Here is a 71,344-nt window from a genome sequence, read left to right on the forward strand (position 1 = left end):
TCCTGTCACAGTAACCATGGTGATAAGCTGTGCAGGAATTAACAGAATAATTTGAAATATATTGAATAGATAATGTCACCCCATGTCCATTGTAACGTGTGACATCCTTCAGATATTAACTCAGAACACTGTTATTGTTGAGGTCCAGAGGACTTCCATAAATACTATTAAAGGAATTGATCCAGCTCCCAGCTTTAGCAGGAGGCATCTGCTACCACTTAAAGTGCAGTCTTTCACTTTTCTGGCCCAGCTCCAAAGTTCAGCATCACATATGGGCAAGTCCCAGAGTTTTCTATTTATTTATTTAAGAGGAGAATTAAAGCCCAGAACTAGAGCATTATCCACGGTTATTAGCAATGCACTTGTGCTGAAAAGGTTTTAAGGATTTATTCAGCAGTATCAGGAGCAGTTCTATAGGCTGCTTCTCCATTTTATGTTCTTTGCATTACTGTGCAGTGTGGGTTTTCTATAATACTATTGTGCTATTTGCATTCACTCAAGTAGGTGACTGTGGTGAATTTTAAAGATAAAATGCTTCAAGGAACGTACATATGCCGCACTATATTTGGAATGAAAAATGAGGAAAAGAGTTTGCAAACAAGAATATAAGTAAGCTGGATATATCATAAACAGAATACAGGAAAAATCATTCTTTAATCACAGGCAGCAAGACATCATTATCTTGGAGTTAAGGTTGCTAAGCAACTTAGCTGGTACAAAACCTACAGCACAGAAACCTTACTGTTAATGAACTCTTGAGTGTGGTAAATGTCCAAAGTAACAGGGATTAAACTGATAACATTATATTTCATATACTCTCTTATCTGTACAAGCCAGGCAAGTCATAGTCTCATTCCCATTTTTCATTCTGGTAATTTTTCATTTTATTGAGCCCTTTATGACTGTGCAATAATATGGTATAGAAAATGTAGTCTAAAGGACAATGTGCACAATGGACAGTAGAATAAATACCAAAGGATGGCAGAATTTTCAAGATATATTTTCCATTAAAACACAGACTATGGAAAGTGTCTTACCTGAAGACATCTTGTGTGCTGCTCCTTACTTCATTCATAAAAATCCTGTAGACCTTGAGGACCTTTCAGGAATTTTGGTCTTTAGGTCTAAATGCTACTTGTCAGTCCGGGTCCACCAGTTAATTTGTCTTTAAGACAAAACTTCTGGAAACTATTAGCAGAAAGATAAAACAAGTAGGTAATAGTAAATCCCCTTTCAAACACTCTGTGGACACACTGAATGTGTCAGAGTAATTACAAATGGCCCTCCTGGTATTTACTAAATAAGCCTTTGATGTGAAAAAGATGTTGAACACGCCAAAATTATGGCTAGAGTTCATCATGTGGCTCTTATTTATAAGAAAATAAGTCAGGATATGTGAAGCACAGAACAGGAGTAGGGGACAGAGGAGACCACACTAAAATTTTTATTTTTCCCAGAAGAGGCAAAAGTTGAAATCCTCCTCACTCCCATCAAAACAAAATCCTACAATTTCAGGAACTACCTCCCTGGCTTCTTTCAGCATTGCCCACATCCCTGTGCACTGAGTTTGTCTGGAGCTGACAGTGGTGTCACCAGAGCTTGAATGTGACCCCTCAGTCATTATGGGGCAGAGCTCCTCTCTGTAACCAAGCTGCTAAAACAACCCTAAAACCACCATCCCTTGTCCTGGAGCGGGGCTGGGTGGGCTGCGGGTGGACGCAGCCTTTCTTTGTACAACGTGCTCCTCCTGCTTCTGTTCCTTACCTGTATTCCAGATTATTATTATTATTATTATAAGTCTTTGTGGGGCAAAAAAGGCAAATTCAAGACAGTGTTATCTAATGAAGGCTATGTCTCAAGCAAAGAATTCTGAAAATTCAAACAATGGCACTGTCAACTTCAAAATTCAATTGCTTTACCTGATGAAATAAGATTTATTGGGTCAGTGCTCAGCTTCTTAGGCACTCTATTCCGTAGTTCAGACTATGGGGATAAGTGTAATAAAAGTTAGAATAAATTCATCTAAAGGTGATTTAGAACTTGAGTTAAACAACCTTATTTCCCATATGCCTTTGAACCATCAAAGCTGCAACAGCCCTTACACTAACACTGCCTCTTAACTGTAGGGCTGCAATTACTTATAAAATATGAACTGTGTAACCCTTCAGATTATTTTTTCTGGATCCTTGTTGCCTCAATACTCATCCCAAGGGCTTTTAATCTCAAGCATTTTTCCTCAGCTGCTCCACTGACCATAAAGCATCACAGCCAGACAGGGAGGGGAAGACATTAAACACCCAGTGAAAGATTTCTGCTGACTTCAGTAAACATTAGATCAAGCAAATAACCATGCATCAAACTCTGCCTCGATTAATGGGCTTCAGAGAAACATATTTCATAAGCAAAGCTCACACAAAGAAAACATTCATCCTTGTTCCTCTGAACTTTTTGTGGATGGAGCATGGAGTTCGAGCACCGTGGCAGTGATCTTTTCTGTTGGTTATCAGCACGTGACCACGAGCAGGAGAATTATTACACCAATTTCTCATATAGGAACCACAGAAGAAGTTGGATAACCAGCTGTCCAGGGAGTATGGGCTGTCTTTATAAAACCTGGAAGAGAATACAAATCTCCTGCATCCCAACTGAATGTCTAAGCCAACAGATCAGTTTTACCAACACTGGGACAACTCTGCCTCGTATCTGGTATCAGCTGCCTGGCCTCTATCACCTATGCTCTTTAACCAGCTTTGAATAACTTGTTCTGACTGTCCTGCCAGGCTCTGCCTCGGGCAGTTTGAACTTCCAGATTTCTGGCATGAGTCTACCTTTCACTGGATGACACTCACTTGAAGTTCATTTTTCTTCTTTTACTCCTGTGCTCGAAAGGGAAGGTTGTCAATCTCTTGTGACATTACTCACTCAAGTGGAGGAAGTTTGGTTCATCGGGACTAAGAACTCTGCAAACCCATGAGTGGGAATAATTTGTGTAATAATAGCTGTAGATTGTTTTCCGTGGATTTTTTTCTTCTTCAGAACCGTTTATAAACACTACTTATAACCAAGCTCATGGTTCCACCTTATTTAAGAGCTGTTTAATATAATGGCTTTCCTGTTTTGCTCTCTCTGTGCTCAGGAAGGGGAAGGAAAACCGAGAAGGAGAAAAGAGAGCCATCATTCTGATAGCTCTGCAGTAATGAATGGCTATTGCTACTTCCAGACTCCTTAGGTAAATGACCCATCTAGTGATTACCACATCCCTGGAGTGACTGAACTTGTGATCCCTGTGTGGTCTCCCCTCAAGGGCACCTGTTTAACTTCCAGGCAGCAGCAGCAATCTCCCTCTGATCAGACCCTGTTCCTTCTCATCCTCAGCAGGGTATTGACCTGAAGCCTCCTTGTAAATCCTGGCGATCGCTCTCCGCTGTTCCGAGTGCAATCCAGCAGCTGCAGAACACTCCCCTCAGAGGGGAACAGAAAAGCAGCTGATAATGCCTCACTTTGCAGTGAAAATAAGAAGTTTTAAGGACAAAAGCACTAGGGAAAAAGCAGATAAGTGACTATAAATTACTCGTATAAATGATAATCAGAGACTCCCATCAACTTTACCCACTCCTAGACTGAGCAAGGATTTCTTTTCCAAAGGGTGTGGGGTAGGGCTCTCTCCACTCATTTTCCCTTTTTTTCCCTTCTTTCTTAAGAGGGAAGAAATAAGTATTTGAGGCTGAAATGAATCCACCCGAGTACTCTGGCAGGCTCTGTTCTCTTCTCCACGAAGTTTGCACTTCAAAGGAGTGAGATGCCACACCTGGCACAGTTTGGTACCTACCTCGTGACTGCATCCCACTGCAGAGGAGTGGATGCAAACTGCCTTGGGCGGCACCAAGCGCAGAGAAGGAACGCGCTGGCCCAGCACCATTCGCCTCCCTCCCCTTGGCCCTACAGACCATATCTGCTCATTCCACTTTTTGCGTGACAGGTTTTTTGCCAGTAAAACTATTTCACTCACCTCTGTTTTGTTTGATGCGCCCCACAGACGGACCCCTGGGGTTCATCCTCCCAGAGCTCTGACACTGGACACCTTTTCCCACTTGGCTGTGACTCTCTGTCACAAGTATTAGGGATTCGTGTCAGCTCGTGATTTCGCTTGCTACAAGCACCCTGTCTTGTTCCAGCAGGAACTAGAAGGCTTATATAACAATAATTCCCTGTTCCTCAGCTGCTCCACGCTCCCATAGCATCTCACATGGCAAGACTCCTTTTGAAACTTCTCCCTGGCAGCCTGCTCTGGTCTCCCGCAGAGAACCTGAAAAATAACATTTCTTTCCCCGTAATGTTCCTTTGCAACACTTCCTGTAGTTTTACAGCAGACAAGATTTAAAAGAAACAAAACTCCATGACCAGCGGGGAGTTCTGCACTGGGTGACAATTTGAGGTGCAATTGTGCAATAAGGGATTGTTAGGGTGGCAGTTTGTTACAGCTTTGCAAGGAACAGTGTGTGTCAATGCAGTTATATTTAGAGACTGTCACTCAACTGTGAAACCTCCACTGCCTTGGTCAGAAGTTTCCCCAGTGCTTCAGTATGTTTTTCCTTTATGCTTAACTCACATTTCAGAGTCAAACTGTGCAAGAGAAGTTCTATTTCTTCCTTATTTAACACCCCAGCAATTTCTTTTAAACTGTACAGGGGTTTGGTTTTGGTTTTCTGCTCTGAACTTTCCCTCTTGTGCAGGATGGTGGCCTGCAAATGCTACATGAATTAGAGACTTATCTTTCCCCTTTATCCATTTTAAAAGCTCTGAAGGACTGTATATTCCTGACAAAAAAATACATTAATATACAAAATGAACATCAATTCAATCAAAACTATTAAAAAAAATTAACTCTGAGATAATTATTATCCCTAGAATTATCTCTAGGAATAATTATCTCTATTTTAAATATGGTGAAGTATTATTTCCTTGGGTACACGAAGAAGCTTTGCTATAATATCTGCAGGAGCTGCTGTAGATTTTTATCCTTCTAATCTCATAATCATCATTAATGTTTTTAATTCCAGATTGTAGCTACCAAAAAGCTTGGGATACACAGCAAAAATTACATACCCCAGATTGTGCATCAGTTTCCATTGGCTTGATTTGTGGGTTCCCAGCCCTTGTGATGATGTGCATTTCTGAGCCATTGCCACCAGTTCACTGGACCATGTTCAGTTCTCAGTAGCCTACACTGGAAATACCAAAGATATTGAGATCAAAAACATTTTTATTCTAAACTCCATACAAAACTTAAGGTTTTGAGGTGTTTTTTTGGTTTTGCTGTTTTGTTTTTTTTTTTTAATGAAAAATATGACTTAAACAGAGGGGGAGCTTGGATTTCACAACCAGCCGATTAACTCTTTTCATGAGAATTTCCAAAGTGTGCCTATGAAATCTTTACTAAATCAAACAGGTATACCTATTCCTGAAAAACATTTCTGGTTTCAGTAGCTGAGACATATTTTAAGAAAAAAAAAAACACTTGCAGAGCTTCCACCAGATATAGCTTGATGCATTTTGTGCCCCTGTAGACTCGCATCTCAAATTCCAACTGTGTGCTAGTGCTTCGAGCCAAGAAATGAACCCGACTGCACAGCTTTGCAGCTGTAATGGCTTCATATTTGATGATATTTACAACCTATTTAGTCTTTCAAAGCACAAGAGGACTATGTTTAGGATTTCTTAGAAACCAAGCTGAGCCAGCAGAGCTGTGGCTCACAAGACCTGTGCTGCTTCCCTGATGTTACAAGCAAAACCTTGTTCAGCCCTTGGAGTTACGAGTTCCCCAAATACTTTATCCTTTACAAATGGTTGTACCCTACATTAACTGCAAGAGTAGGTGTTAAGTTTTATCATACAATTTGAAACCATACTACTGCAATTTATTTAACTGAGCTGACTAAGCTTCCTGTGGGAACTGGTGCCAAGCTTTGTGCTGCAGGTGGGTAGGACAGGAGCAGCGCTGACCCCAATACTGCAGCATTAACTAAAAGTTTCCCTAATTCACAGGATTATGCTATAGCCATGTTGTACTTTAAGTCATAAATTGTTACTTTTAACTCTGTTTCTGAAGAATAGTGAGCTTCATAAGAAATTCTGTTTGTAATGGCTGAAACCATATTTTGCCATTTGAAGTTAATATAATCAATTCAAGTTTTCTTATAGTATTCTGGTTTTGCAAAACAAGATTTTATCCTTAATGCATCATCAGTAGAACAGTCAGTTTACAGGAGCCATGGTAAAATTAAATTACATTATTTTGCAAGCCAGTAGTCTTGAAATATATCGGTGTAGCAACAGCAAACACAGAGCTCACACATTTTGGTAAATATGATCATTATTTCTCACTTCTTGTTGCCCTTGTACCTGCAGCCACATGAAGGGTGAACTGTTGATTATTTCCACTCTAAGTCCTGGCACTGACTTTTTCCAGCTACTGTTATTTTTTTACTGAACCATCCAATAATTACTAAGAGGAGAGATGAAGAGCAATATTTTCTTGTGCATGTTTATTCCAACATGTTTATGCAGTTTCATTAAGTTTAGCAGAAGCTGGCTGGTTTAATATCTCTGCTTTACTATATAGTGTTCTTTCATCTTTAGGTCTTACAGTTTATTAACAACTGGTGTTAGGTTAAAAAGATGGAAGGTACACAAAAGTGGAGCCTTTCACAACTAAGTTATGTGTTTGGTAACAGAGGGTTTGAGGGGCACTCTCAAATATTTTGTTAAAATTGTTTGGGGGTCTGGGGCAAAAAGGGAGCAGCACAAAAGGGAACAGTAGTTTGGGAGTTTATGGGGATGTGTTTCAGCCCCCTGCTCTAATGGTGTTTCCTGATTTTTGCTCAAGGTAGGCAGTGTCATACATGGAGAACCTGTGTTATTTTCTAAGTCATTAGGGCCTGTGTTTTGGGCACAGAAAATCAAAGAAACCAAGCATTACTGGAAGAGATTAAACCACTGGTTTCAACTGGATCCATTCAGATACATGGTGTGAACTAACTAGACTAGTTTAAGGTGAAACTAAACTGCAAGTGCACTTCAACCATTTACGGGCATTTAGTTCACAGAATGAGATCTTAACTAGGCTGATGTAAACCCACCCCTCACCCTTTTTAAAACCCATACAGTACCTTCAGCCTGTTTGTTTCTCAGATCCACATCCACTGCTCCACACCAGACACAGCCCACAGAACCGAAAAGCTCAGGAAAGAGCAGACTAGATTTTAAGACTTCTCAGGGTGCAAGCTGGTTCTTGTACTCGTTTTCACTGTGCCCAGAAAAATAAGTCTCCAATCTAGATCCTAAGACCTAATATTGCAATAGTTATCAAACCTAGAAATATGTCAAAAAGATAATAGGCTGCAAATCTGGAATTGAAGCAGGTTCTAGGCCTCAAAAAAGGGGCACTGAGGCTGCCAGACAGAATGAAACCAAGAGAAAGTTCCTTCCTGCTTCAGAGCTGTAGGAAAAGCAATTCAATCAGAAGGTGTCTCTTCTCTTCCTGCCCCCACTGTGAAAAGGAACAATTCTGACTTACTAGGTCAGCATAGTCTGCAAGGCTTTGCAAAATAACAAAGATGCAAGTACTTTCCTGTGCCTAAGGCTTGCCCTCTCAAAAAAACATAAATACAAATCATACACACATAAATATATATATTCATTAATTTTATACTTTACTGAGCACTTTCAGAGATACTATAACAGCTGGGCAGAGCAGGGAACGTATTTTCAGCAATATTTTTTTGTAATACTTTTGAACACTGTTTCATGTTTCCACAAAAAGTAATGCATCTCTCATGTATACCAATGCACTGCAACAAATATTTCTGATGGTTGGTTTGTCTGGTTTGAGCAGAGTTAACCTGACCTTGTTCTTTGGAGAGAATTCTTTTCAGCTGAGATATCTAACTCTTCTCATACGACCTCAAATGCAGCCACTTTCTACCTCCCACACTAAACTGTGGCTCTTTTGTCATCACAAATCTGTTGAGTGGAACTGCACGTGCAATAATGACTTTTTGCAAGAAATCAGATTAAGAAGCTAATCAGGGAAAGCCATTTTTGTGTGTTTTAATACTTTTGAAACAAAGTGAAAATTGAGAATATATCAAGCTCATTTCAGCTTAAGGGGGTGAGTGTAAAACTGTCTTTACAGAAAGCTTTCTACTCTTTCAGAAAGACAGTCAAAATAGGGCACGCTAATAATATGGCATTTGGGAAAAGGTATGTATTATTTTAAGGCTAATTTGATAAATTGCCATCATTAAGGCCTTGATAATGGCTAGGTCTAATGCAGCTGCTTAGGTATATAATAATAGTATGATGCCTGCTCTTTGGGGTTTTTTTTTCAAGAAAATGCTGTAGTTTGACTCAAGCACTGGTGACAGAATGGGCTGGTTGTCACCACATCTCAACCTGGGGGACAGAATTCAGCTCTTAGAAATCATGTAATTGGTGACTTGGTTTGAAACCTGAGCAATTAGAATTAGTATTACCCAAAGAAATCTCTCTAGGATAGAGATTGAGATAATTAATAACACACATTTACTTTATACTTAAATCATACCTGCACCAAACTCAGAGCAAAGCAGGAGGCAAACACAGAGCTCAATTCCAGAGACACGGGACCAAGTTCCACTGAGCATTTTGATTCCACTGGGCTCAGTGGGGACCACTGAGTTTATATTCCCCCAAATTTAGGCATTTGTGGGACACTTGGATCAGGAGTGTGGCTGCCTTGCCCTACCTTATGGGCAATAAAGGCAGAGAGTTGCTTTCAGAGATGATGCAAGTCTTAGGTGGGGATCAAAACCCTGTAAGAACTAATCCCTCCCTTATTTCTAGAGTCTTAACTGAGGTTAAATGGGTTCAATTTAGGACTCTGCAAGTTCATATAAAGAAAAGTTTGGATCCATAATGCTTCTCTTGATCAAATTTTAAAACATGCAAGAGAATTTTTACAAGTAATTTTCATAGATGGATTTGACCTCAAGTAGCCACTGGAAATAGAAATGCTGTTTTATTATCAGACAAAGTAAATACTTACCAAATTAATACATAAGCCCCTAGCAGATTTACATTTTTTCTCTTTTCCCTAAGCTCTATTAATATTTAAGTTTGCTGGTGTCCAAATGACCCAACAGAAATTTTTGAGGGAAGTCATTATTATCCAGAGCACAAAAGGATAAAATAGACCAAAAATTAGCCTGCTTTGAATGGAATTTAAGTGAGAAAGAACAGAGCACATTTCATCTTGATATTTCTGATTCTACAACCACATCAATAAGAAGATATATTTATTATACTGACCAACATTTCGGGGGGGGGGGAAATCAGCATCAGAATAGCTCTTTTGTCATTAAAGATTTCATGATGGCAGTTGAAAAGGTGTCATTTGTTTTTAATATAATATTTAATCCACACTTAATTATGAAAGGAAACTGTGTAATCCACTAAATGAGATGGAGTTAAAAATAGCAAAAAGAGGTACTAAAATACATAATGAATTTTGGCAGCTGCTTATATTTAGGGAAATAATAAATTCTATCCAAGAAACGAAGAATTGAAAGGGGAAGGAAATTCTCATTGTGTGCCTGAAGTCTGAAGGGCTGTTCACCAGGGCACCAACAATCTTCAGAGCCAATAGCTCAAGATCTCATTAAACCATACAATACTTTATGCATATTAAAACACTAAGGTCTGGCTCCTTGCTTAGATGTGCTGCAAAAGCGTAAAATCTCACTTAGTTCTACTGCTACTTTCCAGCTTTACCAAAGTGCTTTTGAACTGGAAAGCTGCTCTGAGAACTTCTGTACTGCCTATTTTCCTTCTCAGATTGGGGAAATCAATCCACATTTGGTTTGGTCCCCAAAATTGTAATTATTCTGTCATCAGAGGATTCTATAATCAGTTCACAAAATAACATGTGCTATAAAGCCTTAAGCATGTTAAAAATGATGGGCAGACAGCAGTTTTCACATCCTCAGGTTGCACAATACTTCTCATCATATGTGAATATTCTTTGCATCAAAAATTATCTACTGTGTACAGTCTGTATATCTACAGTCAGTAAAAGTGTAAAAAATAAAGTTGTCTTTATCTAAAGGAGTCTCTTCTAGAAAAAAAAATGTCATCTTCTTCCCTCAAAAAAATTGAAAGAAATGAAGAAATAAAAATTGAGGGAAACAGGTAAAAAGGTGTTCAATATGCAGTACTTAGTTCAATTAAATGCTATTTAAAGAATAAGCAGTTCTAAAGACATTTACTTGATTCTTCATCCAAATGCGTTAAAACGTAATTTGATCATTATCCACCCTTGGGTATGTGTTGACCCTGAAGGGCTGCAATCCATAACCAATTCAACAGCTGGAAGCTCCAGATTTAAGGCTGGAAGTAAAGTTCACCTTTTTAAAAAGTGGAAATAATTAACCACTGCAAATAAAGCCTGTGGTAGCTTCTCTGGCATTTGAGCTCTCAAATCAAGATTAAATGTCTTTTGGTCCTTTACTGAAGCCAACACGGCTTCTCCTGTATTCCGAAAGATGTCCCCAAGAGGTGACACCCCAAAGACAGATAATGAGCCCCTAAAGGAGTCAAGACCAAGCCCAGGCATGAAAAGCTTTACCAATCAACATGAAAAAACCAAGATACTCTCAAGCCAACAGGACTGGAGCCTTCAAAAATTAATGGACTGTGTCATATGAAGCTGCCAACACGAAGCAAACAGAGATCCTTAAGTACGTCCTCTCCTGTATCCATAAATCAATCTGTAATAACAACTCCTACTGCTGCACTGAACTTTTCCTTCCAGATACTTACTTGGAAAACAGAAACATGCCTCCTCATGTGCCCATTAAAAGCAATCAGTGCTGTTGATGCCTTCTCAGGTGATTTAATCCCTGTGTGTGTTCTTACCTTTCTTTAACAATTTGTATGACGCCTTCCCTCATTTTTATTCACTTATTAGCACAGCAAGCAATTACTTGGGGAAGAGGAAGAAAAGAAAAATAACCTCAGACCGATGGGATGGAAAAAGCTTAAAAAAAGAAGGCAAGAAGAGGCAGACTTTCTTGGTCTCAGAGCAGTTGCCATGGCACTGCATCTGACTTGTCTACAGATTCACTCTCTGGCAGGTAGCAGCAGGCACAGGAGTCAGTTTTCATCCTCTCTAGGAGAGGAAATTTATTTTCCCCTCACCTCTTGGGCACTAAAACTCAACCTTGTTCACAGTGCCAAGAAATACTGAGCTGACCCTGAATTCCACACGCAATAGTTCAGCCTACACCACTCCCCACACTGACTCCCCTCATTTTCAGCCTCTCACCTTCACCACTAAACCTGCCCCAGTGAATCTCTCTCCAAAACTTTTGCAGTGTTTTGCATAGCAAAATAATTCCTGTTGCTCCACTAGTTTTAATCTTTTCAAATCTACAACATACCTCTTCCTTTCTTCAGTGAAATTTGACTTATCCAAGTGACCAGGAAGACACTGAAAAAGTTCAAATATTATCTTCAGAATAATTTTTAAAATATTTTCAGTGATTGCACCTGTCAAACTATATAATGTCAAAGAAGTCCTCCTTCTACAACTTGACCTCATTGAATAAGCTGATAAAAGGACAGATTTCCTGCAGCCTCAAGGGAAGCTCTTTGGGTGCACTTTGTCTCTTTCACCTAAATGACGTCACCTATTCTCAGTATTTCCAACAGTCATTTCTGCCTTTGAGTGATTTAAATCTCTGCTGGCTGTACTCCCAGCTCCCATTTTTAGCACCAGAATCAAAGGTATGCCTTGTCACCTCCTAACAAAAAAAATAAAGTTTCAAGTTTGTCAGATCTTTCCCCTCTGTCAAACTTGTTCTTCTCTTCCATCATTAGAACACTCAAACCTATTTCTCCTTTAGCTAAGCTAAATCCTCTCTGCTTTCCTTTCTCGTTATTCTATAAACCTGTTTTCCTCTCTCTCTGATCCCCAAACCATAGTAGATAGTTTTGACATTACCCCTTTTCCTGCTTGTCGCCCCGAGTTCTTTGGTTTATTGGGAATACAGCTGCCAACTACTCCACCCTCAGCACCTGCTTTTGCCATTCCTTTATCTGTGACATCACATTTAGGCTTTTCGTTTTCAGCTTCAGAAGTCTCCAGCTCTTACCTGAACTGGTATCTCGGGCTTTAGCTTGGCCTGTGGTGCCCTCTGAGCTCTCCACTCTGAATATCCTGTGTTTTCAGAGTGTTTTCTGTCAATACTCTGGGCAATCACATGGAAGCAATACAGCCTCCCTGCCACAGCTGCAAACATCATCAGCTCAACAATACTTTATATTTCTGGTAACAAGGAGATGAAGCAAAACTGCTGTCTTGAATCAGGTGCCAAAACAAGGGCTTTGCCCTCAGAAGTCCCTCTACTTTCCAACTGGACACAGAACTATAACAAATGTGCTGCTCTGAACTGCTTTCATTCCATTTGAGAAAATAAAAATCTCAGAAACTTTCAAGACACTTTGCAACCTTGGCACTTCAGGGCCTGAGGAACAAGGGGCAAACAGAAACTATGATAAAGATTTGTTCTTTAATTCTTTGTGCCTCCTGACTTTCCTTTGCAGAGGCTGCCTCATCAGGAGCCCGCTGCCTCAAACTGGAACTTGCAGCCCTATAACTACCTCAGACTGTTTAGAACAATGACATTATTTATATACTGGATGGTTTGCAGTACACCTTTCATTCCCTTTCAGAGCAGCATATGATTATAATACCAATAACAAATACAGCACAGGAAAACACTGATTGCAGTAACTTGGCAATCCAGAGGTCAGAGTTCCAGACCTGTTCCAGCCAGGCTGTGTGACCCACTGTCAGATTCCACATGCAACTAATTCCTGCATAAGCAATAAAAATACCTGAGCTCAAACCAGCTACAAGGCTTATCTCTATGCCTGACCACACTCCAGTTCTGCAGCCTCACATCTTCACTTTATACCTTTCTCCTTCTTACATTTTTCAGTGAATTTGCTTTAGTCAGACCGGGGCACTTCTCGCATTTACTTTCCATGTGTACTCAAACAATTGAGTTCTCCTGACATAAATGCCTGTGGAGAAGGAATGAATGTCAAGGTCTTAAGCCAAAGCATTTGTGTCAACCTAACATATGATTCAATGCAGAGATGATGTGCATGCTGTCACTCAGTAAATGGAAAGAAACACACCATTGTGATTTATGATTGAGCACCTCTGAGCAACACAGCTTGGAAATGAAAAACTAGCAGAGAGTTCTCTGCAGGGTAAAAAGGGGAAGGCAGGGCATGAAAAGGGGAAATGGAAAAATACATATGGAATCTAAATTATTAAATAAGGTTAACGAAAAATATGATACTGTTCTTGTAAAAATCTTGAGCTGGTAATACCTTTTGGTCTCTCATTAGTTTTGAGCGTGAATGTCAATGTACAAGTTGTGAGCCATCCTTCTTTCCTGAGTTTCTTTCCATTGTCTTCGCTATTCCAGTTCCTGGTGAAAGAAGCAGGTCTGCACAGTTATCACTCATGTTGCTCTACTACAGTTGTACCTTTCCAAATTACCTTTCCATTCCATCACAAACCTCATTCTCCTCCTGTCAATTTATACTGCATTGTTGAGTAAACTTTACCAGAATAGGGATTTTCATACCTTGTTTTATAAATATTTACGCCTTTGGAGAAAACAGTTAAATATAGACAGTGACATACAGTTAATTCTATTTCCAGAGCTGGACAAGCTGCAAAAGGCTTAATGCAAGTGACAATAACTGCAAATATAGACAAAAACAGAGTAACCACATCAGTATTTATGCAAAATATATTATAAAAAATGAAATGTGCATATTTTACTAAAATGCAAACTATATATGGCCCATAAAATGCTGATTTTAATGTCCTCATTACTGTTAAATGATTTGCTTCTCGTGCACCATTTAGTAAAAACAGTCAGCTAATGGCGCTATATTGGAGTTTAAATTATGATTTTTTTTTAAATTAAGTATGCTCAGAAAGTCTGTTCTGTAAGAGCACTGCCAAAAACATGATTACTAGAAAAACACTAGGATGAGAAGTGCCTTTCCCTAGCAGTATCTCTGTAATATTGCATTCCCATTCTCACTTGAAAGTGAAACCTGTGTACAGGATTTAGTAATTTTTCTCTATTTTAGTTTCAGTTTCTCTGTTATGCAAGAGAAGGCAAGAAGAAGACAACACTGACAGGTATTCCAACAGTTATTTTTCATTGCAGAAGTGCTCTGCTACCAATAGATGGTGAAAACCTGTGCTGGGGGAAAAAAAAAAAATCACAGAAGAGAAAAATCAAGCACTGGACTGCAATGCAAATATTCTTACAAACAATGATGTTTTTTCACTTACCCAGCCTTGCAGCCAACTGCTAAACTTGCCCAGATGTCCATTTTTCACATCTAAAAATTCTTGGGAAACAGGGCTTTGCTTTGCACTTACATTTAGCCCTATTTTGTCAATCCCAAAGCATTTTATAGAGAAATACATGTTATAATTTCCACTTTAATAAGATCATAGAATCACAGAATAGTTTGGGTTGACAGGGTGCTTTAAAGGCCATCCAGCCCAACCTCCCTGCAGTAAGCAGGGACAACTTCACCTGGATCAGGCTGTCAGAGTCCCATCCGACCTGACTGAACATTTTCAGGGATGGGAATTTTGTCATTATTTTATTTTATTTTGCCTGCAGAGGTGAGGGCAGCCCTGAAGTGCTGCTGGGGCTGGGGGGCAGCAGAGTCACAAAAACCGGACCTCTCCTGCACTGCCTGGGAATAACTTTATTCCTATAATTAGGATTAAGTGAGGCTGCTCTCACATTCTGAGTCAAGCACAAATTCCCGCACAGATCAACAGAACATTTTACTTCTTACCAGTTCTACTGCCAAAATATCCTAATCATAGAATCAGATCTTTACTCTTCAGCTACTGGTGAAGAGAGATGCACTGATTTACTGGGTAAGATATGAATATACTCCCTCAAGAGATTTATTTAAAACTTTGACCTACCTTTTCTGTGGCTCTCTCTGAACAAGAGACCTGAGAACACATCTCCTGCATAAGAACTTCTATTTTAGCAAAGTACAGCTCAGTTTGAGGGAGCCCAGCAATGGACTTTTCTTTTCTCCCCTCATTGTGGGGTTCACAAGTTCAGGAACTTGAAAAAATAATCAAAAACATTTTTAATACCTACTATTAAATACTATTTCTTGAATAAACTAAAGTTAGAAATCCCACAGAATTAACATTCTTTGGGTCTAACCTGGAACACAATTGTTATTCCAAGATCAGTATGAAGATCCAACATTATGTACTCCAAAAAGTCAAAGATATTTCTATAGTGTAGGCAAATGATATATTTTAATAAAATAATTTACATTGCCCTGAGTTAAAGCCTAGAAATGTAAAGATACATCTTTTCATGGCCTTACAAACAAGTAAATTGAACACACTGCCTGTTTTTTTTTGGCACAGAGTACACACAGTGGCCCATCAGCCCCCCCGAGCAGCCCAGGACCAGCCAGGATATTCCATTTGCTCAGTTATATGGCAAAAGAGGAAGGTAGGCAAGTGTGCTGCACAAAATTATCAGACAGGGAAAAGTGTGGTAGGGCATAAATCCCTAGGGAAATCTGTGTTCTAATGCACAAGAAATAACTTGTTACTTTCACAGCCACAGTTATTATTTTATTCACTGTACTTATTAGAATGATGGAATAAAAGTACCTTCAAAATGGATGCACTCCTGAAGTAATTAAAGCATTTTCATGATCCATAGGTTTGTTACAGAGAAAAGTCTTTTACATTTATCTCTTTCCAGTAATGCCAGCTTGCATCGAGAGGTGAAATCAAAAATCCATGGTGAAAACATACTTTGAAGAACTTGGTTCTAATCTTCCAGCCTCAGGGTTTGTTTTTTCTGTTTGTTTATTCACTCTCTAGGGAACAGGCAAAGTAGAAGAAACTTCACATTTTACTGTGTTTTCATGGCCTTAATTTTCACCACTTCAGCCCCAGCAGGTCACTGCAGCTTCACTATGAATTTCTCAGTTTTCTGTACTGCATGAAAATATGGTCACAGAGAGGACTTCCCGTCACAAACAAATCAGCTGTACAAGGGAGGGAGAATTGTCCTTTGGATTCCATCAGCTAGAACTTCTGAAGTGCAACCAACCAACCAACTGCACAACTGCTGGCCCCTCTGTGCCAGGTTGGACAGTCTCTCTATCAGCTGTGGGACTCCAGCACTCCTTCCTCTCTCAATACAATGTTAAATCACATTTTATTATCTTTAGCATGTGTGTGTATATTCTACACTTAGAAGAACTGATCCAGCTATTCTTATGAGGTTGTACACACAGAGGTGGCCACATCCTCACATATTAAAAGTCTAAATTTATAGTCATAACAAAAAGTAAAAAACCTTACTGCTACCTCAGATGAAAAAATTTCTCTTATTGAAGGAACTTTCAACCCTACTGGCATACCTGTTTGAGCCAATACTTTAAAAACTCCTTGTACTGAACAGATTAGATTGATATTTTACAGTAATGCCTTCTGTCAGGGAAGCAACCAATGGGAGCCAGCTACTATATGGATTCTAACACGGCTTGCCAAATTTTACTAGTGTTTTCAATGTCCACACAAGAAATTGCCCATTAAATTTATAGACCAATTTTATGCTAACTGTACTCATTATAGTCTGTGAGGAAACTAGGTAATTGGGTTGTTGTACTTCTATCTTTAGAAATAAATTAGAATTCCTGCTTAGTTAGAATAATTTAAAATGTCTGACTGTGCCTGTTCAAAGCATCCATTAACAAATGCTGGCTTCTCCTCGACTTCCCACTGCATTAAACAGGCCATTTCTGTACACAAGACAAAGCAGCTAATCAACTGGAAGTTGAAAATAAATATGCAGGGAGCAGGCACACAAACCACAGTGTTAAAATACATTTGCCTTATGCCAAGATTCATTTGTAAATTCATCAAGTGTTACACTTACTAAGTCATGTTGATATGTTTTCAAGATGGTTAACTGCTCGAAAACAAATAATATTTACAGTGCAGTTAAATGGACTTATTCAGCAATACTCAAAGGCACAAACTGAACCAGTGGGTGTACAGAAGCTTTTGTGTTGCTGCAGCACTCAGGGCTGTGCTCTGGTGAAAGGTGGCCCTGCCTGTGGCAGGGGGGTTGGAACCACATGAACTTTAAGGTCCCCTCCACCCCAAACAATTTCATGACTCTGTGATCTGACCCTCAGATCCTTTTACAGCAAAAGGGCTCTGATTTCAATTCTCAAGATTTCTAAGATTATGCACAGTCTCTATGTGACTGCTGTAGTACAACAAAGCCAAGCTGAACAGCAGAAAATGCCAGAAAGGAGTGAAGAGACTGAGTAATTTTTCATTTGTGAAGATATACTAACCCTCTGCAGGGAATCACTTCCCTGCACTTAGGAAGCCTTTGGGTTCATAAACCTGAATCCTTTCCCAAAGAGGAACAATTAAGTCCACTCCAAACATATCTCAGAGGCTAATAAATAATCATACTACTACTTTCTAATTTCATATCTTTGGGATAGCTAACCACAAAGTTATAAATTAAATTCTGTCTTCTAAGGAATAATAAACTTTTAGCTATCAGAGAGTACCAGCCAAAGTTACCATGCAAAATGTAAAAAATTATCACATAAAATGCAAAAGTTACCATGCTGTAAAATGCCCTGAATAGGGATGCAATCATCCAATCCTTCGGTGTTCAAAGTTTCACTTTCCACACAATAAAGATTCAGTGAGTGACGACGAAAAAAAACCCAACTAAAAAACCCAAACCAAAACTGTGAGCTCCTACTTGGAAAGCTCACAAATATAAACAAAAGAACAGATGTTTTAGTTTGTTTTGTGAAAGGTGGTAATGGAAGATCAGTCATCCATGCATCAAACAAGTGCTCTACTGACTCAACAGCACTGTGACAGCAGCACAGCTCCTCCTGAGAATGCCTCCAAAGTCGAATCCTGGGGGCAAAATCATCTGAGGAATGCTTTGTTTAAGATGTGATTAACAAAAACTCCTGGCAGTAGCTTTGCTATCTTTTGGAATTCCAGAAGTAATTGTAGGTAAAAGAAATTCCCAGACAAAAAAAAATCAAGCATGGACAGAATCCAATGCAAAGTGTTAAGTGGACACTGAGTTATGACTTTGGCTTCTATTTTGAACTTGGCTACCTATGAAGTTCAGCATTCATTTACCAACTAAATCTTGCTACAGCTGCTGCCCCAGAACAGCAATATTACTCTAACATTGGGCATTCTGCTGTTGAGTCAGAAAAGATACTGCCTGGGAATATAATCATCAAATTTAAAGTGCTACTTGATGGGAATTACATTTTTAGTTTAAAAAGTGAAAGCGACTCCGATATTAGGAAATAACAGCCAGAGTTCTGTGACAAGATACAAGTTCTGCATCAAATTAAAGCAGTCAGTAGTTCTAGAACTGGAATAAAGTAATAGTTCTTCACAAAAATAAAAGTAGAATACATAGTAGAAAAGAAGTGGGAGACTTCAAAACATCCCTTAAGCAGTTTTTGAAAAGAAATGATGCTCCTGGCATCTGGATGCTACAGCAGGACATAATTTGTAGAGATGAGATGATGGAGGAGCTAAAAAACGGGTGTTACATACAACCATCAGTGGCTCAGTTCAGGGAGAAAAAACAGCAATTCCATTATAAACAAAAACTTCAAGTTACTAGTTATTAGACCTGTTACCCAGCAGATTCCCTCAGTAAATTGTTCATTCTGTACAGTATTTCCATGGAATCTGTAATATTTTAATATTAGCGTGCTTTACCTTAGAAGTAAACAATTTAAGCTTAAAGATTCAAACCATTTCAATTAATGCATGGACTAAATAAAGAGTCAGTTTTTTAGGTTGTTGGTTCGGCTAAAAAGGTGGTATTTTATATATAGGATCATAAAATGGTTTGGGTTGAGAGGGATGTTAAAGCTTATCTTGTTCCAACCCACTGCCACAAGCAGGGACACCTCCCACTAGATCAGGTTGCTCAGAGCCCCATCCAACCTGGCCTTGAACACTTGCAGGGATGGGGTATCCACAGCTTCTCTGGGCAACCTGTGCCAGGGCTTCATCACCTTTACAGGGAAGAATTTCTTCCTATCTAACCTAAACTTGCCGTCTGGCAGTTTAAAGCCATCATCCCTTGTCCTGTCACTCCACGCTCTTGTAAAAAGTCCCTCGCCAGGTCTCTTGTAGCCCCTTTAGGTAGTGGAAGGCTGCCAAAATATCCAGCTGAAATGTATCCAATTCCAGCCTATCACAAACACTTTGAGGCCAAATAAAATTCCCCAGTATTCATAATTCACTGCTTCAAAATAAGGTTCCAAACAGGAACAATTTTTCCGAGAAGAATTTTTCCGTCTCTTCCTTTATCAGTGTACCTTGTACCCCAAGGAACAGCTCCAGATCATGGGGGAATTCCATATGGACTACACCTTGGTAAAAAATCCCAGACATCAGCTGCCACGATAGAAACAAAGAGTGAAATGCAGGTGAACAGAATACCCCAAACCAAGAGGTTGTTTGCTCAAAATCTGGTAAGATTGTCTGAAAATGAAGACATGAAACAGTAACCAGGCAGTTACCAAGAGACCTCAGGTGGGAAAGAAGAATCAGCTTAAAAATCAAATGTAAAAAGCACTAACGTTTCTAACAGTGAGATGAGAGCAGTGAAAACCTGGTCTGACATCAGGAAGGTGCTCCCTGGCACCTCAAGCTCTGCTGAGGCCTGAGGGAGAATCCTCCCCTGCGTGCCTGGCATGGGCTGGGAGCACAGGGAGCAACAGGGACAGGCTGCTCCTGGGGTGTCACCTCCTGTTAGAGGGACAGAGGGGAGCACGGACCTGCAAACTCAGGGTGGGGAGCTGCTGTGGGAGGGTGTTCAGGTATCTGAAGGTTTTGTAAGGGTCTAGCAGTCATTAATCTGGGATATTGCTGCTATTAATCCTGCATGGATAGTTCATGGACTAAGAGTTAATTACAAGCCATCAATAAATCACCCACAACTTCAATTCTAACTTGATTTAAGCCACGAGTTGTTTACCCCTACAAGCAGCACACGCACTCCCTTCAGCATCTTCTTCACACTGATATGTGGCCTTCAGGTAAACTTAACTGTCTCAGATTTTTATTTTTCTTTTTTTTATTCTCTTTTTCCTTCACCTGAGGGCCCCCAAGGTATTCAGGAAATCAACCCACTAGGTATACAGGTCACATTTGCTTCAGCTCTCAGACTGATTCCAATCAAAGTACTGCAAAAATTGCACTCCCCCAAAGTAATGGTTCCAAAACCTGGGCCAAAAATAGTTCATGTCTTTGAAAAGTAGATATTAAATTCTTGGTTAGACAAATGAAAATTTAAGAAGTTTAACATATATGCTAGCTTTCTTAAACAAGATGCTCTAATGAATTTATTCCACTAGACCAGGTTTTTGCTCCAGGAAATTCCAATTAAACACCATATGAAAGATTGGTGTGTTTCTCTCCCTCCAACTGACAGAGTTCAGTGTTAGCTTTTGGTTTTTCTAGAAAACATTAAAAGAGTGTCATTCATATTTCTTTTTTAAGCAGAGTAAAAAAAATACAGTTAAATTTAATTCTGTATGCTTCACTTCTGTACTTCTGCTGATGACACTTTTATAAATCAGAGGTAATGAAGGATCATTTCCCATGCTTTAACTTCACAAATTCTCAGAGTCTTTTGAAAGCATAGAACATAGGGATGAGATTCTAAACAGACTTGCATAAAACTACAAGATCTGTCAATGTATAATCAAAAACACAGCCCAAGCAGACTCACTGATCTGTGACTCAGACACTGAAATAAAATACTAATATTCATTAAGTGTACACATGCTTCTTCTAAACTTATTTTTCTTTATGGGTTCCTAACTTTTGATTAGTCAAAATAATTATTTTTTCATTATTCTGTCATCAGGAGGAAAACATTCAGTATTGTGTATAAAGATTTTTCAAATTAACTAAGCTTACAAGAGACGTTATGTCACCTTAGCAACTACTTTTTACAAGTTACTTACTCTGCAAAAGCTGACTCTGAACGTGCACTTAGAGTTTAAAATAATTTCTAGGCTAGCAACTGGCAACCACATTCTTCTTCATTACAATTTTAGAAAGCCATAAAAACTTAAATCTGAAAAAGAGAATTAAAAGGAAACAGAGCCTTATGTGACAAAAACGGCTTTTCATAGTAAAATAAGTGTTTTCAAAGTATTTCATTCAAGTGACTAATGGAAACCAGAGTAACCTAGAATTTCAAGAACAAATACTACAGAAAAAAACATATTTGCAGTTAAAAATTCACATAAAAGGCAGTTATTGAAATGCAGTTAGCCAGGGAAATAACACCTTACCTGCCAGTTACACATCCCCCAATTCCAGCCAACACCATATTTATTACTCCTCACTTCTGCTACTCCCCAGCCTTTTTCCAAATTAATGGAATATCTAAATTTTTCTTCCCCAAGTGTTAGGAGGCAAATCACTCATCTATTTCTGTTCAGAAGGTACACTTCCCTATTACTTTGCTGTTTACATATTCCATCCCTAAAATATGGGATCAAAGAACTGGAAATCCTTCCTTTTCTCCTTAACTCAACTGAGCACAGTAGGAGCCCTTCTCCAATTAACATTTACCCAGCACATTCCACCTCCTCATTCCCTCAACACATCTGAGTCACAACCAGCTCCTCAAGTGACTGGAAATTAACCTACTAAAGCAAAAAAAAAGTCTAGAGTTATATTAATTTGGCACAGAACTTCACAGAAACCTTCATCTGGGAAACTGGAGAGAATCCCCCAGAAATAAGGGAATTTTATTTAAGCCAGGGAAGATCTGTAGAGAGATGCAGTATCTGGTATTGAATCCACTGATATATTAAAAAAAAAAAAAAAGACGCTTTCACAGAAATAAGTTCTTGTTTTAGATTTATTCTTTAGAGGGCCATAAAGGTTATCAGACCATTTACAGCCTCTCCCCCTTTTTCCAGGAGGGTTGTTCTTCTTTTATAAGGAAAACTAAAGATGAACTCATTCCCCTTGAATAATTATGGATTAGGCTTGTAAGCAAAAGCAGGACAAAATATTCCTGCCCTCCTTATCATGATGTTTTGTACCTTTGTTTCTTATTCAGAGACAAAGTCTGGTAGACAAAATAACCCCCCAAATTAGGACCTTACGGACAGGAAGGTTTCTGCCTCCCTGGTCTGTTGGGTTTGTGCCACACACAAGTCCTGTCAAACTCCACCTGCTGGATAACCTTTAAAAAAGACTAGGAACAAAAGCTTTAAAAAGGCTTAAAAAAACCTTTTGTTCCCACCAGTATTGATACATCACCCAGATACTATGATAAAACTGATTGAACTGTATATTTGATTATATATTCTTCATCCTTTTCTACCAATCTCTATCTGTGCTAAAGTCACATGGAATCTCTGGGCAGATATTTTTTCTAAACTCCTCATGTTAACGAGCCATATTTTTAACTACTATCAATTTTTCATAATGTGTTTATAGACAGGAAAAGTTATAGCTCCATGTCACAGCTAAGGAGAAAATTATACTCCTTGTTTTCAGCCTCTAACACAGAAAAGCAGAAAGTAATGTGTAAATGTAATTTAAAACTAATATCTAGATATAAAGTATCACTTTTAATTATTCAAATCTCAAACACTTCAGACAGTAACTTTTTACCCATAATTTCCAACCAACAAAAGCCACAATCATTTAGGTATTTTTATTTGCTGATATTTTATCTTATGGATGTCTTATAAATACACCTGTCATGATTCTCTACTTTTACAATATACCATTCTTTATTATGATCTATCATCCTTGAGGAAGAATTAAAAAATAAGGGAGGCTGAGATTCACCCAAAACTTGCAAATCATACCTGGAGTAGTCTGTGATACAGAAATGCTGGAAGAGATGTTATTTTTGAAAATAGTAATTTAATCACAAGTTGAGAGAGCATGTATTCATTTAGAAAACTGCTCAAATATTTCCCCAGAAACAAAAAATAAACACCATGATGATGCTGTGGCAGAGGCAGTACAAAGCCATAACACCCTGCTGTGTGTACATTATTATCATTTCAGAATGTCATCACTAAATAAGTACAAGTGAAAACCATCTGCAATGAGAAGTTTTATAGAAGCTTCCAGACAATCATTATTTCTGGTGAACAACTATTTTTTTCCTCTTGAAATAAGTCCTTCTATTTTTGCCAGATCTCCAAATGAAACTGTTGCAGAACCTCTCTGGGCTGGTTTTGCCTAAGGGGAGAAAAAAAAAAGGAAGTAAAAAATAAATATATATAGGGCTAATTTCAAGTTAACATGTTTTCTAGAAAGCTTTTAAAGCATCAGTTATTTAAAAAGCCAAACAGAAAAGAGTTCAGTGTCAAACTACCTGTGATTCATGGTATTTCCAGCCAATCATGTAGTAGATCTGAAAGGTGGCAGGTACTGAACCATCACTATTTCCATACATTTCTGTTGGGGAAGGAAAGGAGAGAGGAAAGGTACCCAGAACATCAGGTTTAGGAAACACTTAGTTCTCAGAACATCAGAACTAAGTGTGACATATTCATCATAATGACTCCTGGTGAAAGATTTGGGACAATAAAAATATCTCACACCGGTGCATCAACACAGTTCAAATCCTGTCATTATAATTAAGGTTAAAAATAGCTTATGATAATGGTATTTTGTTCTATTCCAAAGTGTTTGGGGTTTTGGGGTTTTTTTGTGGGATCTTTTTTTAAACAAAGCTCAGAGAAAAAGACATAGAAAAGAAGTTCCTAAAGTCATTTCAGGTGAAGTCATTACCTCTCAAACACTGACCTCGGTATATTGCAGCAGCTGCCAACATTGTCTCCCTGTGCAGCAGAGGTTTTCTATTCCAAGAGCAATTACTCTCCCCCATACCTAAAAATATGTTTTAGCTTTAAGAAAAAGAAGATATAGCACATGCCATGAGTTAAGTGTCATGCACTAAGGACAGACTTTTACTAAACCACAATAAGTACAGAATCCTCTGCATTTCGCTGGAAGAGAGCAAATATCTTCAATAATTAGGTGAGATTCTTACCTGTAAGAATCCAGAACTTTTAATTCTCATGCTTTGCAATTTACAGTTTGCACTGCTAGGAACGATTTCAAATTATACTTCTTCAGCCTGAGTCTTGAAACATTTAGGCTTTCTAGTATAACTTATTTTAAGAATGAGTACAAAATTCAGGCACATCACCATATTTACACATACATCTTAGGATCCTAGGAGATTTTAATAAGAAATAAGCCAACAATTCTAATCTCCTTAATCACTTGCAGCATCTGAATGTTCCTGATGAGGATAAGTTTCATTTTCATTAAGGAATTACTCCAAACAGCAGCTGATCCAGATAAGAAATGCCCTGCTTTGCTCTGTAACAATTGACTGTATACGAGCGACTGCTTTACAATCCATGACAAGTGCAATCAGAATATTAACAAAATTGTTACTCAATTATTTGCTAAATACCCTGATAATCAGGCTTACAGGAAGAGTTAATGTGGGATACAGGCTTCTGTCTCCCTTTCAGGGATTTCTCCACCTTCCCCTGAACAGGCTCATTCCAAACGGGAATTCAAGCGAAGCAGAAAATTTGTAGCAGGCCATAAAGTAGCAAACCTTTGACTTCTGCTTCCCAACACAAATCTGCTGAGAGGCACAATCTCCTGACTCACTGGAGAGCAGGAAAAAAGTAATGTTTCCACTGTTATGGTAATTTATTATTTATTTATATTGCTGTAAGAAAGCATTTTTTTTTATGATGAGGGTGTTAAGGGACTGGCACAGGTTTCACAGAGAAGTAGGAATGCCCCATATCTGAAAATATTCAGGGCCAGGTTGGACAAGGCTCTGAGCAACCTGATCTAGTTCAAGACGCCCCTGCTCACTGCAAGGGGCTTGCACTAGATGGCCTTTAAAGATCCAGCCCAAATGATCTGGAATTAAGAAACACACAGTGAAACTCTTCTGTGCCTGCACCACTGATACAGAAAACATTTATGTTTCCACAAAGAATATACTTGCCTTGTAAGTCTTCCATGACCTCAAACAATCCTGGGTAGTTGACCTGGATTTCATCAGTATCCTGCAAGAATTGAGAAGCTCAGTTTTAGAGCACATCAAGCTAAACCAGCAGCATTATGCCAACCTTCAGAGCTGTTAATGGACTATTCCCTGCCCATGGCAGAGGGGTTGGAGCTGATCATCTTTAAAGGTCCCTTCCAACCCAAACCATTCTATGATTCTATTCATCTGCCTCTTCTGCTCAAACAAGGTATTTCTCAGAACATACTGTCTTAACATTTCTAAAAGGTTTTGCTTAGTAGCCCAAATACAACCAAATTTTAATCGAAATGCCATTATTTTCTTCTTGCTTTCACAAGAAACAGCAAGTGTCTAAAGGCTTTTCAAGCAGATCTAACATTCTCTGACATTTCTCCAAGAAGACCATCCAAATTCTACCGGGCCACAAGCCAAAGACACACTTCAGTTGGTCCCATTAATCAACACAAAGCCAAGAACAGCAACAGCCCAAGCTACTTCAGAAGCTTATTCAGCAAAGGTGCACGACACACAGAAGGAAGCAGCACATTACTAACACATTAGTAAACAGTGATTTTTATATCCCAGCAGCTCTGGATTGTTCAGTGTGGTTGTTCTGCTGTTTGTAATTACCACAGTCAGGGTGTTGAAGCCAGCTCTGGACAGCAGATGTCCCAAGTCAGCGACAGCAGTGAAGGGCGACACGTGAGGGGAAAAGCCGCCTTCCCTCTCCAGCTCTGCCAGCTGCAAAGAGCAGCGCAGCTCGTACAGGGTGTCCCCCCCAAACATTGCCCCAATGAACACCCCATCGGGCTTGAGAACGTGGTGGATCTGCAACACAGAAATAAAAATGGGGTTTGACATTATGTAATTAAGAAGTTCTTAGGAGTTTGTTTTTTCATGAACTCCAAAGCAGTCATCTTAATAGTTGTTTTAACAAATCTTTAACACTGAGTGCATTCTGCCACAGCTTCTGGTAACAATGCAAACAAATAATCGGTCTGAAAAAGGACTATTTTTTCTTAAGAAATAGTAAATCTCACTGTAGAAATTACACTGAGAGTCAGGAAGCCTAGAAGGAACTGTGGAAATTGAGGGTAAAACTATTTTCAGCTGGATATTCCTAAAACAATATCCTCAATTAATTTACTTCTGAAAATAGGGTAGATTAAGACAGATTCTGCTGGCTTTTACTTTGTCAGATGACAGCAGCAAAAGCACTTTTTAATGCCTTTATTTAAGGAGGCCTTAATTTCCAGTAGTGATCTTTCCACTTCTGAGAGACAATACAGTATTATGCCTACCCCTACTTATTTTTAACTGGTCAGAACAGCAACATCACAACTCAAACATCAAACTTCTTTCTTGTCTCCTAAGTTTTAGTGAGAAAGCCAATAAATTCATGCCTCTTTTCCTAAGAATTGGCAGTGATCCCTGGTTTAGATATCCAGAAGAGCATTATTAGATAATCAGGCTAACAAGAGTTTCTTCTAAAACTTCCAGCAGTTTAAAAGAAAAATATTCTCAATTATTTTTTATTTAAGTATTAATCAAGTTACCTTTCCTGTGCTAGCAAAAAAGCCTTTAATTGACAGGTAAGAATATCAAGCAGTTAAAGGCAGTTTCCATTAGTTAAAGCCAGTGGTACCAGCACAGGAAATGAGCATCCATGATGAAAGTTGGCCAAGAAACTCAGTTCCCTCCCCTGTGTGGGACATTATATTGTCTTTACTGTGGGAGTAAAAATGTTTGACACTCTCTAGAACACTTACATTCCTGTGAAAATTATATATTTCTTTCCAAGTATTTTTCTTTTAAGTACTGAAGGCGTTCCAATTTATTATTTCCATAACAATAGGGTATTCCTATTCCTGCCAAGAAAGACTGGACGTGGCACTTCGCCTTCCAGGTGAAGGAATAGCACTGGAATGACTGACTAATTTGAAACAAATGAAAAAAACCCCAACAAACTGGTTAAAATACTTCTCGCTCCAAGGTTTTGATTTGACTGAAGTTTACACCTGCAGTAAAGAGATGAACTAATCCAAAATAAGATTTTTTTTTTCAGAAACAGTTTTGGTTTTCTGTCCTCAACAAATATTTGCTTGACTTCAAAATGAAAAAGCCTTTTTCTGTATTGCCTCAGGTGACACTAGTTACCATGATCACAGCTGTTGAGAATTCAAAATATTATATAAACATGTTGTTTCAGTTATTTATTCCAAATTGATTTGAGGCAGTAAATTAGTAGCAATATCAAGTGATGCTCCTCAAGCTGCCAAGAATATTGCAAAAAATACTTGTGTGCAACGTGAGCTATTTCTGTGCCTCTTATTTAAAGAAGATCTGGAAATATAGAGTGCTCTCAATGCAAGTGATGGCTTTTAGTATTAAAAAACAGTTTCTTACCTCTTTAAAAGCTTTAGGAAGGTCATTCACCCAATGCAAACTGAAATAACAGAAGCATACATTTTCTAATCATATATTTAATAAGATTCAGGGAATGCACCTAACTGTTTAATTAACTAAGTAAGTTTCAGGAGCCAAAGCCACAAATTAGTTTCTCAAGCTGCAACTGTTCTGAAACACCTGCCTAAAAGTGGTACTAAACAAAACCAAAAGTTGGTAAAAATAGATTTTTTTTTTCCTTTTAGGTTTTTTTGTTAAATTGAGAAGACTCCAGTCTGGGAGACTAGTTTGTCAAAATACAGGGAAGAGAGAAACTACAAGTGTTTTGAAGGAAAACAAATCAACTAGGAAGAAGCACCAGGACAGAAGTTTTTTCCAATGTAGGCTCATATTAACTACTCAAGTGCATTCCTTACTGCTCTTTAATGGACTATTAATCTATTTCGGTTTTATTTTCTTTAAGCTACTCTGAAAAGAATGTTACTTAACATTTTTAACAAAGCAAAAATAAATAAATAAATAAATGATTAATGCATACCTTAAGCTGCTAACAACAAGGTCAAATGTGTTTTCTTTGAAAGGAAGGAATTCCTCATCAGCTACAACCTTGACCGTGGGGATTTCAGTTTCTACAGCATTTTTCTAATGTTGGGTTAGAAGAAAAACAACACCAGAAACTCACTTCTTCTGCTTTCCTGCATTACAGAATTGAAGCACATTAATGGCCTTCAAAAAGCTGCTTACCAAAGCATTCTCTGCCACATCAACTTGAATAAGTTTTTCAACTGTTTCCTGAAAAAAATTTTAAAAGTCTATTAAGTATTTAAATTGTTTCCTAAGTGGACATAAGCCATTCTTTTGGAACGTTTACAGCAATTTATTGTAACTTAGAAAGAGTCCTTTCATCTCTTGATAAAAGCTTTATATAAAGCAGAAAACATTTTTCCCTGCCCAACATGGCACTTATTCCCAGGGAGAGCAGGTGAGGCAGAAGGGGTAACAGAAAATACATTCTGGATTTTTAGGCCTAAGTTTAGCTAAATATAAACCATATATATATAAATATAAATAGCCTAGGAAGCACCTTTAGTTACAGCATGGTTCATGAAAGGGAAACTGTGCATGGCTTAAAAGTTTTCATAATTATGCTTCTCTTTAACAACTGTGTCAAACAGATTGATCAAAAAACATGTATATTCCTCCTCAAAACTAAAAGTCGTATAATGGAGAGCTTCCCTTGCACTGTCATTTCTCAAGTTTTCACTGGCAATAAATCAGGAATGGCCCACAAAACACACAGCTTTGGACTATAACTACAGGTGTGAAGGGGAGAAGGGAGGAAGATTTACCTCATCAAGACCCAGAAGATTAAGTTATAACCGAGCCCTATTTGAAAACTCACTTTAAACACTTTTAAGAATGAAGAGCCAGTACCTTGGTTAAATGCTGCGCTATATAACCTCGTCCAGAGCCAACGTCCAAAGCCAGAGGAAACGTTCTGAAGGACAAGATTAGCAAAATAAAACACAATCGGGACTTAAGAACATTTTATGTTTTACACTAAGTTAAGTTTCACCTGTTAATTCCTAAAGGCCTCACGAAACTCAACCCATGGAGCGTCCTCTTGTGGGACCAGCGGTTCTCACCTGGTGATGTCAAACACCCTGTCCGCGATCCTGCCGCCGACCTGGGGGGAGAGCCCGCGGTCAATTAGGATCAATTAGACTGGAAAAGATCTCTGAGACCATCGAGTCCAACCTGTGACCCAATACCATCTTGTCAACCAGACCCTGGAACTGAGTGCCACGTCCAGTCTTTCCTTAAAAACCTCCAGGGACGGGGACTCCATCACCTCCCTGGGCAGCCCCTTCCAATGTCTAATCACCCCTTCCGTGGAGAAATTCTTCCCGATGTCCAACCTTAACCTCCTCTGGCACAGCTTGAGACTGTGCCCTCTCATCTTGTCACCAGTTCCCTGGGAGCAGAGCTCAGCTTCCCCCCGGCTACACTCTCCTGTCAGGGAATTGCAGAGAGCGAGAAGGTCACCCCGAGCCTCCTTTTCTCCAGGGTGAACACCCCCAGCTCCCTCAGCCGCTCCTCATCAAACTTGTGCTCCACACCCACCACCAGCCCCTCACTGTCGCCCCCGCACCGAGCGTCCCAGCACCGGGCACAGCCCCAGAGCTGCCCCGCTCGCCCCGCACCTCCTCCCGCAGGTAATCGCACTTGGCGGGCTCGGCCTGCAGCGCCGCCCAGTTCTTCTGCTTCCGCTTCAGCCGCCGGTCGAAGGGGTTCAGCGCACCCGAGGTCGCAGCGGGAGGAGAAGGCGGAGAAGCGGCCAGAGCCCTTCGCGGCGGGGCCCAAAGCCGCCCGCACCATCCCGCCCTCAGCGCCGGGCGGGACAGGCCCCTCATGGCCCGGCTTCGCACCGCCCCCCGCGCATGCGCCCCGGCTGGGCGCCGTGTCCCGCCGCGGCTGCCGTAGCGCCGCCGGAAGTGGAGGTGAAGTAGCGGCAGCGGCGTGGTGGGAACGGGGAGCGGCGGGACCGGACTAGGCCGGGCAAGGTGGGTGCGAGTGGGGCCGCTCTGGGGCTCCTGCGGGGGCTGTGTTTGCTGCTGGGGTCGGGGAAGGAACGGCAGGGGGAGTGGGGGTTGCCGCAGCTGTGGGGGGCACCGGGCAGAGCTCGCCCGAGGTCTGTTCGTGGGTCTGATGGGGAGTCACCAAGGACTGTGTGTGCAGCCAGCGCGGTGTATTTGTTGTATTCCCTCATCGCAGAATCACAGAATGGTTTGAGTTAGGAGAGATCTTAAAGATCATCCAGTGCCAATCTCCTGCCGTGGGCAGAGTCACCTTCCCCTAGACCAGGTAGCTCAGAGCCCCATCCAGCCTGGCCTTGGACACTTCCAGGGACGGGACATCCACAGCTTCTCTGGGCAACCTGTGCCAGGGCCTCACCACCCTCACAGTAAAGAACTTCCTCCTAATCTCTAATCTAAACCTATGTTCTGTCAGTGCGAAGCCATTCCTCCCTGTCTTGTCACTCCACGCTCTCATAAATAGTCCCTCTCCATCTTTGTTGTCGGCTCCCTTCAGGTACTGGAAGGCCACAATTAGGTCACTCCTAAGCCTTCTCTTTTCCAGGCTCAACGTTCCCAATTCTCTCAGCCTTTCCCCATAGCAGAGGTGCTCCATCTCTCTGATCACCCGGCCTCCTCTGGACTTGCTCCAACAGCTCCATGTTCTTCCTGTGCTGGAGACCCCAGAGCTGGAGGCAGCACTGCAGGTGGGGTCTCACCTGAGCAGAGCAGAGGGGTAGAGTCCCCCTGCCAAGGAAGAAAAAAAGATAGTAGTTACAGGTGTGACTCATTTAAATCTGCTGCTGCAGCAAAGCCCTGAGGGTGCTGGGTTCCATCCACAAGGGCATCACCAGCAGAAATAACAAACCATCGCCTCACTCGGTGCTTGTCAGGCCACACCTGGAATTCTGAGTTCAGTTTTGATCCCTGCTATACCAAAATGATACGGACAGGCTGCAGATGGTCCAGAGAAAGGCCACAAGGATGACCAAAGGACTGGGAAGGTGCCATGTGAGGAAAGGCTGAGAGAGGTGGGTTTGTTCAATCTTGAGAAAAAAGGCTCAGAGGACACCTTATGCCTGTGTTCCAGTATTTAAAGGATGGCTGCAGAGAAGGTGGAGACTCCCTTTTTACAAGGAGTCACATGCAAAAGACAAGGGGTAATGGATACAAGTTACTCCTGGGGAGATTCCATTTAGATACCACAGGAAAATTTTCCTCAGTGACAACAGTGAGCCCTTGCAATAATCTCCCCAGGGGAGTGCTGGATTCCCCAACAATGGACACCTGTAAGATTTGGCTGGACAGGGTGCTGGGACATCTTTTCTAGACTGAGCCTTTCCAAGAAAGGTTGGACCAGATGATCCTTGAGGTGCCTTCCAACCTGGTGGTCTGTGATGCCGTGAAATTGCCATATGTGCCTTTGGAAAGAACTTTTTAGGTATAGGTTAGAAATCCAACTTTGCTTAATCCCTTAATTTTTTTTTTCATATCTGAATCTTTGTTAATTGGGGTTTTTTTAAATCATAAATGTTTGGTTTGTTTCCATATTGTAGATGTCCAAGTCAAAAATGTCATCCCAAGAGGAAATCCTGAGCGATGGGCGGTTCAGCTGCGTTGCAAGGGATCCCAGGTTTTGGGAGATGCCTGAAAAAGAGCGGAAAGTCAAGATTGACAAACGATTCCGAGCCATGTTTCATGACAAGAAGTTTAAGATGAGATACACAGTGGATAAAAGAGGTCGCCCTGTTAACTTTTCCTCCACAGAGAACCTCAGGAAGTTTTATGCCTTGTCGGAATCTGACTCTGATGTTTCAGAGAGTGAAGAGCACACTGAAAAGCAAAAAAAGCCAAAAAAGAAAAAAAAAGCTAAAGGTAAAGGAGAAACAGATTCTGCGAAGCCACCTGCTGGTGGTCTTCCAAAGGACAACAAAATAAACAAACAAGGGGTGGAGCAAACATGTGAAGTGGAGACGAAACTAAGTGACCATAAAAAGGAAGGAAAAAAAAGCAAATCTAAACTCAACTTGAAGGAGGACTCAAAGAAAACTGCAGTGGATGTTGATCCCTCTCAGGGAAACAAAAGCCTTTTACCCAAAGGGGGAAACAAGCAAGGAGATGCATCAGGAGGAAGATCGATTTCAAATCAGGAGAAGCAAAAGTCTTCACAAGCAAGAGGTATTGAATCAGTGAAAGCTCCCAGGAGGGACCAGTCCCTGGGAGGGAAACTAAAAGAACCAGGTTAGTTGTTCAAATAACAAGTAGAATTCATCTGTGTTTGCTTGGATGCTGGTGCTATCCATGGAGGATCTTTTGCAAGATCAGTTGTAAAAAAGCTGCCTGACTCAGGTTCAGTGTTGCTGAAGGATTGGAGTTGGTCAACTCTGTATAGAATCAGTGCTGATTTCTCAGTAAGATTGTGATCCCTGTCCTTTGAATCGCTGGAGCTGAAATTTTTGGTCAGTTAGAAAAGTAAAATGTCTGATAGCTTATAAACTACTGTATTTATCAAACCAAACAGCAAATATGTGGTCTGATACCATGAAGGCTTCAGCACATCACAGTCTGTTGACTGAAAATGTAAAGATGACAGGATTGAGCCACTAATATTAGAGGGGATGAGAAAGAAGAGATGTCCTGAAGAAAAACTTTCTTTAGGTTGCTTATGCATGTCTATAGCCTACGTTATTGAAATCTGATTTTTGCATGTTAATTCTGTACATATAAATAAAAGAGCAGGATATTTCATTAGAATTGAGATTGATAATGCAATTGTGGGCCTAAAGAGCAATTAAATCGGATTACACCAAACAAGGCAAACAGAAGAGGCAACACTGATTTTTTATGTTATTTGCACTTCCCTGGTGTAATTTGTTCCTCCATTGTTACACCTTTCAGGGGTCCTGTAAATATGCATTAAGGAAACTTGAAGTTTTCCTATTTTTAAAGGATCATATGCAATTCCACCATAAATATAGGTATCTAATGTTTATCTCTCTGTGCACAGACACCTGTGATCAAAGTGTAAAAAGGAAAAGCCAATTAGAGGAGGAAACTTCTGCAAGTGAAGATGTAGAATCGGGAGAAGAGGAGCCAGGAGAAGACAATGGGGAAACAGGCGAGGAAGAGGAGCCAGAAGAAGATGGAGAAACAGGTGAAGAAGACAGTGATTCAGAAGATGATGAAGAAAGTGATAGTGGGCCTGATCTAGCTAGAGGCATAGGGAATATTGAAACCAGCTCAGAGGATGAGGAGGATTTAAATGACCTGTTTCCGAAGGAGCCGGAGATCGAGCATTCCTGGCGCGAGCTGGATAAAGATGCCCCTCGTGGAGATGAGGTAACAATACTTTCCACGTGAAAAGTTGCTACATGACAAGCTCAGAAATGTCATGAGTTCATTACAGACCTTCATCTGTGGAACAGCTTGGGGGAGTATTTTTCATTAAGGTTTTTCAGCCTTTTAGTTACAGAATGCAAGGGATGATGAAGTCAGGACTGACATTGTGGTTTTCACTGGTGTCTCCCCTTCCCTCTGAGCAGACTCACCTAGAGATAAGCTGTCTGCAAGGGGAAAAAACAAACAGAATCGAGCTTTTCAGAAATTCCAGAGTTTAAATAGTACTAGTTTTGTTCACTGATGGTTTTTTCACTTTTTGTTTTATATTTAGTTATTTAACTCACACTTTAAGAAATTAAGAAGGACTTTACAACTAGCACAATTAGAGTCTAAGAAATGACAGTACCTTGATATTAGTTGCTATTTTGACTAACAATGTAAGATGATAACAAAATCCTAATTGTTGATGTTGTCACTGCAACATCTGAGGGAAAATGCTTCTTTTATTTTTTTTCAGCAAAGCTTATTGCTGACTTTCATTTTTACCCCAAAGTTCTGCTAGAGAATTGTGTATTCCCCATAAAAGTCAGGAATTAAACCTACGAACTTTATGTCCTTTTTTTTTTTTTCAGATTACCAGTAGATTGGCAGTTTGTAATATGGATTGGGATAGGCTGAAGGCTAAGGATTTGCTGGCTCTATTTACTTCTTTCACGCCCAAAGGAGGAACAGTATTTTCTGTTAAGGTAAGATCTGATTTCTGAAAGGAGTACTGAATTTTACTGTAAAAAAAAAAAAATACAAAATAATACAAAATAAGACAGTTCTGTGGAGAACCTAAAGAGAGATTAACATGTTAAATGAGAAACTGTGTTGCAGTTTTAACTGGCTGTGTTAGAAATAAATGTGCTGCTTTTTAGTAATGGCATGTATTTGGTAGAGTTAGAGGCCAAAGCCATTGATTTCTCCTGTTTATGAGCTTGGCTCTAAGTGCTGTTTTTCTGAGACTAATAGTGAGGTTCTCAACATTTCCTTGGTTTAATTTTAATTTTCAGTGTTTTTATGATAATTAACCCAACTTTAAACCTGGCTATTTCTAAATGCATTCCAATTCTCTTACCATTGCACAAAACTTACTGTTTTTCACCACTTCTAAGTTATTAATAAATTAATCAATTAAGTTATATTTTTCCATTATTAGTGTCTTGCCTCCATCTTTCTGAGAAATGTTAGTCAAGATACCCCTTTCTGAAAAGGGTCACAGTGGAATTAACAAAGTCAGGGTTCCTGTTGTTCTTCATCTGTCTCAAAATATACTCATTCCTAGCAGGTTAGTCTGGTTAGTCTGCTGTCTTTTCCATACATTAAAATTAGGAGGGTATTAAAGGTTATGGAATTGATCCCTTTACTGATTTTAAATACAAAAACATAAAGTCTAAAAGCCTGGTGAGACATTTTTTCCTAGTTATTGTCCATTACATCACTACAGTTAAAAATTTAGTTTTGTGTTTCTTGTATGTGTAGATTTATCCTTCAGAGTTTGGAAAAGAGAGATTGAAAGAGGAAGAACAAAAAGGACCTGTGGAACTGTTTGAGCTTCCAGAGAATACCACAGAGGAGGATGGGTATTTATATCTTCAAATGAGAGATACAACATGTTTAATTCTCAGTGAAAATCCCAATTAAGTTTCCAGAAGTTTGTATGTGGAAGTCCCCTGTGGACACCTCAGTTTTTTAGGTTTTTCAAGTGATGTTTTACAACTGGCCCTGCTTCTTTTCAGTGCATTTCATAAATGCATTATGCTGAAACTTGAGAAGATTTGCTTGTTGATAAGTGAGTTCAACATTCATATAATGTAGCTCATTGGAGTAATCAGTGAAATGAATGAGAGCTTTACACAGCATTTCTCCTCTACAAATTCATGCAGTAAACTCCCTTTGGTGCTCACTGTCAAAATTCTTACCTGTCCATCAACAGGGACCTAAACTTGGGCCAAGAATTCCCAGATGGAGATTTGAGTGCTTTAAGCAGCAGTCCTGGCTTACCAGGACTTAACTTAACCCATTGTCCAGGCATGTCTTTTTTTGCCTTTTTGGGGCTTTTTTTAGCTTTTGTTAAAGGTTTTGCTTTTATATTTTTCCAGAATTTCCAGATGTTTGGCAGCCTGGCTGGGACCATATTTGTATAATACATCCTGCTGGACTGCCCTGCATTTAGAAAATCTGGATTCTTCTAAAATAAGGGAAGATCCCTTTGGAGAAACTTCCTAGTGCATCAGAGGACACTTGATAAAACTGAATAGAAACTGGTAGAACCTCGTGCTGTTTAATATTTAATCTCATCACAAGATTGGGAGAGTGTTTGATTGGTGCATGTTTTTAATAAATACTTTAATTTTCAAATTTAAATATTTTGCAAATGAGAAGTTGTTAAAGCCAGCTCGCCTGACTGTGGTGTTTTCTCCACTTTTGCAGGATTTATAGGGAAAAACTGCGGGAATATCAGTTTAAGCGACTGAAATACTTCTATGCAGTTGTAGAATGTGATTCTCCTGAAACAGCCAATAAAATTTATGAGGAATGTGATGGACTGGAATTTGAAAGTAGCTGTTCTTTCATAGACCTGAGGTAACTCCACTGGGGACGTTTTTAGATGTTGGGCTGGAGAGGGAGAATTAAAGGCAGTTTAAAATAATTTGGAGTAAATTATATTGACTTTATTCTGTAACCAAAATGAGATATGAAGCATCCAGTGGGTTGCTGAGTTTCCCTTTGGTTGTTTTTAATTCTTTTTGACCGTTGGAATATGGGAAGTTTGAGAGCATCTCTGCACAGAGAGATTATTTTCAGAGAAGCCAGATAAAATGTTCTGGTTGCATCTTCAACCTTTTGGTACAACTAAGTAAAGGGACAGGATTTAGAAAAGAGAACAACAATATACTGTTGCTTTTTTCTTTTTTCTTTCCCCAAGGGTCCAGAAGTGGCATTTTGTCAGGATTGCTTCCCACAGGGCAAGAATATTACTGCTGTTGTCATGAAGCTGCAACAGATATGTTGGCCCCTGTGGATGAGCTGGAAGCTCTAATATTTCAAAAGTCACGTTTGGGGAAGAAAGGATTCTAAATTATTATTTGCTTCATTGTTAGTATTTCCTTTTGTTGCAAAAAAGCTTTTCAGACTGAGCAGAAAAGTTACTAAATCATAAAAGGTTGTGACAGAAGCCCTGTTTGTCTTTAGGGACCCGTGTTGTGGGCACTCTTGGAAGTCAGTGGAAGTTAAATTTTTTGCTTTGAATCATTTTCTAGAGGAGCTTAATTCATTTGCTTTGAACCATTTTGGAGAAGATGATCTTTGCCAAGTGAACATGTAACTTTTCATCATTTTAAACATAGAAATGTAATGTTTTACAACAGACACAGCTGTTTGAAATTCTCCAGTGATTTTCCTAATCTTCTGCTTTGTTAAATTTTAATCTCACATAGTGTAGAAACGTTTTTGTTTTTTTAAACCAAGTTTTTCAATTGTTACCCATTACTTTGGTCTTTTTAACATTTTTTCCCCTACTAATTATAATTTTGAAGATGTACCAGCCTTTCCTAAAATGTTTTGAATTTTTTTATCTGTTTCCAAATTCCATTTTACTCACTTTTTAATTTTTAACATTAAGCTTCCTGCAAAGATGACTCTTAAAACAAAGAAAACCACCCAAAAAACCCCACCTCTGGCCCTGTTTAGACCAGACTGAAAATTGATTTACTTCCCAAAAAGGGTGTTGTTACACACAGAAAACCTGTGGAATAGCTGTGCAGAAGCCAGGCAGTTCATCTTACACGTCTGGAACATTCGTCCATTTTGTTCCCACTTCAGGCTTACCTGCTTTTTATTTTAGCACATTCTTTCATGCTGATGTACCATACTCATGAAAATCTTAGGCTGTTTATACTATGAATTTTCCCAATGTATTTGAAGAATAACATGTTTTATTTGCCCTTAAGATTTATTCCAGATAACGTTACATTTGATGATAAGCCGAAAGATGAAGCGTCAGAAGTGAATGTAGCTGCTTATAAGCCAAAGTACTTCACATCTGCTGCTATGGGGACATCAAAGGTACCTTTACAGTGGTTTTGTAATGTTTTTCTAATGTGTTCAGTTTTGCTGTCAGCTTGTAAATTATGTTTGTAGCAGGGAAAAGATTACTGATTATCTCCACTATTTCAAAATAAAGTCATCAAACACATTAAAAGATTTGAACATGTTATGGACCTGCAAGTTGCAGCCGTTTTGGCTTAGTTTAAAAGAGATTGGGATTCTCTGTTACAAATTAAATAGTGTGTTTTAACCCAATAAAAGTCGCACATGAAATGGCTTTGTTTTTTTTCCACAGTTAAATCTTCTAATTTGCCTAAAATGGGTGTTTGTGTGTAAGTCAATAAAGGCCTTTCTGGTGGTAGTCCCAGGCCTAAGCTGTTGCTTCCCCTCCTTGTAGCGATTCCCCCCTGCTCTGTCTCACTGCCAGCCAACACTTCCATCTGGCCGTGAAGGGAACCAGACTGGGGAAGTGATTAGTTGAGAAATAAGTACTTTCTGCTGGATCATTTTTCACTCTCATCTGTTCCATGCTCTGGTTGAGGGTGCAGTTGCACAAACGCTTTCATTGTCCCCACTGCGATCCCGACGTGATTCCGGGAGTGAGTTGCTGCTGGAAGAGGAAAAGAGAGGAGTTGGTGGCTGCTTCAACACCAGTATTTGCTGCCACAAAGGAAATGTGGCTTGCAGAGGTTTGGTGTTGTGTGACCTGCTGTTGTAGAACTCTTCAGTGCATAAGGAGATTTTTTATGTAGCTCAAACTCCTTGAAACTCACTGTAAAATAAATTCCAAAAAGTTATAAATAAATTTATTTTAGCAAATGCTTATTATAGCTAATTATTGTAGAGAGCTTACTAACAAGTTTATATTGCTGATATCAAATAATTTTCCCTAAAATCTAGTGTTACAATGTTTAGTTTTAGTGTTCCAGCTTCCCCAACTGGCATTCTTGTTTTTAAGGTAGATATCACATGGGATGAGACAGATCACGAACGAGTCACATCACTCAGCAGAACTTTTAACAAAGAGGAACTTCTTGACATGGATTTTCAAGCCTATTTGGCTTCATCAAGTGAAGAAGAGGAAGAAGAGCAGCAAGGTACTTTGGTAATAGATTTTGTCCACAGAGTCATTAGCTCCAGTGTTTTGAACAGGAGTTATTTAAATATTTAAATTCCATATCTACAGAAAATGCTTTGAATGTCATCTTTTACAAGGACGATTTTATGCTTGCTGTGTAAAAGCTGTGGTCAGGTTCTGCTGTGAGAATAACCTGCCTTTCCTCCAGAGCTAAACAGCTCTGAAACTGGTGTGTGCTTATGTTTTGTGTGCGTGACCTAAAGGTGGAGGGGAACGGGGGGGAACATGTTGGCATTTTTTCTTTTCTCTTTTCAATTAGTAAATAATTAGCTTGATGACAGAACAATGACAAATGCTAAACTTTTTTTGGAAGATTCATATGTTAGGCCTCTTACCATGGAAACTATAGAGTTCTTTAAATTTCCTGGACCTTGACATTCTTTTTTTCTTTATTTCTTTCTGTTTGAGTTAAATACACTTTTCCAGTGTTCTTTATACATGACAGGAAAACACACGTGAGTTTTTAAAATGGTATCTCTAAAGCCACCATTGATACTCATTATGCAAACCCAATTCTGATTCTCCAAGTAAACAATATGACTGGTATGAACCCAAAATTGTGTCATTATTTTTGGAGACAAAGTATGTTAGCTGAATTTGGACTTTCAGCTTACTTAGAAGATTGTTAGTAAGAGTTTGACTTAAGTATTGTCACCCTGGCTTTGAAACAGCTCTCTGGTTTTCATTTCTCTGCTGCAGAATCTCTTTATTTGGTATGTTAATGTTTGACTAAGCCCAGTATAACAATTGTAGTTTGAGGGATTTCAAGCAGCAAGATCACATGATCTAAATCATGACCTGTTTTCTTTATTGTTGATACGGTAAATCTGTTGAAGTTGTTTTTCATCATACATTCAAATTATTTATGTAGACAATGTGGTAGCTATTCTGTTCATTTGGTGCTAAATGAATGAAAATCTGTGGCCTTTCTGTGAAGTCTGAGTAACATTGATCAAAAATGACCAAATAGTAGGTGATTTGGAGTGATCCTAATGACTTAGCCCCTGAGTAGCTTCTTTCTGAATAGGAGCTTGAAACTCTAAGCATAAAATAATTTTCTTGCTTTTGTATTTCTCCTCCTACCCCCTTTCTCTTTTTTTCAGGGTACCTTGACATCTCTTTGTCAAGTTTGGCAATACCTACTTTAATCTCTTCATTTCTGAGATAAAATTATAGAACCATAGAACTTGTGAGTGCTTCCTTTTCAGAGGAAAAGTTCTGATTTGAAATGTCAAGTGGTTAATGACTAAATGAATCTTTCAAATGCTTTTTGATTCACTTCTTAAGAATACAAAGAGTATTTAATCTAACTTTGTAAGGTACATAAATCTTCTGTGTATGGTGCACCAACGTGTAAATCCCTGATTTAACTTGCTTGTTTTCATTCTAAAATTCATCATACTTTTATTAATATATATAGCCTAAATTACAAGGCAAATAAAATTTCATTAAGCCTTAATCAGGTCTTTCAAGCAGAGTTAAAATTGATTTATGCTGCATTAAAGCAGGTTGTTGCAATCAGAGATGAGCCTGGAGCATGGAAAAGAAGAACCTTACAGATTTTTCTGGTTATGGAGTTGGGAAATCTTCTGGCAGCAAACTCAGCTTGGCAATATCTTGGCAGGGTTAATGTCCATTTGTTTCTCATCTTCTCGTGCATAAAAATTCATTTACAAACTGTACCTTTGTGAACTTTGGGGATCATACAGGATGATCATGATGTTAAAGAATAGCATCTGTGATAGGAAGCAGTGATGAAAGCAAATATCCATGTAAGCAATACTTCAGAACCTTTAAAGAGTAAAATTCCACTGCTGGGAAGGAAAAAAAAATTGACCTTAAAGTAATCTTATCACACTAATAAATTTTAAACCTGGAAATGTCTGGATTCTAACGAGGTTTTGAAAAGTAAGTTATTAATAGAGGAATTATGTTGTCATGTCTTTAATGTGTTCCTGAGGTTTTATCCATTCAGTTATGTGATGCAAAACAGGATCCCATCTGTCAGGATTCCATCCAGCAGAATTCTGTGGCACTATGCACAAATGGGAAAAATCAATGTCAGCTGCTTGAATGGACATGTAGGAGTGTGATAAGAAGGGAAAAAATATCCTGGACTTTTATTCATACTCTTTAAACTTATCAAAATGCTTTATTTATAAACGAGATTTTGTTGGCCTGTTCTAATCTGGCGGTTTTTTATGGAATTTTTCAGCTTTTAATATGTGCATCGTGACTATTAGTGTTACTGTTATACAACAGTTTTGTAATGCCAAGTATTTCAGTGACCTGGAATGTTGTGGTTCGTAGCACAAAGTATCTCCTTTACTTTGCTCCTGAATTTTCTGTCACTCGGGTGCCTTTGTTCCAGGCAGGAAGTGTTTGTGGCATTCACCAAATCCAGCCCATAATTGCTATTTTGACCATGAGCACCGGTGCCTTAGTGTATGGCATTTTAAATATGCTTCAAATTAAGCATTATGGGGTTCATGTCTCAGCTTTTAATCTGTTTTTTTTTTTTAATCTTGGCAAGAGCAACATCTTTTCTGCTGTTCTGCTTTGCACAGCACACAGATACTGGAACAGACTATATGACAAAATACCTTCATAGGTGTATTTTTAATTAGCTGTTCTTGATGGTATGATCATCCAGTCACAGAATATCCTGAGTTGGAAGGGACGTAACATTAGTGCTTAATGTTAAATAAAATCAGACCATTGATTAAATCTTGTCACAATTCTGAAATCTATTTGATGCAATACTTCTGACAACATAGAGAAATTTAAATGCATATACAGCCTTTTTTCAGATGACAGTACAGCCTTCCTTTCTCTCTTAATAATGAGCACTCTTCACATGTGTTTATATTTGCTAGAACTATTACAGAAGGCTAAGACATGGAAGGTGACAGAAGTAGAACATGCAATTATTTAATATTGTCTCTGGAAAGAAGCAGCAAGAGGATTCAGCAGTTTATGAGCTTGGAATTCCATGGGAATTTCAGAATAGAAATACCACAACCTGATTATTTTCTTTCTGTGATTTACCAGACACTTGATAGAACTGATGCCACTACTTAATGCTTTTCCAAAACATATTTGCAGGAGCTGTTGTGTTGGGTTTGGTTTTTAATTAAAGGTGTGACAACAGTCACCTGATTTGCAAAGGGAGTTTTAAAAACTGCATCCACTGCACACCACTGAAGTGGTTACACTACAAACCTGAAGGAAAATGCAAAAAAACCTAAAAAAAGCCATAATTTTATGCTTGCCATTCATTTACTGTTACCTGTCTGTTTGCATTCTCTTCTTCCAGTATCTTTTCTCCCTGAAAAATATCTTACGAAAAGACATTGACTCTGATGTGCTTTAAATAAGCTTCTTTTGATTACCTTGAATTGTAATTTTTTCTTATTATCATTGGGATGAACTACTGGGATTTGCACAATTTCTTGTTGAGGGAGTGCTGATAATGTGGGAAAGTGGGGTTAAATCCCAGGTATTTTGTCATTATTTTCTGGTGCAAGACTAAGGTCAGCACATTTAATTTTTCGTATCATGCTGTAATACAGTGCAAGAATGTCTACCTTGGGTTTGTTTCTTGACTGCTGGAGTACAGAGCTTTATATTTGTAATTCTGTGGGCCTACATGCATTGTAGGAGAGTTGTGGGCTTTGGTTTTTTTTCTTTCTATCTATCTGAATTTGAGTAACTACCCTGGATAGAATTGAGCCATTTAGTGCATTTTTATGGTGCGGCCCATCAGAATCCAAATCAGTAGCTGAATTTTCTGCTGTGCCATGAAATCATGAGAGGGAGTTTTATCTTTCCATCTTTAAAAGAAACTCAGCTTTGCAGCAGACCTCTTGTCAAATGTTGTATCTGCCATAAGTTTTCTAATCTTCTTTGTTTCTAAAGCTGAGTTTAAAAAATAAAAGGAATCAATCTACCTAGCTATTGTAAGATAAACTTCTTAAACTTAGAATACAATCTTTTCACAATCCTGTGATTACAAGAATGTGCTCTCAGCTGCCAATCACCAATGTAATATGTTGAACCTCTGCATTTGGTTATAGTTTTTATTAATTTCAACTCTTAAAAACAAACATGCCCCCACACGTTGTATTGGAGTGTTTCTGACCAGCCTCACGATTTTAACTTTGTCCTTTTTAAATCTTTTAGCACTTCTGTTAGTACTTTCCTTTGAAAACAATAAGAATATACTTGTACTTTGTACTCTTAAATTTCATCAGCTTTTGCCTTTTTTCTCCTTCCCAGGTTGATTGTGTTTCTCTTGCAGTGCAGCTGTTAATGCACCAGAACTGTTTGTTTTGTTGGTGTGTTTTGTTCAAAAAGCCTTTGAACAAGCTGTTGGCAGAAAGCATCTCTGCCTCAATAGCCAGCAGAAAGTGGTTCCTGATGTTGTGCAACACAGTGTGATGCTTGAAAGCTACTGACAAGGTTATTTGAACTCTGAACAAACTTTGAGGACATACTCAGCTCACTTTCCTTTCCTGCAGCTGTTGTCAAATATGCTTTGTTTGCCTACAGAATGAAAAGCTCTTACGGTTCCTCTGAAGGCCGTGTTGAGCATTTGTCTTAAAAGTTAGTTTTGACAAAAGAACTGCAAGTTTTATCTAAATGAGAAAGAATGACAATATGCATTGCCATTTAAATTTCTCCTGGCAAAACCAGTGGTAAATAAAAAGCCGGGTTCTAGGGAGCCTTTCTTAGCCTAAAGATTTCTTCAGTGCCCGTCCAGCTTCTCGCTTCACAGGACACCAGGAGGAAGAAACAACAAAATGGCTTATTTTTCTTCTCATCTTCAAAACAGAGTTGGCTTTTGCTTTCCGTGTGAGCAGATGCTTCCCTCTTAGATCACAGCTTCTGATGAGGACAGTGCAGCTGAGTGTCCCCATGTGCCGTGCGGGAGATGAGCCAGCGGGGACGGAGCCTGGCCTGGCTGGAACTTGGGAAAGAAAGGGGGGTTTATGAACTTTGGAAGGCAGTTCAGGGGGATTACACAAGGTTGCTGTGAGGTTATTCAGGGAGAAAATTAGAAGGGCAAAGCCCAGCTAGAATTTAACCTGTGAAAAACAATAAAAATTGTTTCTATAAATACATTAGCAACAAGAGGAGAGCTGAGGAGAAACTCTGTCCTTTGTTGGATGCAGGGGGAAGCATAGTGACAAAGGATGAGGAAAAAGCTTAATTAAATACTTAAATGCCTTCTTTGCCTCAGTAAGACTGGTTGTTCTCTGGGAGCTGGAAGACAGGGAGCAGAATGAATCCAAGGGGAAATGGTCAGTGATCTACTACACCACTTAGACACACACAGGTCTATGGGGCCAGGTGGGATCCACCCAAGGGTGCTGAGGGAGCTGGCAGATGTGCTTGCTTAGCCACTTCCCGTTGTTTTTCAGCAGTCCTGGATAACTGGGGAGTTGACTGGAACTTAGCAAGTGTAATTCCCATCTACAGTAAGGGCTGGAAGGAAGATCCAGGGAGCTACAGGCCTGTCATCCTGACCTTGCTGCTGGGGAAGGTCATCGAGCAGATCAGCTTGAGTGCCGTCACATGGCTTGTACAGGACAACCAGGGGATCAGGCCCAGTCAGCATAGGCTTGGGAAAGGAAGGTCCTGATTGACTAAAGTAACCTTTTATGACACGGTGGATGAGGGAAAGGTGGTGGATATTGGAACAAGCTGCCCAGGGAAGTCGCTGAGTCCCCATCCCTGGAGGTATTTAAAATCCAGGTAGATGTGGCACTTGGGGACAAGGTTTAGTGGTGGGCAGTGTTGGGTTAACAGTTGGACTCGATGATCTTAAAGGTCTTTTCCAACCTAAATCATTCTGTGATTCTATGAACAGTAAATATTTCTGCTTCCGGCCAACCACCACCTTTGTGCAGTGATGGGATGTGGAAAAGGACAGTGTCACACATCACTTTTAGCCAAAAACCAGACTTGCAACTGTGATATGTCTTTCTAGACACCACTTGTGCTGTCTCTGCAGTTCAGTACTGTAGGAAGCCCAGCTTAATGCTGAACCAGAAGAAAAGGAACCTATCCCAAACCTAGTTTTCTACAGTTCAGGGATCTGCAGCATCTTTAAAGCCTGTTGTCTCTCAAATGTTTGTTAAAAGCTTATTGTAAGTCACATTTTCTTTGTGTTTAACTTGAAAAAAAAAGGAAGAAAAAGTCTTCTTTCCATCTTGTGTCATGTGTTAATTCAGCAAGTCACTGAAGGTGAAGGCATTGAATAATTATCTCTGTTACAGAATCTTTCAAAGTTTGCTTGTTAAAAGGTAGGATTCTGTTTTCAAAATGCTTTACAGCATTGTTTTTTGAGATTTAGGTACTGCCCTGCCATAAGGGACTCTGAAACTAATAATTTTAAAATACAGTAAAGGATGCTGTGTCCAATCGGGGATCTGCTGAACAAATTTTCTTTTATCTTTTCAGATACTATTTTTATTTCATCTAAGAAGGTGTTTCTAAACATGAACTTCAGTTGCTCACTTTTTTGAGGCTGCCTGTGATAGTTTTCCTCTCTCTTTCTAGATGGTGATGTAGTTAATGAAATGGAAGACGAAAAACCGAGGAAAAGCCAAAAAGATGATGAAGAGCAAATTGCCAAGTACAGAGAACTTTTGCAAAGTATCCAAGAAAAAGAGAAAAAACAGGAAGAGAAGGATATAGGAATGGAGATTAAATGGGTTCCAGGTAAGCTTTATTTTTTTTTCCTGCCTTGGAGGATATGCAGTATTGGCCTGCTAACAAGGATATAGTGTAAGGTGCTGAATTTATAGTAGGAGAAACAAACCTTTTTTTTTTCCATAAATTGAAATCCAGATTGTTTAGAAAGAGGCAAATAAAGGAAATAAGATGACTGAACTCAGTTCCTCAGCTCTAAGTTTCTTTTTATAGCTTACTTTTAATCCAGTTTTTTTCTTTTGTATTTGCTTTTTCATTCATCACTTTATAGACTTTTTAAAATAGAATTCACGTGTTTGCCATGGAGTCATGAAACATACCTATACTTTTAAAAAGGAAAACCAGTATGATTTGTTAACATGTCATAAAATTAGAGGAGAATGGTTTGAAAGTCTTGCTTGCATTATGATAAAGATTTGGGGGAACATAGAAGGGAGAAGTCTGGCCTTCCAGTGAGACTGCTCTGGGAGAAGGAAAGCTACCAGGAAGAGAATTTGAGGGATAGTGACATCCAGATTGTCATCTGGAAATTAAAAAAAAGGTAACTTCACCATGTGGCATCCCAGCAGAACTCAACCTGAGATCCAAAAGTCAGTTCTTTTTTCCTTTATGATGATAAAACATTCAGACTGATTTTCCTGTGTTGTTTATGGGTGGGTGCATTCCATGAGGTGTACGAGGCAGGGTAACAGTTCCCTACATCCACAAAGGGATCTCAGTGGCATTTCCTCCTTGATTCTGGCTCAGAACTCATTCTGAATGCCTGAACCAGCCCTGGCACTGGGTATGTCTCTTTGCAAACTTAATTTTGTTTGCTAAAAAGACAGAACTACTCTGGAAAAGAAGAAAAAAATCTGGATCTTTTCCACTGAGTCAGACGTGCAAATGGAAGCATTTGGTGAATGTTCAGAGGGTTAAACAATGCAGCCCAAAGACTAGGGAAGTATGACATGCCCTTTTTGGGAGCAGCAAGGTGCTGCATCGGCTCAGCAGGTGCAGGCTATGGCAGGACAGAGCCTCATCTGTTCCTATAAATACAGGGACCAGAGATGGATCAGAATCCAGCCCCTTCACCACTGTGGGTTAATTCCAGATAGGAATGCATATCCAATTATGTCACTCACATTAATATTATCCTAAGTTCACTTAGATAACTTCTGTTGAATATAAATGCTCACTTCTTTAATATTCTGGTCTGTAATGGTTCACTGAAATGGATTGAACTGAACAGAACAGTTTTATTCCTATTTCTTTATAAGAAGGTCTGGATCTGAAAGGATACACTGGCATTAAAAATAATTGTGTGCTTTCAATTAATATAATTGAAATATATGATTCCAGTAATTTCTGACATTAATTATTCCAAAACCTTTTAGAGGAAGCTGTATCATGGACAACAGGACAAGTGTTTGCTGACACAGAGTTGTACTCCATCTGTCCACAGCGTGTCAGTACTTGCATTTGTGGTGTTGTTTGCTCAGTAGTTAATTCATTCTGTCACTGGACATTCAAGACCAAAGAGTTTCCATACATAGAATCTGTTATAAGATTTTTACAAGTATTTGTTGTTTGGTGGAAACCACAGTCAAACTAATTACTGTAGGAATGTGTTCTGTAATTATATATCTTTTTTATTTACACGTAGTTTAAAGCTACCATCCTTTGTGTTGGTTTGGAAAGCAGATTTGGGGTTGTTTTTTGTTTGTTTTACTTGCTGTGTTCTGAAGAATCTTGCAAATTGTATGAAAGAAGTTCTGTAAATTAAAAAAAGTCTAAGCAACTTAATGTGGTGACACAGTCAGGAATCTGGAGCAAACCATTTATTTTAGAAGGAGGAAAATTGTTTTAGTCTTTAGTCTCTCTTCAGTGTCTCTTGCCCAGGGAGAGCAAGAAGTTCTGTGAAAGGCTCTCCCTCTTAACTCTGTGCCTTGCATGTTATAATTAAATTACATTCACATTCATAGAAATGGGGTGTTAACTGTAGTGGAGGTGGAATCCAGTTCTCTAATCCATGGGCTTCGTGTTTCTTTGCAATGGAACTTGACTTCAGAAAATTGGATTTGTCCCATACTACATCTAGTCCAACTCCTTCCTTACTGCACCTTCTTGGGGGGCTCCTAGGACTTTTGCTATGTCATCTCTTTTGAGAGAGAGAGGGTAAAAAAACCCCAAACAAACCAAATCACCCCCCCATCCTAATAAATTTGACTGACTTTGTCCAAATTCAGCTGGATGTCCTTGCCCTGGGTCAGGTTTGTTCATATGATACTGGGTTTAATGTGCACGGGTGCACAATGAAGTTTACACTGCTGGTTTGTAGTATTTCATATTAATTTAGCAACTCTGATTTTGCAGTGTATGTCAATGTTTCCTCATTTCTTGCCCTGAAAAAATTAGTTGATGATCCAAGAGCAGAGGTTCTGGAAGTCGTAGAAGAGATCACTTGCCTTTGCTAGAGACTGTTCACCTCCTCAAGGTCAGCAATGCCCCTTCTGGGTATTAATCCCTGCAATGTGGTTTTGTCCAAAACACAAGTCCTGAAAGTGAAGACCAGTGTTTTAACTTGACTTTTGAGTCAAAAGTTCAGCTGTTACTGACTTCAGGCAGCATTTGGAGAGCAGGTCCTGCACACCTCAAAGGGATACTTTTTAATATATATATATACATATATATATATATCTTTTTTTATGGTGGAGCACAGTCAACACACACTGAACAGTAGTTTATAGCTCTGGCAATATCTACATAGTCAGAGCTGTGTTTCCTTATGGGAGGTACATTAGTTATTATGTTATTTTTTCTTGAACTAATGTGCTTCTTTAAATTCCAAAGCAATTTAATTATGTTCAATTGGAGCGTCCTGAGCATTCAAAAATAGCTTTTTTTGTAATCTCTTAAGGCTCCTTAATTTTTTTCAGAACTAGTTTATGTCTGTTGAAATATTTTTATTATCAAGCTCTGCTTTAATATGCTTGACTTACTGCAAAATCTTTTTCCTGCCCAAATGTTTAATACGCAGAAGAATTACAACAGTTAAATCTAGGAAGTTTTTCAATTGAAAGGCAGAGATTTGAATTAATTTAAAAAATTGAGTTTTGGCACAGATATTTACACATGGTTATAGAAAGCATACTTCGTGAATGATTCAGTTATTCTTGAATCATAATAGTTTTAAATAAACCACAGTGCCAGCAAAAATAAATTAGATGTAGTTCCAACTCTCTTTGGTCTGTTTCTTCTAGGCACAAAATCAGTGTTATATTTAAGCATCCATCTGTTTTCTTAATCATATCTGATTTAAGCAACAATTACTATGAATCCTCATCCAGCTCCCAAAGCTCCCTTTAGAAAGTGAAGAGGGAGAAGACCACAACTGCATTTCTTGATAATATTCAGCCAAGTTTTGTTTCTTTTGGTTTTTTTATTTAACTTAAAAATTCTTCCTTTGGGAAGAAGGAGATGTAAATATTTAGCTGGGCTTAAAGGACAATTTCAGATTTGTTTTTGTCAGAAACAGAATAGAAAGCATTCGTGTCTCTGTAAAGTGCACAGTAAAGCCCAACTGTGTGTTGTTAGAGATTATGTAGAGCACAGAAATGCTCCTATGGAATGTACGTCTCCACCTGGATCACTGTTTGGACTTAACATTTTGTCTTTGGGGGTGACAAATTCTAATGTTAACAGAGCATTTACCTGCCATTCCTTTTACCCACCAGCAACAGGGTGGTTCTTTTTTCTGGTGAGACATCACATGCAAGATGAACTCGCTCATTTAGAATTTCCTGAGAACAGAGATTTATCTTTTTAGCCTCTAATAACTGTGACACTTGCAGGCTGTTAAACTTCCACAAGTTTTCCAAACTAAGTGTTTAGAGAAGTAAAAGTTCTGGCTTGCCCACCCTCCCTCACTTTCCCACCAGGGTGACAACAGTGTTTTTAAGTATTTATCACACATTTTAATCCTTTAGCTCAAGAGTGATTTAGTTGCATGCTAATAAAGATGACCTTTTCCTCTCTTTCCTTTCTTTCTGAAGATTAAATGAAACCAGTGTGATAGTGTGATTCATTTATTCTAAAAAAAATATATATATTGATAAGGGTAAAAATTAGCCCTTTCTATGGCCAGCTAATAACTCTACCTAAAGTAGACAATTCCTTTCCCCTTCTGCAATCAAAATCCTTTTGACCACTTAAATACACTCTTATTCCCGGGAAGTGGTCTGGACAGTAGTTTCTAAGCCATTCTAATCTGTGGAGAAACTCAAATGCCTTTCATGAGACTGCCAAATACCACAAGAAAGGGCTGGATTTTCCTCCAAGTCCTTCAGTGCCAGATGGATCAAATCATTCTATTTTCCAGGCAAATAAATCAGAAATATTGTAACCTCCTTTGAGATCTCTCTCAGGGGTCTCTCTTTCTCTGGAGATGTGACATAGACTCTTTAATTCTGCATTTACTACCTTCAGAGAGAATCTACAAGGTTGCTACCTGACCAGTAATTTTTTCCATAAATGTATGCCAAGGTAGTATCCAAAGTCGTAGTAGTTCAGTTTCTGGGAAGCTGATGACTCTGTTTTCATTGACTTTGGAGATAACTGAATGTTTGTTCTTGTTGTATGAGAGGGTTTCTTAATGGCACGTTTTTAGTGAACCTATGCAATATCCTTCCTTTATTGTGACTCTGATTTGTTTGCTGGTTTAGCACCAGATTTTTGTGGCTGTAACAGTTTTCCACTTACTGTTAATTCTGTCATCTTTCCAGGATAATAGAAGGATCCTTTATCTTGTTTTTCCTCCACTCTTTCCTTCCTATGATTCCGTGGTTTAATATGATTTTAGATCTTGTCCACACTTCATATTTCAGACACGTTGTAAGCAGCTCTCCAGCCTTGGAATTGTTTTTGGAGTGTGGACAAGCACTGGGACAGGGATTGGTGTTTGCAGTTTTCCAGAAAAATGTTCTGCCTGCCCTTCTGTGGACGGGCAGGACTGTCCATGAAAGTGCCCATTTTTTCCATTATGATCTCTGTTTTCAGCTCTTCCATATGGAGGAGAGCTGGAAGGAATGAGGAGGAGCAGTGACTGGCAAATTGAGAAACCTGAGATAGAATGTCCTAGTCTAGGACATCTGGAGAGGTCCCAGTATGATTCCTGAGCAGTAAAACTGGAATGAGGGGTGGGAGAGCAGGATGTGGTCAGGTGAGGGCTGGACTGGGGTGGCAAGAAGAGGTTGCTGCAGGGAGAAAATCAGAACAAGTAGAATTGGGGAAGAGATGGCAAATACCAGACTTGGCGGAGGAAGCAGAAACTTGATTCCTCCAAACTCCCAAGATATTTCAGTCATTTCACAGGAGAGGATGTTACCTGTAGGATATCTGACTGATTTGTTACAGAAGTTGAAAAAAAAAGAAGCATGTAGTGAAGGAAGCAAGGAATTGCAGGTAGGAGAAAAATCCTTCATTGCTCAGTTGTTACCTCCTGCCAGGGAAGTGGATTCTGTTCCTGCCACTGAATTCTGCTCCAGTGCAGAAGTCAGTTCATCTCTTTCCATCAAGGAATTTTGCTCTTGCAAGTGCCCATCCTGTGAGGAAGGGGCTGAAAGTGTATAAGCTGCATCTGAAAACAGTGTTTGTCCTCATAACATCCAAGTGCTGTGTGATGTAATGACTTTTGAAAAAGCATTCCTGAAGTGTATCGAATTTTTCAGAAATCAGTCTGGTGATAGAATGGTACTTTTCTCCTTCTGTCTTTCAGTTCACACAGCTGCTAAATACACAAACTACTTTTACTCACTTGGTGTGCTAATCAAGTAAGAGGATGGTTTATTTCTCTTGCTGCTTTTTTCTTTTTATTTTTTAAATTTATTTTTTTTGATCTTGAGTTATTACAATTTGAACTGGCAACCAGTGATAACAGAAAACACTCTTTCAACTATTTATTTTTTGGGTTTTTTTGAGAGGCTGATGTGTTTCAAGAGATTTGTGCCCTTAATCTCAGCTTCTTGTTAACAAATACTTTAAAAAACAAAAGCAAGCTATTTAACTGAAGCATTGAATCTAAATCTAGATTTGCTGTCGTACCAGGAACGTACTGGGTTTTTTATTTTAGATAATTTTCTGTTGTTAAAGCAGACTAGTACTAAGTAGCCTTAAATGACTAGATAACTTTAAAATAATTTGTCTAGTTTAACTTAAAGCATGTAATATCATGACATGAGTACACAATGCAAGAAATTTGGGGGATTTATTCACAGTTTTTCTGAGCCTTCTAGCTATGTATTTATTTTTATTTTAAATTTATTCAAATAATAACTTACTGTTCTCATTTATAATGATGAACAAAAAATACACTGGTCAGCAGAGATCCTGCAGCATTATCACAATATTGTCACAGAGGCAAAGTTTCAGAAACTAATTCAGAATCTTAACTAATTAGAGTGTGGTACATTAAATATAATGGCTCTGTTGTTGTTTTTATTGTGTTACTCGAAAAGTGGCATCTGTGGACTGCACAGTCTAATGGGAGAGGAGACCTTTCCTGGGAACACCAAGAGTGTTGGGAATCAGGTATCACATAAGGAAGCTCTTCTTCTGACTCTTGTACATTTTTTTACTGAAGGAATGTTTTCTTTGGAAAAACACATCCTGTAAAGTGATCTTCTTTATAAAGATGTTGTTTTAAGCAATATTTACGTTGTTTTCGTGGACTTGTTAAAGAAAAACTAGATTATTCTTTTACAAAGGAGAAAACGGTTGATTAAAAAAAATTCAGATTCATCTCGTTTCATTAATTTACTATGGGGTGTTGTTTTTTTTTCTAGGCCTCAAAGAAACTGCTGAAGAAATGGTGAAAAACAGGTTGGAAGGAAAGGATAACCTGACTCCATGGCAAAAATATCTAGAGAAGAAGAAAGAAAAAAGAATGCTTAAAAAAAAGAGAAAGGTAATGTTTATATTGACCACTTGTTTGTTTGTTTTCTTAAGTTGCTGATATTGTTTGTTTTGGATAAACTAAATAAAAGATTGTATAGCTGCTAGTACTATTTTAAGGTTAAAATATGCAGTAGTCACTCATGTGGAAAGACTGAGATACCTCATCAAACTTACAGGGCAAATGATATTCGGGATACTACTGACCATACATATGTTACACAAAACTTCATTTATCTACTTGTGCTGCTTTAAAGATAAATTATTCATAATAACAGTTGGCTTTAATTTGCATTTGGAATGCATTAGGAGGGGTCTTTTTACTACTGTGTGCAAAGCTGTGATGAGAATGATAATTGTAGTTTTGGAAATGTTGGGGCTAAAATAATACAGGATTATTTGCCAAAGCTGGCAAAGAATTAATAGCCACAAAGAACTATTCCAATTTCAATTTCCAAGAGCAAATTTGGTAAACAGCTTTGTGTATAAATAACAAAACAGTCCTACACTAATGTGAAAATTGCTGTTGCTTCATCTTCTCACATGTGGAAAGTAATGGTGAAGCAGCTGACTCCTGTGGCAGTGATGTGCAGGAATAGGCAGAGAACTGAAATATGTGTGCCTGTGCTTGAAAAAAGGCATGTGGCTTACAGAATTTAGCTTCCCTAACTTCTTAAATTACTCTGGATATAACTCATATTGCAGAATAATGTTACTGAGAGTAATCTCTACAACTTGACTTCCAATTATTTTTCACTGGCATTTGATGAGGAACTCCTCAAACCTAATGGGTGTTCTGAATAAAGCAGCACTGTTAAGTAGCAGAGAAACTTTTTCTGGCATAATACTTTTGTTCAGTCAGATAAATTAAGTCAAGGGTCACATAAAATCTGATCTTTTAGATCCAAGCTCAGTCTTTTTGAAATTCAGACCACAAAATGAAGCTCCTTGCTCAAGTATTTGCCCAAGTAGGAAATCTGTGGAACACAAAGTGAGGACATAGCAGTGCTGTGATCCTGTAATTTGTTGGAGTGGTTAGCTGGTACATCACAGTTTGGGGGTACACTTAATAAAAAGCTTTAAATGTGTGAAACAGGTTTTAAATTGTTGATCTGTCTTTATAGCAGTTTTTAGTGTATTCCAGTTTTATGATGTTCCACGTACAGTACTTCAGTTTTCATCATCCACACAGTTACTAACAGAGGGAACATCTAATTCCAGTGAAACTTAAGTGGTTGTTCATATGTTGATTGAAATAATACTTGTACTTTGTTACAGGCCACTGCTGAGAGAGAAGAGAGTGAAGATGAACTTCCACCTGATGTTGATCTCAACGACCCGTATTTTGCTGAAGAATTAGAGAAAACAGGTGGGTCAAGACAGGTGACTTGGGGAATAAATCTGCCCTTTCCTCAAATGCTGAGTTTTCAAAACAAAGCCAGCCTGGAGTAAATGCACAGACAGAATATTCAGAATTAAATGAAGTAGGTGTCATTTGCCTGAAATTGCTGTTCTTGTAAAATGATGCCTGTTTTGATATGTGGAATGGTAGGGAATGTTCTCTCAGCTTTCAACAGATACCATTAGTTAGCCAGTTTCTGGGGATGGATGTTAGTAACAAGCTGCTCCCCTAAATATTCAGTGAAGAGAACTCCATTGCTTTTGAAGTCTGTTTCCTTTTACAGAGGAGGAGCCAGATATATATGAGTCCCTTTGAAATGTGGGTCAGCTACAAAAACATCAAACTTTTTTGCATCATAAACAAAGTTGTCTTTCAGAAGAAATCATTTTTCTCCCAGGCTGATACACATTTTCACTTGTGTACTCTTGGCTGCATAGAAACACAAACAGTGAAATGCAGTATTTTAGGAAATAACTTGCTCACATTAGATTTCGAGGATACCTTTTTTACAAGCTTTTCAGTCTAAATTAACTTTTGCTGTGGTAACAGCAAATTTATTTTGTGTGATTTTACTGTTAAAATCAGTATCGGTGAGTTCCTGGTATTCCATGTTTTTGGGAACCAAAACCTAAGGGTGGTTCATACTAAAGTCCATTAAAAGAAGAAAAAAAGACAGAAGAAAACAAACAAAAAGAAGATAGCAAGAGATTTACAAATATTACCAATGTGTTGTTTTGATGGGGGGGGGTTCAGCAGAGCAGTGCAAATCCAAATTCCATTTAAAAAATGTATATCACTTTTAATTTGATACCAGCCAGCACAGGCTTCTGACCTGATTGTTTGAAATTTATGTTAGGAGAAAGTAAGTAATTAAAACACAAAACCTGAATGACTTTGTGCTTACATGTATGTTTTAATAGTCTGAAATACCGAACAGTAGGGTGAGTCCTGTCCATGTCTTAGAAAAAACAATCTAAGGTGTCATGTAATGCTGTTTTCTGCCATGATGAGTTGGTTACAGGTTCTGAAATAACTCATTCTAAAGATACCATTCCTACCACCAAATATTTTAGTTTTTCTTCAATAGTAAGATTACCTAGGTACTCTCATGCTAATATTTGACGTTTCAACATAATATATGAAATCTCTGATAAAATGTTTCCTTCTGCTTTATGTGAGAAGTTCTTTGTATCCTGGAGGGGCTCAGTAGTGAATGGTTGTATCTGCACATCCTTAAACCTTCTTGACCATAATCTAGGGAATAGATTTTAATGTTTGTGGAGTCTATTGAGTGAGGATAATAAAATAGACATAAAGGTTAAGAAAAGTGAAGCTTTTGTCTGCAAGATTACTGATAATCTGATGAGATACAGGAGAAAACCAGAACATGGTTAGCCCTGGAGAGGTTTTAAAGGGAGGGGACAGTGGTTGGCTGCAAGCCAGGAGATGTTTTAATGGTGATTACACAGCACAACTTTGGCTTTCACCAAGTTTACCCAGAACAACCTCTGTCTCATAGCTGGAGTTGCTTTTAAGCACAGCTAATTTATGCAGTGGGGGAAAATGGGTTACAATCAGCTTTGAACTTCAGTGGAACTCCACCAACTTTGTATGTAGGGTACAGGCAGCAATAACTCCAATGGTCATCATTTTTCATAAGCCTTCCACAATTCCCCTGAAAGACTGAAGTTTCTCCCTTCACCTGACTGTCAGATTGTCTTGGATTATGCTGAAAAAGCACATGACAGGGGATGTTTGCAGACTCCTGTGGAGCAGCGCAGGAGCTAAGGATGCAGCAGTGCTGTTAGGGTTTTGCAGGGCTGCATTTGCTCCCATGCTGGATTCACTAATTGACTGTAGCATGCAAAGGGCACAACACCTTTGAGTGCTATGAAAGGAGAACTGGAAATTATGGGAAGTCTACTCAAGCATAAATTCCTCAGGTATGTCTTTGTTCCTGGTAACTGCAATGCAGGAAGTGATTCTTACACTGTGGGGGTGCTTCATCTTGGGAGAGGCCAGATAGAGTGAATTCTTCATTCCTGCTGTCACCAAAGGGTGTCTGTGCAGGGTGCAGGTGTGTGCACATCAGCCCTCCTGAAATTCATGATTCTGCTTGCTTTGCACAGAGTTTTCATGTGTTTTTTTAATAGTATCATGAGCTAAAATGCCAGATGCTGCATATATGACCCTTGATGTTGCATTCCAGAAGCTTGATTCTAGTTTTATGTTGTCAAGAAAAAAAAATCATTTGTCATTTCCATTTTACATTGATGCCTATAGTGTTTCAAAAAGCATTGGAAAACTTGGATTTGGCTTGGCCAGTTTCAATCTCGCTGCATCGGTTTCTGTGGGGTCTCATAAAAGGTTCATGGGAAACAGAATGACTCTTGTAGCTTAAACTGTTGGAAAATTAATAGCTGAATAGTGCAATTGCTTATTAACATGAGAGCAGTGTTCTGATTTTGGAGATCACTGAATAGTTTCAGAACAGTTTGGACCATTAAATGTAATTTCTGTTGATCCTTCTTTGAGGAAAAGGTCTTTAAACATTATTGTAACTCGTCTAGGTTCCAAACCATTTGATGCCTTCTCATGATCTAATTTATGATATATGTGGGAATTTATGGCTTTTTAAAGCTGGAAGGGAGCTATAGGGCTGCAGGGACATTGGAGGTTAACAGCAAAATCTCAGTATAGCTGTAGAACCTGTACTTGGAAGATAAAGTAGATGAAAAGACTCATTTACTGTGTGTCTTTGTGAGGCTTTTGAGACTGACTCTCAAGCTTCTGAGTAAGGCAGATAAGAGGTCTTGTGAGAGGGGTTTTAGATTTGGGGTCAGCCTCTGTACTGAAGTCTCAGAACTATGATTAGCTTTTGCTGTCAGCACTGGAAAGTTGTTGATGTGCAAAGTGAAAGTTGCAAACGAAATTCTTGAGCTGAGAAGGAGCCAAGTGGCAGATTGAGGGGGGGGATTCCAGCAAGGACTGGAAGTTTCTCCTACTGGCTGGTAGCAGCTCCCAGCTGGTTCTGCATAACACTGAGGTGTCTGCTGCTGTAGGGAGAACAAACCTGATGAAAAGATGGTAGTAGTAATGAGGTGCTAGGAAAAATCTGAAGGTTTGCAATCAGTTTGCCATAAATGGGCAAAATGTGTGTGTGGGGGGTGTCTTCCAGAAAGTATGTGGGAAGAGGGGACTGTGGAAGGAGTGTATTGAAAAGACAGAAAATGATCCATTTGGGAATTCTGAAACCAAACTTTTCAATATGATGCAAATTTTTGAGTGTTAAGAGTGATTTTTAGGTCCAAAGATGGTTTTATTGGCTGCATAGTGTCATAAGAAGAAATAAAGGTTCTATTAATCTATTTATTTTCATGGAGGAGAGCTCAGTTTGATACCAGCTCCTGGTTCAGCCCCGCCTGCAGCCACAGAAAACGTTGAAGGCATAAAGATAACCTGTGTTCACTTCTGTGATTCCACATGTAGTGAAAGATGAGGGAAGATGACTTGAGGGGGCCTTTCTTTGAGGGATGTGTGGAAAGACAGAGATTTACTGATTTAACTTCTCATATAATTGTCTCCAATTTGTATTTCTGTGCCCTGTTTCCTTTTCCCTAGCTTAGCCACTTCTGGGAAGATAAAAAAGATTCCACAGTTGTTGAAGTCTTACAGAAGACATTTATTTCTCCCTTCTACACATTAACTTAAATTGTGTAGTTAAATTGTTAAATTGCGTAGTTTAGGTAACAATATTATATCTAAATCTGATTTTCCTGCATGTTTCCTGGAACTACTAAATCAAGAGTAGTTTTTAGGCTGATGACATTGCGCATCTGGATAGTTTATTTTTTGGTGGTGGTGGTTTGCTTCTTCTGGAGATCCATTTCCAGCTTGGAATCCATGTAGAAATAGCCAAGAGAATAGTCAAGGCAGAAAAAACCTTCCTCAAAAAACGTGTCCTGTTCCAGAGTATCCTCAGTGATATAACTTGACGTGTTTCTGGCACGTCTGTATTTCTAGTCTGAGTACAAACCTGGCTTAGCAAAATGAAGCCAAGTATCTTCCTTAAGAGTACCCCCAGTGGGCTGCAGTGAATTGCCTGGGAATGTAATTCCAAGCTCAAAGGTCAGAGTATGTGGTTCAGGTCAGGAAACCAAACCTTCTGCTTTTCCGGCTCCTTCTTGATCAAGCTCTCCAGGCATTCCAAAGAGAATAATTTGATTCTGTAGGATTTATAAATGGGTCTGTTTTCATTAAAGAGTATATTTGACTCATGTCTTATGCTGTTGCTGTTCATTATGTCTGTCTAATCATGTTGTATCTAAATGCTGAGAGTAGGAGAGCTTCCTTAGAACAATATTCAGGCTGAACAGAGTCAATCATATCTTAATTCCCATGATAAAACTCCCTGGGAGTGGTGTGATGTCATATGTTTGCCTGCACTGTTGTGATACTTCTCTCTACTGCTCTATGAAAAATACAGTAAATCCAATTTTCATAACTGTTCTTTTTTTTGTTGACTTGTTTATGCCATTTGAATATTGCTGCTCCTTCCGTTGAACAAATATTCAGTGTATTTTTATTGCTTTAACTCTGCTTGTTTTTTATTAACTTTTCAGCATTTTTCCACATCTGGCATTTAAGTGTTGACTGCAAAAAAATGGGATGTACTTAGGGGTTCTAACCATAGGTAAATTATACCCTCATTCAAAAGCTTATTTAAATGTGTGCATGTCCTCTATTTGCACTTAGGTCTAAAGAAGAAACCAGAATCAGTAGAAAGTACCTCAGAAGATGAAGATGAAGTCGAAAAACAGAAGGTAGAGTGGTTTAAAATGTTAAGAATTACAGATATTGCGTTGCCTGAATTCTGCAAATATTTGGTATATGTTTGTGAGTGCATAGGATGGCAATGGCATAAAACTGTATAATTTTAATAAAATTGTATAATTTTAATAGTGAGAGCTTTTAAAACAGGAACTACCCCAAAAAAAGTTTGTTGGGGAGCGCTGAACCATTACCTTTCAACATCAGCATTGTATGAAACATTTGCGTGTTCAAACCTGTAGATTTTTAACCTTGAAGATTGAGTTGTTTGCTGTTGCATGTTTGCTTTTCATTCTTTCTCAGAACATAATAAATGTACTCAGTTAACTAAATAAATATACTAAATCCAGATACGTAAGTTTTTATTTTGCTATAGAAATCTCAATACGAAATTGTATCCATTAGCAACTTATAAATTATGGTATACTATTTTCAAATTAGAGTATTAGTATTATTATATATTAATCACACTAATTATAATAATATAAATGTATAATAAAAGCATTGTGTTATTCATATTATATTATTAGATGTAAAATTATTTTTGCATCCAATAAAAAGGAATATTTTAGGTTAATTTATATCTAATAAAGAGGAAATATACCTCAAAATGTTAAAAGAATGTTGTTATGGGTGAAATAATACTGCCCTAACAACCCTATTTCAGCTCTTAGATATTAATGTACACTCATGCAGGCTTTATTAACAAGATGCTGTATTTTTCATAGAAAACTTTAATTTCATTATGTACATGGACCTTCTTGTTTTGTGACAGGCTGAAATGGCCCTGCTGATGATGGATGATGAAGATGACACCAGAAAACACTTTAATTATAAAAAGATTGTAGAACAACAGAACTTGAGCAAGAAGAAAAAGAAACTTCTTATGAAAAGGAAAGAATTACTAGAAGATGACTTCCAGGTAATGGAGTACTCTTGATTCTGTGACTGGAGCAGTTCCAAGGATGACAAACAGTCTCGTGAGCTGTGACTTCTTAAACAGCTCATATTTTATTGGGTTTAAAAGCTTTGCTATCATGGGAAAAGATTGCCTAAAATAAATGCTCCCTTTCTGCCCTCAGGTAAATGTTGCTGACACAAGATTCCAAGCCATGTTTACTTCTCCTCTGTTTAATTTGGATCCTTCAGATCCAAACTTCAAGAAGACAAAGGCAGTAGAAAAGATCCTGGAAGAGAAAGCTCGCCGAAGAGAAGAAAAGGAGCAGGATCTTAAGGAGGCAAACAAGGGCCAGGAGAACAAGGTGGCAAAGAAAGGAGAGGTTGCTAAGAAAGCCATAGATCCTGCCTTGTCCATGCTTATAAAGTCTGTCAAAAATAAAACTGAAGAGTTTCAGGCAAGGAAAAAGCAGAAATTCAAATAATTGAACTTTGGTTTTACTTGGACTTTACTTTAGTCTCAGCTCTTCTAACTGGTGACACCTACTGAAGTTACGGCAGCCTGCTCTGATTCCTGTCCACCTAAACTTTCCCCAACAGTCACTTAATTATGGTGGTGAGTTTTAAAGTAATTAGAGTAATAATCACTCTCTTCCTCTGCCACAACAATTACTGTTTTGTACTACTATTGAAAAACTACATCTTGAAAACACAAAGGTTTTGGGGCAGTTAGTTTTGTATCATGTCATCTCTTAAAAATAATAGAAGTGCTGAAGATGGCTACAAAAAGTAGTCCTAATTATGGGTGTATTTATAAAAATTAAAAACACTTCTGCAGAGGCTTATTGCTGAGACTGAGTGATCTTAAAGTTTTTAATTCCACAGAGATCTGTAAAAAATACCTGTCTTGAGAAAGAAGGAATATGACTACAAGTTGAAGAAATTTTGTATGCAAGTTTTTTGTATATTTTTAAAAGATTATATATATGCTTTTTTAATTTCTCCCTTAAAGACTTCCTGGGTAATAGAACTAATTAATGGAAATACTGCCATTTAGAAGTGTGTCATTAACATGCCATGGAAATAAATGGTTTAAATTGGCCCAAAGGAATTTTGGGCATTAGCTGTGTTTTCTTCTTCTGTGCCTCAGTCAAATTATGCCAAAATTAAACTTTTTGCTATTAATATTACATTCCCATGATTATGGTTACACATAGACAAAGATGTTCAGCATTACACATGTTAAAAAAATCCAAGGCAGATCTAGATGATACAATTTTTAGAAACCATATTTTTTGTTGGTGATGAAGGTATCAATGGAGCAGGGAAAATACAGTAGGTAGAAAATTATTGCTGTTCCCTGGAATGTGGCCGTTGATTTGTCTTAAGGTTTGGGTTGAGTTGGGATGTTGGGGGTTTTTTTAAGGGCTTGCTGTATCAGCTCTAATGGAAATACAACATCGCATCAAAAAATGACTGGAAACTTTAGAAAGGAGCTGAAAGGTAATTTGCAGTTTGAAAGAAGTATTGTTAATTTCCAAAATGTTCTACAAATTTAAACATAAAACAGAGGTTTAAATTATAGATAGTGAAAACTAGTCTTTATAGCAAGTAAATTTATCTCACTATGTAAAGGATATTACAGAGTTAGATTTAGCACGAGGGGCTGTACAGTGCCCAAAGTGGCTGAAGGAATTAAGGAACACAGTATGGAAATACAGATGGAGATGGATTTTACAAGAGTGCTTTGCAGTGATGTGCCTGAGGAATATTTGCAGACCTCAACTGTTTTAAATTAAACTGCTCTTCAAAAACATTTGAACATCTTCAGATTAATTTTGGTTTAATACTGGGTCCACAGATAGTCTTCCATAACTTTGCTTAATAATTTGTATGGAAAACGAATTTGGTGGGGGATGAAAGCAACAAATTGCACTGACTCCTTAATCCTCTAACTGTGCTGAGTTCTGGCGAACACTTCTGTGTTATCAGTGCTTTTCTTTTTGGCTCAGTGTTTTTATAACTTCACTGGAAATCAACGTGCGGCACTGGTGGATCTACACTCCTCCGGAATGCCCAGGTAGGCTGAGTGACTCACTGGTACAAAACTCCAACAGAACTTCTGTGCTCCTGCCATCCTCTGTCCTTGACACTCACTTGGCTGGAGGACTAATTTCAAGAAAAAATGGTTATAAAACTAAAAAGTCACAAACTGTGAGAACTCTTTATTGAAATTAGATAGTTTGTGTCATGTCTTCTCTTCACATGTACATGTGCTGGCCACCTTCTTTCTTCCAGTTAGGAAGCCTGGCCTCTACCTGGAAGTCGTAGCAAGACAAAATGCACAGAAAGGATGAAGGAAGACTTGACAGTAATTTTAACTATTAGTTGAAAAAGCTATTTTGCTGTATGGTCATGTGTATTGACCTGAAATGCTTAATGTACAATCATTTTATCTAATCACGTGTCCTTGTTGGTTTGGTTCTCAAGTTGACAAGTCCTGGCAGGGCATCATGGTTGGGAAAAACTGCAGGCTCTGTCCCAGTATGCATTGTAGGTGGGAATTTTTTGGTCTCTTTATAAGATGATTAGCTCTAAATCCTCTTTTTTCTTTCCCCCCTTGCAATTCATATCCCTTGGTGTAAACAAAACAAATTATGTTTTTGACCATCTCATCCTTTTAAACATGAAAATAAGGTCTAGAAGTTCTAGCTTCTGAACTTCATGATTTTATTTTTCCCTCTCACTAAATGTCATGTAACCAGCAAAAGTGATGGCAGTGAAATAACACATTAAAAACCAAGACTCTTAAAAGTGAGACAGAACTAATTTTTCTAGCAACTTAGGGAGGTCTGGTATAAAGCAGTTTGTCTCCAAGTTGGCAGCCAGCAGAGCTCATGCTATAAGTCTAAGCCAGGCATTTAAAGCTCTAATATTACAAGTGAAAATCACAAGAGGGTTTATTTAAAAACCAAGAAAGATCAGACAACCAGAGATGAAGAGCCACGTATGTTTTCAATTATTCCTCCTCAAAATTAAATGTATTACTTCCAATTAATAGCAAGTTGGCTCTTTGTTATTTTCATATTTTGGTGGTGTCCAAAAAAAATAGTAAGTTGTGCCATCACGTACTTTTTTAGCAAACCAACCAACCAACCAAAATACTGTGGGTTGTCTAAATAAAGTCTGAGAAACCTATGTTATATATATTTAAAAATATTAGAGTAATTAGGTTGTTTTGCACTTGTCTTAAATCATGAGTTAAATGCCTCAATCTCAGTTTTGTAGCTGTGATAAGAACAACAACACTGGTATTTCTGATGGCACAGTAATTTTCATTATTTCCTGGAATACTTTAAAAACTGCAACTTTCTAAAAGTAAAAATGGACCTTTTCATGCAGAAGACTATGTTACTGCATCCCTGTAAAAAGCAAGGCAAGGTGGCAGAAAGGTGTATTGTGTATTTTTTCTGTCCTTAACATAAAATATGATAAACAGGAGTATTTTTGGGTTCTGGATCCACTCTAGATTAATGTCATTTAAAGTCATTATTACTTTCTATCCCCCTCATCACTAGTATATGACTAATCCCCACTCAGGACTGTTCCAGCTCTGTATTTCAGCCATGCAAGACTGTGAGTTTTAAACAACATTGCTTGTAGCCTCCAGTGAGCCCACTGGCAAACCCTGCTCCTCTCCCATCCTCAGAGACACCCAATCCAAAGGCTGGTTGCCACATTTTCATGGGCAAATGCTCCTGGACTGCGTCCCGTGATCTTGGCACTGCACAAATCCCTTGCCTTCGCCCTGAAATCCTGCCCGGTGCATTTAGACCTTTCTTTCCCTTTTAATATTTCTGGGACGAGGAAGGAGGGAAAGGACAACTGAGGCAGACAGAGTCTGTAGGGGTTTCCAATGGCACAAGTGAAAGATGGACATTTTAAGTCTAAACAGAAAAACTGCCCACTGCAGTCAGCAATGTGTGTGTCTGAGCCACCTCTGGCAGTTTGTCCATGGCAAATACAAATCTGAACAGAAATGGTTACCAAAAGGACTAAGAACAGCCAAGTGACTGGTTTAGGGTGGCTGTGATTGCTACAGGGGATTAAGATTAAAATAATTTCTGTGGAATGCAAACCCCTCAAGCATAAGCTACTTGCCTTCCTTGTTCCCCTGTCTGCTTTTCCCCTTAGGTTAAAGCCTGGGCACTCAAAGAGGGAGTTAGGTGCATGAGCTGCCTTGGGCTTAGGAGGATTTTGGGACAGGTTCATCTTTTCCTTATAGAGTTCTGAGCAGCATCAGCAGGGAGAGAGCCTGAGAGGCTATGCAATGATGAGCAATGCCTCTGGTGTCGGGCAAGAGTTGATGTGAAGGGTGTCCTTACAGCCAGAGAGGGGAAAGAAGGTCCATAATTCCTGAACCAACCAGAAGTTACACCAATTTTTCCACATATTTCTCATTTGGTGAATTTTAGAGTTTTGTATGAGGAAACTAAATAAAAGTGCCTAGGAACCAAAAGGATGTCAGAGAGGAAATCAAGCACGGTACATGTGAAAGATGATTTTGCCACAAACTGCCTTATTTTGCTGTGAGTTAAATGTTTTGAAAGACAAAAGGTTCAAAATGCAGAAGGATAACAATAATGAACTTAGTTGTGTATTAAGAGATGTAGTTTAAAAGTGCAAATTTTGTCCTAAAATAAACCTGCATTGATTTTTGTACTGATCTCAACCTCACCAAAATGTGAATTCGCTGATAGAGCTCATGAGCTTGTCTGAGGGATGACAGTGGAATTTTTTTCCCCTTATTTCACATCTTGAAGATCAGAACTTCCCCAGTAAGCGAATAATTCTGCCAATTTTTCTTAAAGCTTCACAGTCAACTTAGGAATCCTGGAGTCTCTCTGTTGCAATTGGACCAGTATCACAGAATTTGAAGAGGAGGATGTTGTGAAAACTGCCCTACTGAAATTGTATCATACCTTGAGTGCAATAAAACAACTCTGGCTTGGACTAAATCATTACCCACGGAGAGCTGCAGAAAGCAACCGTGCAGGACAAACCCCATAAAAATAATGAGATGATCAAACCCGTGTAGAAAGCCCAGTTCAGGAGTTACTTAGTCACCAGCTTGGCCTGTTTGGCCAAAATACGTATTTTTAAATTGTCAGCTTTAAACCTGCACCATGCTTTGTGTAGGCATGGAGAGGAATGATCTCTGACAACCACTTTTGTGCGAGTCCTGGCTTCCTGATTTGCTGTAGCAGTTGATGGGAGATGACTGTCCTGCTGCGGTGGCCACTACGTACCCAGCACTCACATAACTCACTTTTTAAGGAATAAAGACAAAACCTCGCAGGGATTTGCTACTAGTGGTTATTTTGGCAACAACTGATGAGTGCATATTTGAAGTTTCATTTCTCAAAAGTCCCGTGTCTTATGATTTGGCCCCCATGTAGTCAAAACCCTGAAAGCTGGCCGACAGATCGCAATCACACCGAGTCAGAGCTGTTTGGGATGCCATGGAAAGAGCGTTGGAAACAACTGTGTGTGGGCGTTGAGCAGCCGGGAGTGCCTGGAATGCTACATAGACAGGTCCAGGATGCTGGAGTATTTTCCTCATGTGAAGTGGCTCATTATCTGGAAAAGACATTAAGTAAAATTTACAAAAGTAAAAACTGGCTGGAAGTCAAATGAGGGGCCTCTTCATATGCAGAGGAAACAACAAGCATTCCTGGAGGACAATTGCAGGCTTATTTATGCTACCTGCAAAGATCAGCCAGTCTTTCAGGGGGATTAATGATGTGATATTTGAATGGATTGAGTCCAGCCTTCAGTTCCTAATCTCCTTGTACATGCAGTCATTCAGATAACAGTTCCTGTTTGTATTTATTGGTTTATTCAGCTTCTTTTTCTGTTGACTGAAGAAATGAGCCGAAAATTCCTAAATTAAACCGGAATTATTGATATAGAGCCGTGTTTCTATGTGCTTGCCTTTTCTTTTTTTCTTTTCCACGTGGCCACTTCCCAGACAAATTCTTCATTAAAGCATTAAAGTTGTCTTGAATTGATTGTTTAAGGGTGTCTCTCATCTGGGTTAAAAGGGATAGGAAAGGGATGTGAGTCTTCTCCTCTTCTACTGCCTTTCCCCAAGATCTCTGTCCTTTAGCAGGTGTCCAAAAGCACTGAAAACTCCCAAACCAAATGTTCAGCTATTTCTTGCCTGGAACATCTTTTGTAAAGCCTCACTGAAGTCTCTGGACTTCAACAGCCACTTTTATCCAAAATAAATTAAAGCAGTAGATAAGCTTTTTATCAAATTAGGAAGTAAACCCAGTAGAGGCTGCTTCAAAGAAATCTAAGATAATCAACAAGAAATAGAACAAAAACAAAATCAGGCATTAAAACACAGCTGGAATCTTTGTAAAAGGAATAAAGAAAGCTTTTCACATCAAACCTGTATGCTTTACAGGAATGATTTACAGGATGAGATCACATTTTTATTGGATTAGCACCACAAATCTAGAGAAGAGCAAGGACCAGAAGATAGGAAAAAAGAAAAAACCAATAAATGTTTGGCCAGTTTGGAAACTGTCACTGACAGCAAGGGACAAGTTAAGTAAAGGCATCAAAAAACAAGTGAAAACAGATATTTGGATTTGAAATCCAGCTCTCCTGGAGAACAGCATTGGACCAAACACTGATAACGTTTTTGCTTCCCTCCCTAAAGGAAGAAGGGCTCCATGATCAGGCTGTCCATCCATCAGCCTGACAGCCCTATCTTCATAATTTGAACCTGCTGCCAACTTCAAGGAGGTTTGACAGAAGGGTCAAGTGAAAATATGCGTAGCTGAGAGTCAGCCACATGCTGTGCTGCCTCTTAGCTGACAGATGGAGAGCTGGACGGTGAAAGGGAAAATGGGGAGTGGAAGGTGCACAGGACCTTACACAGGACAGAGAGATGAATACACAAGGTCACATCAAAGCTGCTTTGGTAGTGGCCAGTGTTGTCAAAGAAAGGCTGAAGCCAGAAGGCAAATGCGTTGCAACATTTCCACAACAACCACCTTCCCCCCCGACCCCGTAAATCAGACTGTCCTAGCTCAAATGTATCTACTGACATATGAGAGGCAAAAAAAGTACTTTGTGGAACCTTTGTTGGTTCACTCCAGCATCACTGTCAAGAATGAGGATTTTAAACGGGGAAAAAAAAAGTTGGCAACAGAGCAACTCGCAACTGGGATTTGGACCTCATGTTAAAATCTGTGAAAGGAAGCCAAAGATTTTCTAAGGGTTTGGGGACTTCACATGATTTCCTTGTAGTTTTGTCCAACAGAAGAGGAAGCACCTGGTAATGTGGAAGACAAAGGCGCTCTCCACAAGCCACATAGTTTTGTACGCCAAAAACTTGTGTTGAAAAAGACTTGCATTTGTTCCTGACAATTTTTTTGCATCGCTAAAAAGAATTTAAGGCTGTCTCTTTGGGGAAAAAAAAAAAGTCAATAATGCAAAAGTTAATGGAAACACAGTTTTACTGGGGGGGGGAAAGCCATAGAAGGAGTTTGTGTGATTATAACGCAGGCCAGGAAGGAGGCTTCTGAATTCCTGGTGAAGATCCTATGGAGGAAGATTAGGATGTGGTGGAGATGTAGTAAAATTTAGGGGTGAAAAGGTTCCAGGTGTCCCTGTCCACAGCAGGGGGGGGTGGAACCGGAAAATCTTTAAAGTCCCTTCCAACCCAAAGCATTATATGATTTTTTTTTTTTGTTTGTTTCTTACCAGGTCAGTGCTCAAGTTCCTGTTATTAATATACAATACAACCTGTGCACAAAACGGTGGCCACAGGCTGGAGTGTGTTCACCGCAAACACGAGAGCAAAAGGTGCTTGTCTTAGGTGGTGATGGCGGCAAGAAGTGTAAGCAAATTTGTTACTAGATATTACTAACTGTGAAATGTATTTTGGGTGGTGATCGACAGCGGTGTCAGGGGAAGGCGGACCCGTGAGGGCCCTGAGGGCGGTGCCGTGAGGCGGCCGCGCGCGGGCTCCCTGGTGACGTCACGGGCCCGGCGGCGGGAGCGCCCCGGGGCCCGCCCGGCTCCGGCCTCGCTGCAAAACCCGAAACCGCTCAAAAACAAACTCCCCCCGTGTCGCTGGTGCTGAGACACAGACACGGGAGTGTTGGCTCTTCCCGCCCCTGCGCTCCGATCGCTCCGTGGCCGCTCCGTGAGGGGCTTCGGGCACTGCTCGGCTCACCCCCGTGGGAGCTGCGAGCGGCTGAGCAGCCTCGTCTTTGTTTTTCTCTGAGCACTTGTTTAATATTCAAAGTTGGGTTTTTTTTTCCACTGCAATAAGTGCTTTGGGCTTATTTGGTAAAAGCACAGAATCATAAAATGGTCTGGGTTGGAAGGGATGTTAAAGCTCAGCCAGTCCAACCCCCTGCCATGGGTAGGAACACCTTCCACTAGACCAGGTTTCTCCGAGCCCCATCCAGCCTGGCCTTGGACACTTCCAGGGATGGGGCATCCACAGCTTCTCCAGGGAACCTGTGCCAGGGCCTCACCACCCTCACAGCAAAGAACTTCCTCCTATTCTCTAATTTAGCCCTACTTTCTGTCAGTGTGAAGCCATTCCCCCTTGTCCTGTCACACAGGCCCTTGTAAATAGTCCCTCTCCATCTTTGTTGTCGGCTCCCTTCAGGTGCTGGAAGGCAGCAATTAAATCACCCCAAAGCCTTCTCTTTTCCAGGCTCAACAGTCCCAATTCTCTCAGCCTTTCCCCATAGCAGAGGTGCTCCATCCTTCTAATCAACTTGGTGACCTTCTCTGGACTCACTCCAACAGATCCATGTTCTTCCTGGAGGCAGCACTGCAGGTGGGGTCTCACCAGAGCAGAGCAGAGGAGTAGAATCCCTCCCTCCCCTGCTGCCCACACTGCTTTGGATGCAGCCCAGGACACAGTTGGTTTCTGGGCTGCATGTACACATTGCCAGCTCATGTCCAGCCTCTCACCCACCAGCACCCCCAATTTCTTAAATCGTTTTGGCTCATGTTCTTCAGGAGACAGACTAGTATTTATTTCTCCACTGTCTCTGTAGCTGTACACATGTAGAACAATGACCTCTGTAACAAGGAGGGACGAGATCCAGAGTGAAGAAAGTATGACAGGCAAGAAGGAGAACTGATAAATCTTAGAAGCAGCTTGAAAGGGAAGGGTCCAATGTGATCTTACAAAGTGGAAGCAGCAGTTTTTTGAATGAAATGTAAATGGACATGAATATTTTGAGATGGAAGTGGTTTGACAAAATTGAGTTAATGTACAGGAAGTGTTATGAAATTATTGAGATAGGTTGACTATATGTTCTCTGGTAAAAATAAACACATCCTGAGACCCAAGTATATGCAAAGGCCTAATTAGGATTATCGGTGTGCAGCTTATGCTGCTAGTTAGTGTTTAAGTGGCATCTCTATGTTCTTTTTCAAAAGTGATGACAGGATGAGACAGAGCAGCTGAGACAGCCATGTGCTCAGACCTTCTGGCCTTGCTGTGAACTTCCCAGCCCACTGGCTGACTGGAAATGGCCTTGTGACATCACAGCGTATTTGGTGTCACCTCTGTGCTCTCTCTGATGCCACCACCCTCTCATGCCACCCTCACATTCCATTTCCCAGCCCTCTGGCTGCCAGGTAATGGACTTATGACATCCCAGTGTGCAAGGAACAACTGAGGCCACCACCCTCCTACTGCACAGACCCTGTTGGTGCCGCTGGTGACACCTGAGCTCAGCTCAGGGTGCCGGTGGGGGATCGCAGCAGCACCGTGATGCTCCGCACGGGGCTCTCCCTGCTCCTGGGGCTTTCCCTGCTCCAGGGGCTCTGTGCAGCATCGCCCCTCCCCGGCACCCCCGGCACGGGCAGCCGTCCCATCAGGGTCTCGGCCAGGGTGGATGTGCCTGCCCAGGCCCTGCAGCAGCCGGGTGCTGGCGCTGGCACAGGCGGTGCCGGCCTGTGGCCCCTGAAGGTGCTCGGCTGCGGCTGCTTGGCCCTGTCCCTGCTGGTGGCCGTGCTTTGGCTTGGATGCCGCCTCTGGAGAAAAGCCAAGAGGCCACGGAGAGAGGTGAGGGATGGGGTCAGGCAGCTGGGATGGTGCCAGGACACACCACGGCCTGGGGCTGCAATGTGTAGGGTGAGGACTGACGGCCCCTCTGGAGAGCAAAGCCTGGGCAGGCACCAAGGGCCCTCTGCCTCTGCCCCAGCCCTGCACCCAAGGCCAGAGGCAGAGCTGGGCTCAGCCTCCTTCCTCCCAGGAGGAACCAAGGATGGGCTGAGCCACAAGGGCCACAAGACAGAGCCTGCCTGTGACCTGCTCCAGGCATCCTGCTGCCTGGGGCAGCCCAGCCAGGCCCCAGCTCCCCCAGAGCCCAAGCCCAGCCAGAGGGCTCTCAGGCCCCTCTGCCCCTTCCATCGTGCTCCCTGCCCTGTGTCTCCCAGGAGAAGGGCTGGACACCCTCGGCGTGGCCAAGGACCTGCTGCCTGGTTGAAGGTTCCCACCTCAGCGATGAGGGGATCGGCCGGCAGAGGGAAAACCCCGTGTCCCTCATGAACTACCTGAGGCACCTGCGCCGCCGCTGCCTGCTCCAGGACATGCTCCAGAGGGGAGGGAACAAGAAAGACTTGGATGAAGAGGCGGCACTTTTCTCTGATTGAGGAACACCTGATGGGCAAAGGGAGCAATATACTGCAAGATACATTTATTATTTATTATTTATCATTTATTATTTATAATTAATAAATTATTTATGAAAAAGATAGTTTTTGTAAGTAGTGAGTGAAATCATTGTCAGAGAAGTAGCACAGAAATTCAATTTGCAAAAATTCTCTTCACAGATGTAGTTTGACTGAAGCAGGTGATTTCCTGACAGCTTGTTTGCAGAGAACAATTAATAACTGTCCACTGTTGCAGGAACTAGCGTAACAACTACATGCTGGGCTTACTTCTAGGGAAACAAAAATGGGGAGGAGTTGAAATCAGCTTCATCTAGAGGGGCCAGGATAATATTTTATATAAAATATATCCTATCGCTTCTCATGCTGAAGCTTCAGCAAGAGATCAAGGAAACCTCTAGTGAATTCTGCAAGAAGAGCAACCTTGTCTTGATATTATAAAAGTTTTAGACTTTTAACTCTAAAAGGCTGAGCTTTGCAAATGAAAATTTGAGATGTCAGTTAAGATAAATGTACTCTACAACATAAGAAATTTCCTAAGGACATTTGGACTCATTTCAAGGAAGTGAGGAGGAGGAAGGAAGGAAGGAAGGAGCAGGAGCCGGAGGTGTGAAGGCACTTTGGGAACTGTGGTCAGTGTGCACTGGGATAACGAAGTGTCTCACTGGGTCCCAGGACTGATGGTAACGACCATCTGAGAAGGTATCAGGGAAATGGGGTTCAGATACATCTGCCCTTTATCCTGGGAAGGCAGCCTCAGGAAATGACGTTGAGTCTCCTTTACAGCAAATTGTCATAAATCAATAGGAATTTAGGATTTCTCTGGCAGCACACAATACTCAAGCAGGAACATGTAAAATACGTGATAGTTGCGAGAATTTCCTGACAGTTCTACTATGAAATATATTTATTTGCAATCAGTAAGTTTAGTTTTGAGCAGCTATCAGAAGTCATATGTGTGTATACAGTAGAAAGTATGTATATATGTATATTGCACATTGATATGATATGTATGTATAATTAT

At 39.5% G+C, this 71,344-nt stretch overlaps 2 protein-coding genes and 2 long non-coding RNA genes across 6 annotated transcripts; 1 reads left to right on the forward strand and 3 right to left on the reverse strand.

The window, feature by feature from the left end:
- Window positions 1-4,556: 4,556 nt before the first annotated feature.
- LOC113972372 lies at window positions 4,557-7,291 on the reverse strand. Its single transcript, XR_003535876.1, has 3 exons — window positions 7,170-7,291; window positions 5,107-5,222; window positions 4,557-4,817 (listed from the first exon to the last, which is right to left on the reverse strand). It is a non-coding gene; the product is annotated as an uncharacterized LOC113972372 (long non-coding RNA).
- Window positions 7,292-10,393: 3,102 nt separating this feature from the next.
- On the reverse strand, window positions 10,394-13,172 carry LOC113972370. The gene is made up of 3 exons (XR_003535874.1): window positions 12,041-13,172; window positions 11,478-11,527; window positions 10,394-11,020 (listed from the first exon to the last, which is right to left on the reverse strand). It is a non-coding gene; the product is annotated as an uncharacterized LOC113972370 (long non-coding RNA).
- Window positions 13,173-21,883: 8,711 nt separating this feature from the next.
- Window positions 21,884-30,102, reverse strand: NDUFAF5 (NADH:ubiquinone oxidoreductase complex assembly factor 5). 3 transcript variants are annotated; one of them, XM_027693281.1, is made up of 11 exons: window positions 29,882-30,102; window positions 29,324-29,364; window positions 29,112-29,175; window positions 28,422-28,469; window positions 28,216-28,319; window positions 27,678-27,717; window positions 25,902-26,099; window positions 25,251-25,311; window positions 24,017-24,100; window positions 23,583-23,665; window positions 21,884-23,446 (listed from the first exon to the last, which is right to left on the reverse strand). In XM_027693281.1, exons 1-11 carry the CDS (start codon window positions 30,089-30,091, stop codon window positions 23,360-23,362), a joined length of 1,020 nt encoding a protein of 339 aa, XP_027549082.1. In that variant the 5' UTR covers window positions 30,092-30,102; the 3' UTR covers window positions 21,884-23,359. The 3 variants fall into 3 exon arrangements, with proteins under 3 accessions (XP_027549082.1, XP_027549080.1, XP_027549083.1); XM_027693279.1 differs by having other exon boundaries at window positions 24,002-24,100; XM_027693282.1 differs by lacking the exons at window positions 21,884-23,446; window positions 23,583-23,665 and having other exon boundaries at window positions 24,011-24,117.
- A 56-nt stretch (window positions 30,103-30,158) lies between these two features.
- On the forward strand, window positions 30,159-60,721 carry ESF1 (ESF1 nucleolar pre-rRNA processing protein homolog). Its single transcript, XM_027693278.1, has 14 exons — window positions 30,159-30,241; window positions 31,810-32,494; window positions 33,261-33,592; window positions 34,225-34,338; window positions 35,117-35,217; window positions 36,068-36,220; window positions 37,588-37,702; window positions 38,643-38,781; window positions 45,387-45,548; window positions 52,361-52,482; window positions 53,748-53,838; window positions 58,627-58,694; window positions 59,477-59,623; window positions 59,784-60,721. Exons 2-14 carry the CDS (start codon window positions 31,810-31,812, stop codon window positions 60,081-60,083), a joined length of 2,529 nt encoding a protein of 842 aa, XP_027549079.1. The 5' UTR covers window positions 30,159-30,241; the 3' UTR covers window positions 60,084-60,721.
- The last annotated feature ends 10,623 nt before the right edge of the window (window positions 60,722-71,344 follow it).

The sequence above is a fragment of the Neopelma chrysocephalum genome, unplaced genomic scaffold, assembly GCF_003984885.1.
Source record: "Neopelma chrysocephalum unplaced genomic scaffold, ASM398488v2 Primary Assembly neopelma1_91, whole genome shotgun sequence".
Taxonomy (NCBI): Eukaryota; Metazoa; Chordata; class Aves; order Passeriformes; family Pipridae; genus Neopelma; species Neopelma chrysocephalum.

Coding starts and splice junctions, on each gene's coding strand:
- ESF1 (XM_027693278.1), top strand. CDS start 31,810: ATGTCCAAGTCAAAAATGTCATCCCAAGAGGAAATCCTGAGCGATGGG. Junction 35,218..36,067: donor AATACCACAGAGGAGGATGG/GTATTTATATCT, acceptor CCACTTTTGCAG/GATTTATAGGGAAAAACTGC. Junction 37,703..38,642: donor CTGCTATGGGGACATCAAAG/GTACCTTTACAG, acceptor CTTGTTTTTAAG/GTAGATATCACATGGGATGA.
- NDUFAF5 (XM_027693279.1), bottom strand. CDS start 30,091: ATGAGGGGCCTGTCCCGCCCGGCGCTGAGGGCGGGATGGTGCGGGCGG. Junction 28,470..29,111: donor TAGCGCAGCATTTAACCAAG/GTACTGGCTCTT, acceptor AATTTTTTTCAG/GAAACAGTTGAAAAACTTAT. Junction 24,101..25,250: donor GGTCATGGAAGACTTACAAG/GCAAGTATATTC, acceptor ACATATTTTTAG/GTATGGGGGAGAGTAATTGC.